Source organism: Hevea brasiliensis, chromosome 6 (assembly GCF_030052815.1).
Source record: "Hevea brasiliensis isolate MT/VB/25A 57/8 chromosome 6, ASM3005281v1, whole genome shotgun sequence".
NCBI classification, from domain to species: Eukaryota; Viridiplantae; Streptophyta; class Magnoliopsida; order Malpighiales; family Euphorbiaceae; genus Hevea; species Hevea brasiliensis.
This window is the reverse complement of record NC_079498.1, coordinates 100463847-100535935: the sequence shown is the minus strand read 5'-3', so window position 1 is coordinate 100535935 and position 72089 is coordinate 100463847. Positions and strand designations below refer to the sequence as shown.

At 32.2% G+C, this 72089-nt stretch overlaps 4 protein-coding genes, 1 long non-coding RNA gene and 1 pseudogene across 15 annotated transcripts in view; 4 read left to right on the top strand and 2 right to left on the bottom strand.

The window, feature by feature from the left end:
- Positions 1-4333, top strand: part of LOC110653051 (receptor like protein 21) — a 39973-nt gene extending 35640 nt beyond the window's left edge. For 5 of the 8 annotated variants that reach the window (XM_058148807.1, XM_058148808.1, XM_058148809.1 and 2 more), the window contains one exon: positions 2089-4333. In XM_058148807.1, coding sequence (XP_058004790.1) covers positions 2089-4199 — 2111 coding nt within the window. In that variant the 3' untranslated portion in view covers positions 4200-4333. The remainder of the gene's footprint in view (positions 1-2088) is intronic. The other 3 variants (XM_058148811.1, XM_058148814.1, XM_058148813.1) reach the window with 3 other exon arrangements.
- A 12550-nt stretch (positions 4334-16883) lies between these two features.
- On the top strand, positions 16884-27593 carry LOC131180866 (protein REDUCED CHLOROPLAST COVERAGE 3-like; annotated as a pseudogene).
- A 9394-nt stretch (positions 27594-36987) lies between these two features.
- LOC131180867 (uncharacterized) lies at positions 36988-38313 on the bottom strand. 2 transcript variants are annotated; one of them, XR_009149541.1, is made up of 3 exons: positions 38284-38313; positions 37777-37835; positions 36988-37208 (listed from the first exon to the last, which is right to left on the bottom strand). It is a non-coding gene; the product is annotated as an uncharacterized LOC131180867 (long non-coding RNA). The 2 variants fall into 2 exon arrangements; XR_009149540.1 differs by lacking the exon at positions 38284-38313 and having other exon boundaries at positions 37777-38252.
- An 83-nt stretch (positions 38314-38396) lies between these two features.
- On the top strand, positions 38397-48673 carry LOC131180681 (receptor-like protein 14). Its single transcript, XM_058148040.1, has 5 exons — positions 38397-38409; positions 42107-43411; positions 43655-44072; positions 48405-48529; positions 48576-48673. The coding sequence occupies exons 1-5, from the start codon at positions 38397-38399 to the stop codon at positions 48671-48673; spliced, it is 1959 nt and encodes a 652-aa protein (XP_058004023.1).
- A 9457-nt stretch (positions 48674-58130) lies between these two features.
- On the top strand, positions 58131-61606 carry LOC110659080 (receptor like protein 21). 3 transcript variants are annotated; one of them, XM_058148817.1, is made up of 6 exons: positions 58131-58589; positions 58789-58953; positions 59051-59125; positions 59209-59355; positions 59479-60429; positions 60565-61606. In XM_058148817.1, the coding sequence occupies exons 1-6, from the start codon at positions 58199-58201 to the stop codon at positions 61485-61487; spliced, it is 2652 nt and encodes an 883-aa protein (XP_058004800.1). In that variant the 5' UTR covers positions 58131-58198; the 3' UTR covers positions 61488-61606. The 3 variants fall into 3 exon arrangements, with proteins under 3 accessions (XP_058004800.1, XP_058004799.1, XP_058004798.1); XM_058148816.1 differs by having other exon boundaries at positions 58132-58589; positions 58798-58953; positions 59479-61606; XM_058148815.1 differs by having other exon boundaries at positions 58132-58589; positions 59479-61606.
- A 267-nt stretch (positions 61607-61873) lies between these two features.
- On the bottom strand, positions 61874-65049 carry LOC110659082 (glycerol kinase). Its single transcript, XM_058148818.1, has 5 exons — positions 64920-65049; positions 64315-64736; positions 63990-64211; positions 62662-63628; positions 61874-62306 (listed from the first exon to the last, which is right to left on the bottom strand). Exons 2-5 carry the CDS (start codon positions 64449-64451, stop codon positions 62058-62060), a joined length of 1575 nt encoding a protein of 524 aa, XP_058004801.1. The 5' UTR covers positions 64452-64736; positions 64920-65049; the 3' UTR covers positions 61874-62057.
- Positions 65050-72089: the final 7040 nt, after the last annotated feature.

Below are 72089 nucleotides of genomic sequence, written 5' to 3'. Positions count from 1 at the left end.
CAATAAATAATATAGATTAAAAATTTAACCCTATAATACTTATGTAATTACTAAAGAAATATTTTACAGTACAATGCAAATATTTTAACATAATTATTCTTAAAAACTTAATAATATGCGATACATAAGAAAGATAAACAAATTATATTTACTGCATTATATATATATATATATATATATATATATATATATATATATATATATATATATATATATATATAGATGGAGGAACAAATAGATTAACTGGTGTTTTTAGCACAGTTCAAAATTTAACTTGTAAATTATATTTTTTATTAAATAATAATTTATAAATAAACAAATTATGTTATTTTATATCAATATTAAATGATATAATACTAGCTATTTAAAGGAAAAAGAATTATTTTTTAATCAGATAAATGATTATTATTATCTTTCTTGAAATATGCAATTACAATATTGTTTTTATATATAAATATTCATAATTAACATAATAAAATAAATAGAATTAAAATAAAATTTTTATTCTAGTGACCTAAAAGATTTCATTATTATGATTATTATTAAATATAAATTTTTGAAATTTAATATAAAAAAGAAGTTATGAAATTAATAAATATTTATAATTTGATTAAATAATAAAAATTAAATTAAATTATTAAATAATATTAACTACATGTAAGTACACATACCGCTAACTTGTTATGTATTATTAGGATTGAATCAAAGATTTAACTATGTAATAATACATGACATTTGATTGAAATTTAACTAAATTATTTTTTAATTAACTTTTATTCACATTAACTTCACAAATATTTTCAAAAAAAAATTAAAAAATAATCATATCATAATTAAATAAAATTCAGGTTTCCCCTTCCCTTTTCCAAAAAACTCTTTTTCTTTTGTCATTTTTATTATTATCTTTCCGTTAATCTCCTCATTATTCTTAACCTTCATGAATTTTTTTTTTTAAATTGAATATAATACTTTATAATTACATTAGAAATAATTTAGGAAAATGAATTATTAAAATAAAAATATGTTTTCACTTGAAGAAAGAAACTTGAAAACTCTTAATATTTTTATTAAAAATATATATAATAAAATCATGAAAAGTGTGAAAATTATAATTATATACTATTTACTCCATTATGATATTATCTTATCCTTTTTAAAATTAAAAGATAACACTAAAAATTATATAATTTGATAATCACATTATAGTTTTTTTTTATTATTGAATTTTATGTATAAACTTATTGTTTAAAAGTTTCATTATTAATGTAAAATATAATATCATACGTACTTAGAAAGGTAGAATATTAACAAATAGATATATCAAAAGAACATATAAAAATAAACACTTAATCTATAATTAGCTAGGTGAATTAAAAAAAATACACAACTAAATATTAAATATGTTTTCAATTAATGATATCATTTAAAAAAATAAGATTAATCTGCACATTATATGGGCTAGCATCTAGTTAAATATATTCTGGGTTACCAAATTGATTAATTAAAATTTTTTATTTTCTTTTAATTTTATCAATATTAATTTAATTAAACTATTAATATTGTTAACAATTTTAATCCATTTATAAAACTTATATAACTATATCAATTAATAAATAAATATATTACTTTCATTTATTTTAATTTAATAGTTAATAAAATATTTTTCTTGAAGAAATTTTATTAATTTTTGTAATAATTAAGCAATAAAAATATTAATTTAAAAAGAAACATTTATAAAAAAAAATAATGCATGCTTTTTATCATAATTAGTAAATGGTGAAAATTATATTTATTTTTTACGAAAATAGTTTTTTTAGGTTATATATGCGTAAAAATTAAAAATTATATAAAAATATTTAAATATATTTTCAATGATATCATTTATAAAATAATATTAATCCACGCATTATACAAGCTAACGTCTAGTTAAACATATTCTGGGTACCAAACTGATTAATTTAGCAAAAAAAAAAAAATCCTACATTCTGACATAATAAAATTTATCCGTACTATTGAAAAATTATGGTTGATTCGCAAAATTGACTTAATATTCCAACATTTTATTGGCTTAATATTTTCCTATTGTAGGATTATGCAAATTCAAAAGTCTCATTGAGTTGGGTCTCGGAGGAAATCAATTTTCTGGTCCTCTTCCGGAATGTATTGGCAACTTGACCAACCTCCAAGTTCTTGATCTGTCATTCAATCAGTTGAGTGGCAACTTTCAATCTGTTGTTTCTAAACTCACATCCCTCAAGTATTTGCTACTTTCTGGTAATGAGTTTGAAGGCTTATTCTCATTTAGCGCTTTGGCTAACCACTCTAAGCTTGAAGTATTTCTACTCTCTTCGGGAAGTACGAGGTTAGAATTGGAAACAGAACATCCTACATGGTTTCCTACATTTCAACTCAAGTACATTGACTTGTCGAATTGCAACTTAAATGTGAGAACTAGAGCAATTCCTAGCTTTCTTCTCTACCAAAATGACATACGCTTCATTGATCTCTCTCACAATATGTTGTTTGGGATGTTCCCCTCTTGGATCTTACGAAATAACTCCAAGTTACAAGTTATGAATTTGATGAACAACTCATTTACGGGAACTTTTCATCTACCAAATTACAAGCATGATTTGCATATGTTTGATATTTCGAGCAACAACATCACTGGTGTGCTGCCTAAGGAGTTTGGTTTGGTCCTCTCAAATCTACTCCATATAAACATGTCAAGAAATAATTTCAACGGTAATGTTCCTTCTTCAATTAGTGAGATACAAGAACTATATGCTCTGGATTTATCGCATAATAAATTCTCAGGAGAGTTGCCAGGAAGTTTGTTTGCAAATTGTACCTTTGATTGTACACTGATTCTGTCAAACAATAATCTTCAGGGGAACATTTTTCCTCAAAATATGAACTTGAGAAGCTTGACGACATTAGATATGAAAAACAACAACTTCAGTGCGATGATAGGCGTAGACTTCTTGGACAGATCCTCCCTATCTTTTTTGGACATATCCAATAATAAGGTATCAGGTCCATTTCCCAGACAACTATGTAATATGAGTAGTCTTGAATTTTTAGACCTCTCAGAAAATAGGTTATATGGGCCTATGCCTTCTTGTTTCAATGCTTCATCATTGAGCTTCCTGTTTTTACAAAAGAACAGTCTAAATGGATCCATACCCCATGTGCTTCTTAGAAGTCCTAATTTAGTGGCACTTGATCTGACAGATAATAGTTTTTCTGGAAATATTCCATCTTGGATCAGTCAGCTCTCCCAATTGCGTGTGCTTTTATTGGGAGGTAATGAATTGCATGGCAGTATTCCTAATCAGCTGTGTGAATCAAGAAATGTGAGTATCATGGATCTTTCAAGTAATTTACTTTCAGGTTCCATACCTTCATGTTTTAATAATATATCTTTTGGGAATAATATATCATTTAGAATGATGGGAGTCAATTATTTATACTCTATGAATGAACCACTTGAGATCTTTTGTGCTCCAAGAGATGGTACTATTTACCGGTATCTGCCTTGTGTGCCTGGGTATTCTTCAGAATATGTGGAAGTGGAAATTGCAATGAAATATAGATACAACTCTTATAGGGGTGATATTATCAACTTGATGGCAGGAATAGATTTATCATGCAATGAGTTAAGTGGTAGAGTTCCTCAAGAAATTGGAGACCTGCATGGAATTCGGTCATTGAATTTGTCTAACAATCACTTAACAGGATCTATACCAGTCAGTTTTTCAAATTTAAGGAATTTAGAGAGCCTAGATCTTGGCAACAACAGTTTGAATGGTGAAATTCCTAGTGAACTAGTTATGTTGACCTTTTTGGAAACTTTTAATGTTTCATACAACAATTTCTCTGGTAGAGTTCTTGATAAAGGGCAATTTGGGACTTTTGATGAAAATAGTTACAAAGGTAACCCCGGCCTTTGCGGACCACTCATTCATCGGAGCTGCAGTACTGATGAAACTCCACCACCATCACCATCTATTGATGTAGAAGAGGAAGATGAAGGTGGTATTGATATGGAGTGGTTCTATTGGAGTTTCTGTGGATCCTACGTCACAATTCTATTGGTGTTGGTAGCAATCCTCTGCATCAACAAGCATTGGTGCATGTTATGGTTTAACTTGGTTGATATTTGTATTAATTCAATTTCAGTTTGGCTCAACCAATAATATGTCTAGTGTCTATGCAAAAATGTAGGCTTGTGCTAGTGCTTGAAGAACATGGAGCTCCATTGATACGAATATTATTGGTCTGTGTTAGTCATTGTAATAATTGAAATTTGATTTCATTTCCATTGCCAAAAGCAAGATGTAAGATGCGTCAGCATCATTTTAACGTGCTCTTTAAATTTACTTTTATATTTTTATTATATTAATTCAGCTGTGTTTTTTTTATTAATTGTTATCATCTTCATATAATATTTCTTTCTCATTATTTAAAATATTAAATTTTCTATAATAATATTAAGGCACTAAAGTAGGCCTTTCCTTATTACTAGTAAATAAACATGAAAATGAAAGTACGTAAAGTATGTTTTATGTAGAATTAAACAGCTACATCTAACGGCAGAAACAGCCAGTGGAAAGGGAATTGATTTTCCAAGGCCTAAATCCAAATTGTAAAAAATTGGCCACATTCTAAAATTATAACGTATTATTATTATTATTATTATTATTATTATTATTAAACTACTGTAGTTTAAATCTTATTTATTTATTTAATATTATTTATAAATCACAAATATTTTTTTAAAAGAAACTTTTAAACCTCGATGTAAGAAAAATAAAGAAATGCTTGAAATGGTTGGATGTGTGTGTTTTCAACATGCTTCCTTGAGACTGAGCGTCTTTTATTTATTTATTGTATCCCTTTGGTTCTAGGCTTGTAATTTTGTTCCCTCCAGAGTTGCATTTAGATTATACAAGCATAAAAACCCCTCCGCGTGATGCTGCGGATATTTTATTTTATTTTATTTTATTTTATTATATTAATGTAATTAATAAATAAAATATTTATATTAAAAATATATTAAATTTTGTTTTATAATAATATAAAATATTACATTTATATCTTGTAAATAAAATTATTATCTATTGATAGTTAATAATATTTAATATAAATTTAAATAAAATTAAAATTGAATCATTACATATATTATGTATTGGTTATTTATGCATATTATAATTTAAGACCAATTAATATTAATAATATATTATTTTATGTTTACTTATTGTAATAAATTGAATAAAGTATAGTTTGATAATAGAAAATATTTAACCATAGAGTCTAGTAATAAAAGAAGATAATAATAACATTTGTTAAAAAAGTAAATTGATTAATCCATCTAAAAAAAGCATAACATTATTTTTTTGGTAATTGATCAAGTATTTAAAAGTAAAATATATTAACATTGTTTTTTAAAATTTTTAGTTATTAAAAATTAAGTTAAATGTATTGTAATTAAATTAGATTTTAAGAGCAAAGTAAATTTAAATATTTATTACTTATAAATTAAATTTGAACAATTTAATAGATTAACAACTCTAAATATATGTTATTCTAAAAAAAAACTCTAAATAAATGTTATAAAAAAAGTCTATAGACATATATATTTTTTAATATTTTTTAGATAATAATAATAATAATAATAATAATAATAATAATAATAATAATAATAATAATAATAATAATCAAAATCTTGCACTTTTCAAGTAGTGTTTATAGAGAAAAAAAATTTAAAAAGCATAATAAATATTATTAAAATAAATAAATAATTTATTATTATTATATTTTTTTATATTTATGTGAAGGTCTTATATTTATTTAATATAACATTAAATTAGAAAATAAAATTCATTTTATCATAAAATAAATTATTTTAATATTAGTTAAATAAAGATAATAATGATTAAAATAAATTTAATAATTAAATAATTGGAAAAATAATTAAAAAGAAAATAATATAAAAAATAATAAAAAAATAATTCACTGTTCCTGATTAAATAATTGAAAAATAATAAAAAAAGAAAATAATATAAAAAATAATAAAAAATAATAAAAAATAAATTTAATAATTGAAACAATAATTAAAAAGAAAATAATATAAAAATAATAAAAAAATAATTCACTATTCCTATTAAATTTAATAATTGAAAAAATAATTAAAAAGAAAATAATATAAAAATAATAAAAAAATAATTCACTGTTCCTATTAAATTAAATAATTGAAAAAATAATTAAAAAGAAAATAATATAACAAATAATAAAAAAAATAATTCACTGTTCCTATTAAATTAAATAATTGAAAAATAATATAAAAAATCATAAAAAAATACACTGTTAAATAATTGAAAAAATAATTAAAAAGAAAATAATATAAAAATAATAAAAAAATAATTTACTGTTCCTACTAAATTAAATAATTAAAAAAATAATATAAAAAATAAAAAAAATTCACTGCTCTTTAGGAACAGTGAAAAAGTTCGCTGTTTTAAAAAATAATATAAAAAATAAAAAAATTCACTGTTCCTTAGGAACAATAAAAGGTTGGCTGGCTGTTTTTAAAAAATAATATAAAAAATAAAAAAATTCACTGTTTTTTAGGAACAGTGAAAAAGTTGGCTGTCTTAGTTATATATAATAATTGGATAATACATGTTAAATTTCTCCTAAAATTTATTAATAAAATATTTTTCTTATCTGAAAAAAAAAAAACTTTATTACATTTTTTTAATTTGCTCTCTAAATATGCGGCTTGAAAAGTCACGTTGAGTTGGATCTCCAATAGAATCAAGTCCTTGAGTCATCGTCCCAATGTAATAGTTGTCCTATTAATGAGATTGTACAGATTGGTGAGGTGGACGTTGTAGATGCTGGCCGCGAAGAAAGTGTGGCTCTTTCTCCTAGCGATGGCAGGCGCCACTGCCTTTTGTCAACTCCCAATCCGAGGATCCCCTTGCATCTTGGGTTTTTCACTAAAAAAGTATAATAAAAACAAAATTTTATAAAAAAAATAATTTGAAATTAATTATTAAAAAAAAATAAATTATGTTAAATTAAATAAATTAAGTGTTAAACGTTAATTATAATAATATTTTTAAAATTTAAATATTATTTAAAATAATATTTATATCAAAAATTTTAAAGGAAAGCTGAATACTATTTAAAATAGAATCTAATTTTTTTTTAAATAATAAAAAATTAATTAAAAAAAATTTAAAAATTAAACACTATTATAAGTAGTATCTATTTTTTTTTTTAAATTTTAATTATTTTATTTTATATTTTAAATAAAGTATAAATATTATTTTAATAAATAAAATTATAATATTTAATATTATATATTATAATATTTTTATTATAAATATTATTTTTTAATTTAAAATTAAATTAAAATTTAATAAAATTAAAAATTAAAAATAAAAAAATAAATAATTAAAAAATTTAAAAAAAGTTGAAACGCTTTTTTAAAATTTTAATTATATTTAAATAATTTAAAAAAAGTGTTTAACTTTCCTTAAATTTTTTTAATTATTTATTATTTTTAAATTTTATTTATTAAAATAATATTTTTAATTTATTTAAAATATAAAATAAAATAATTAAAAATTTTAAAAAAAATTAAACGCAATTTATAATAATGCCTAATTTTTCTTAATTTTTAATTATTTATTTTTTTAATTTTAATTATTTATTTTATTAAATTTTAATTTAATTTTAAATTAAAAAATAATATTTATAATAAAAATATTATAATTTTATTTATTAAAATAATATTTATATTTTATTTAAAATATAAAATAAAATAATTAAAAATAAAAAAAATATTGAACACTACTTTCAAGCTTTAAATTTTTTTTAATTAATTTTTATTATTTAAAGAAAGTCTAAACGTTTTTTAAAATAGCTTTAGCTTTTCAATAATATTTGGACTACCACACTCAGTTGGTCTAACTCATTATAATTCACTTCCCGTTTTAGTAATTAATTACAAAATCACTTTTTTTTTTAATTTTGTTTTTAATTACACTTTTTTTTGTACAAAAACCCTTGCATCTTTACCAGTTTTTGGCCCTGATACAGAGACCTCGTGTTGTCTCCACTTAACCTTGGAAATTTAGAATTCTGCAGCCTGAATCATAGCCCAACCTCCTCCTTGTCTTTGGAACCAAATCCTCTAGCCCTTGTTCCCTACAAAACCCAAACCCATATTCCCCCTACAACCTGGTCTAAGAAGTTGCTTCAGCTTTCTGGGATTTCCAAACAAAGAAGGAAATGTAAATTGATCAATGATCTAATGGAATCTTGCCCCAAGTTGTATGAAGGGGGTAAAAGAAGAAAGGAGAGGAAGACTATTCAGAAAAAGCAATTGAAGGATCGAACATCTCCAGATCAGTCCAAGAGCTTAAACCAGGTTTCCCCTTGCTCTCCTTCATATAGTGATATAAATCATGTCAATTCCCGCATTTGGAGCTCCAATCCTAAAAAGAGTTATGGAGATGTTCCTTTCAATGTTAGTGAGGAAGCTCATTAAATGTTAAAGCTTGGTAAAGACTTAATGTTGGGGTTCTTGATTAAACAGATTAATGCTGACATCGAGTTGTGGAGGGACGCTATTTAATTATCTCTGTATTGGGATCTAGAGTTTTTGGTTTTCTTGATTCTCCTTTTATTTTGGCTATTTTGCCTTGTGCCTCGTGATTTTGCATTGATTTCCTGTGTAGTAGTTGGGTCGAATTCTGTTCATCGTTGGTTCCTTTTGTTAGTGGTTTTCTTCATGGTGCTTGCTTTTGATGTTCGTGTTCCAAGGATTGGTGCTATTGGTTCCCCTTTGTAGTTTGGTTTGGTTCCTCCCCTCTCTGTGTTCAAGGGCACCTTTTTTTTTCATATCTTTAGTTGGGTCTCAAATTGTCGGGTTCTAATGTTTGGTTATGCGCCTCTTCTTGCTATTCTAACTTTTCGGTTCAGTGTTTTGTTTCTACTGCCTTTTTCACGATGCTAACGAGTTTCACTGTTGGTTCTATGGGATTGTGGCAATATGCTTTGCTTTGGCAAGGCATTGTAAATCAGTGATTTAGCCTATAATTATGGTGCAAGTGAAAACATATATTCTGCCTATAATCATGATCCTTAATTTATGTAAATTTCCTAGATTAGTTCCTTTGTATAGGATTTTCTTATTTTAGCTATTTAGTACACCGTATATAAATAGGATCTTTGTATACATTAGGACACATGGTTGTTTTGACAACTCTTTTATGAAATACCAATATTAGCAATCATCAAGTGTACATGGTATCAAAGTGTGGTTTTGCTTTGATCCTTGAAGAGTCATTTTAAGACAATTCTGATTGTCTCACTTTCAGCATCAATAGCACCCCTGGTGATTGCTTGCTTCACCTGCAAGAATTGCTGAATCTGCTTCCTTTGGTTTCTCCACTCCAAGTGTGATCTGTACCTTGCTTCTTGTAATTCTATGGATTGTGATAAATTTGATACAATAGCTGTTAAGTTTAATGGGAGGAACTATTCCCTATGGGAATTTCATTTTCGTATTTTTATTGAAGGCAAGGAACTTATGAATGTTTTGGATGGTTCATTAAAAGAGCCTACAAATGATAAAAAAAAAAAAAAAAAAAAAAAGCAAAATGGAGAGTCAATAATGCTTGAGTTAGTACTTGGATTTTAAATTCAGTTGAGCAAGACATAGCTTTAAGCTTGAGACCTTTTAGTACTGCTAATGAAATTTGGGTCCACTTACAGAAGTTATATTCTCAACCAAATCATGCTAGATTGTTTGAAATAGAATATGAAATTGCTGGAATTAATCAAGATGATAGGGATGTACGGACATTTCACTCTGAACTCATAGGATTATGGACTGAACTTGATATGGTTTCTATGAGTCTTGTTGACAAATCAGCTTATGCAGATTTAAAGAAAGAAAGGGACAGAAATAGGGTGCTGCAATTTCTTGTGAAGCTTAGGCCAGAATTTGAGAATATAAGAGCCACTATAGTCAATCTTGGGATCACAGATTTTGATTTAGTTTTGGGAGAGATATACTCAAGGAAACTCGGCTGCAAACTCAAGCTAATTTAGATGCAAAACTAATAATGTTGATACTATCTTTTTTGCTTCTTGTAGTAGACCACCAATGAAGAAAATGACTAGGAAAAATGGAACTGTTCAATGTAGATTTTGTGGAGAAATGTGGCATATACAGTCTCATTGCAAGAAGAGGAATGTGTGCAATTACTGAAGAAGAAGGGACATGTGATACTTGAGTGTCGTCTCCTGCAAAGGAACAAACACAACCAAGCTGCCTTATTCACTTCAAATGGACCTGCAAAGCAAGAAGTGCCCAATACCACTAGTATCAATCTCACTCAAGATGATATACAACAAATGATTCAATCTACTTTACAATCAGCTCTTCTAGGTGCTATATCCTCTGCTTTCTCTGCTGCTGGTTTATTAGGTAGAAAAACTCAATCATCTCCTTAGTTTCTTGATTCCGGAGCCTTTAATCATGTCTAGTAAAAAACAATTTTTTTCTAAACTTCAACCATGCTCACCAAATGGTATTGTCATTACTGCTAATGGAGAACAACTTCCTATTAAGGGTGTTGGAACTCTTTCTTTGGCCTAGTCTCTACCGCTCCCTAATTCTCTTTATATTCCCACATTAACTGCAAATTTGATTTCTGTTGGTCAGTTGGTTGATCAAAATTGCTCAGCTAATTTTTCTCCTTCTAGATGTGTTATACAGGAACTGCAAACTGGGAAACTGATCACGAAGGGGCATAAGCAAGGGCAATTTCCCGTTGGACCTGGATATCCCTTCTCCGCCTCATTGCGCCAAAAATTATTCTGTTCCATTTTGTCATTCTGTTTCTTTAGCTTCCAAATTTTCATTAGCTAATAAAAAATGGTGTCTTTGGCATCGACGCTTTGGACACCCTCCTGACAATAGGCTCAAACTCGTGTAATTCCAGTTTTCTTCCTGAAAAATTAAGCATTCCCGTTGATTTACTTTCTTTGAAGTGTGAAAGTTGTTCTATTGTTAAAGCTACAAAACTCCCTTTTTCTCATAGTACTTCTAAAGTAGAGGAACCATTTGAGTTAATACATGCTAATTTATGGGGTCCATCTCCAATTTTATCTCAATTGGGCTGTAGATACTTTGTTCTTTTCATTGACCATCATACAAGGTACACTTGGGTATACTTTTTGCGTGCATAATCTGATCTGACTAATGTTGCAAAATCTTTTTTTACTATGATTGAGACACAATTTGGAAAGATTATTAACAAATTTAGATCTGATCCTGGTGGAGAATTTTGTTCTTCACTGCTTAATACTTTCTTTCAAGAAAAGGGAACCATACCATAGCAATCATGTCCACAAACATCTGAACAAAATGGTGTGGTGGAAAGAAAAAATCACCGTGTTATTGAACTTGCCCATACCCTTTTACTTGAATCTTATGTACCACCAAAATTCTAGGTTGAAGCTGTCCATACAACAGTATATACATCTCATCAATAGACAGCCAACTCCAACGCTTGATAACAAATCACCTTGGTTTTGTTTATATAAAAAATCCCTTGATTATTCTTCACTTCGTGTTTTTGGATGTGTGTTTTGTTTTATTACCCCCTCATGAATGTACCAAATTATCCCCCAAAGCTGCCAAATGCGTGTTTCTTGGTTGTAGTGATAAACATAAAGGATATATATGCTATGATTGTGATGTAAAAAGGATACCCATCTCCCGTCATGTCACTTTTTTTGAAAATTCAATCTTTTTTTCTTCATCTCAAGCTTCTTATCACCCAAACACTAATGAGCCTATCTCTTTCTTACCTTTTTTTCCTAATGATTCTCTAACCTCTTCATTAGAAGTTGATCCAGGTTCAACGGTGACTCAACCTATTATACCTCAACCTGATCGTCCTTTAATTACTCCTGAATCCACTCCAACCTCACCAACACAGTCACCATCAACTCCACCACCACGACGGTCACTTCGTCTCAGCCTTGGCCATCCTCCAAAATCGATATGGTTACTCTCCAGAGCGGTATGATCCTTCTACTTCTTTTTTTAGCACCCTTGAATCTTTTCCTATACCTTCTACCCATAAGCAAGCAGTAGAGCATGCTTGTTAGAGACGTGCAATGGAAGAAGAACTTTTGGCTCTTGAAACTAATCATACTTGGGACTTAGGTCCTATCCCAATGAATGCTTTATTGATTGGTAATAAATGGATATATGCTGTTAAACTTAAGCTTGATGGTTCTCTTGACAGATATAAAGCAAGGCTGATGGCTCAGGGGTATGGAATTGATTATGAGGAGGCATTTTCTCTAGTAGCCAAAATGACCACGGCCCGTACTCTTTTTGCTGTTGCTTCTGGAAAACAATGGCCATTACATCAAGTGGATGTCAAAAACGCGTTTCTTCATGGGGACTTGAAAGAAACTATTTATATGAAGCCTCCACTTGGGTACTCTCTTTCAAATCCAGATATGGTATGTAAACTTCGAAAATCTCTTTATGGTCTCACACAAGCCCCTCGTACATGGTTTGAGAAATTTTCTTCTACCATTAAAATGGCCAACTTTCAGCAAAGTTCTAATGATCCTTCATTATTCACTTGTCATTCTTCCAAAGGAATTATTGTTCTATTGGTTTATATGGATGATATGCTTATAACAGGAAGTAACGGGGAGGGAATTCATAAATTCAAGCAATTTCTGCAGTCCTCATTTCATATGAAAGATATTGGACAAGTGACTTATTTTTTAGGTTTGGAAGTTTCTCACTCCCCTGCTGGTCTCTTTGTCAATCAACATAAATATACAACAGATTTGATCAAATTAGCCAATCTTACTGATGATCAAACTTGTTCTACACCTATGGAACCCAATCCCAAATTAAAAAGAGATAATGGGGAACCCATATCTGATCCTACTCTCTATAGAAGGCTTGTTAGTAGTCTTATCTATCTTACTACCACTAGACCTGACATCTCATATGCTATCCAAGTGGTGAGCCAATTTATGTTTGATCCATCGAAGATTACATTTAACCGCTGTTCATTGTATCATCCGCTACCTGAAAGGAACAATGAGGCAAGGCTTATTCTTTCCTTCGAATTACTCATTACAACTTGTGGCTTTTGCAGGTGCAGATTATGCAGGTTGTCTCGACACATGACGATCAACTACTGACTGGTGTGTTTTCTTAGATTTAGTCCCCATTTCTTGGAAATGCAAAAAACAAGATGGAGTTGCAAAGTCATCTACTAAAGTTGAATATGGCTCCATGTCATATGTCAGTTTAGAAGTAGTTTGGCTCCATCCACTACTCTTGGATTTTGGAGTTTCATCTGATCAACCAACTTCTCTCTATGCTGATAATATAAGTGCTATCAGAATAGCTACGAATCCAGTGGATCATGAACGTAGTAAGCATATTGAGGTAGATTGTCATTATATTTGTGAACTTGTACAAGATCAGACTCTCCACCTTTTTCATGTTCCTTCTCAAGATCAAGTTGCTGATCTCTTCACAAAATCGATGATACATGCCCGTCATGATTACTTAGTTGCAAATTGATGCTATTTGACAATGTGCATCAATTTGAGGGGGGATGTAAATTAGTGATTTAGCCTATAATTTGTTTGCTGGTTTACAATCACCGCAAGTGTACAGATTGCGAACAAGTAATATAGTAGTGAGTAGAGTATTGTTTCCAAGAAGACCGTGTTGAGTACTAAACTATAGTGACTGTAATTATCTAGATGATCAAATTGTATAGAACTAGTGATTAAATCTAAATTAAAAGAAATAAAATCTAAAATAATTAACAAAACTTGAATATTAATTAATAAAAACATTCTAGAGCTAGGGATTCACACTTCAATCAATTATAGAATCAATCTAATTCATTCAATGCATGGGAGATTATTACTTTGAAGGAAATTAATTCAAAGTTATCTTAAGTCCTCTCTCAAGGCACTCAAGGTGTATTTTAATTAATCTAAACCCTGCTTTCGTGGCGATTAAATTAATTAAAACCCATTATGTTCTTTGATTAATTGTTAGATCCACATAGAATTTCAGCCTATTTCTAGATCAAGAATCCTAAGTTCAAAATCTTGGTTTTTCAATATTAATCTTCACATTTCAGTCCTTCAATTAATATATAGAATCAATACTAAGGTGAGTACCAACACCTAATATATTAAATAAAATCAAATAAGATCCATAATTAAATTGAGGGTGCTACATCCCTAACCTTAGAAAAAAGAAACTACTCACACATGGTGAGTTTTACAATTAAATTTATAAAATAAAGAAAAGACATGAGAAAAAATATAATGAAAGAACCCAGATGGAGAATTACAACCTTGGACTTTTGAAACTTCAGTTGAAAATCCCTTCTAGCAATCTTACAGATCTTGTTTCTCCTTTGCCTCTTCTAAAGTTAATGTGCATTCTTGAATGTAAATTTTTTCTCTCCCTCAATTCTTGACTTATTAAATTTATATCTGCTGTAAAAACTCTTATTTCAGAGTCCTAAAAGCTTTAAAAGTCCATCCAGCCGAATTGGAAGGAAAAAAAGTCGAGTCAGAATTGTAGTGTTACACGCCCCGTGTAGCTTTCTGTTGCTTTGTTTTTCGAGTTTTCTTCTGTGCAGAAGGTTGCATGGGGTCTAGGAAATTACACAGGGTAGGCTACATGGCCCGTGTAATGCATCTGGCTCTGCATTCTTCACGTTTTGACCTCAAGATCTCTTTCAAACTCGTCTTTGGCTCTAGAATCACATAAAAAACCTGATAAAATATAAAAATAAAAAAATTGGATTGAATTAACATGTTTTCCAAAATACTATTAAAAACACTTAAAAATAAGCGTCAAAGACGCTAAATGCTAACAAGATGCAATGAATATCAACCCTAAATGTCTATATAATTTGACTTCATCATAATTATGCATTCTTAGCCTATAATTATGGCGCTGGTCAAAACATATATTCTGCCTATAATCATGATCCTTAATTTATGTAAATTTCCTAGATTAGTTCCTTTGTATAGGATTTTCTTATTTTAGCTATTTTGTACACTGTATATAAATAGGATCTTTGTATACATGAGAACACACGGTTGTTTTGACAACTCTTTTATGAAATACCAATATTAGCAATTATCAAGTTTACAGGCATATGAGATAGGGAGAGATTTAGTTTCTATTTGGAGTTTTGGGTTTTTGCTATCATATTGGTTCTACTTTATGTATATCTTGTAGGCTCTTTTGGAATTGTTTGGAATGGTGGTTCAAGGTCTTTCTATGTGAATGAAATATTTCATTTAATTGTAGTCCAATTGGTGATTTGATTTGAACAACAATGAAAACAGAAGGCTCATGAGGCGTTAGATTTTCGAGGATGCTTTTCCACGCACCTACTACTGCAGTTGTTAGTCTACTTGTGCAACCTTAAAAGCATTCTTTTTTGGAGCTCAATGGCACTATTACCTGAATTTTCATGCAAAGATAGGACATTTTATAATTGGTAGTTGCATCACAAATTATTTTATTTAAATATCAAGAAGTTAGATTGTGTATAGTGTTGAAGTTGCTGGCCATTTGTAATGTCTTGGTATTTTAGTGTTCTTGGTGTTGTAGCAAGGTTTTCCTATCCTTTTTTATCTAGTATTTTAGTGTTCTTAGTCCCTAAGGAATTTGGTTCAATCCTTCCAAATATAGCCTTTATAAAAATGTCAAGGAATAGTTTTGTCTTTTGATGGTAATCTTCCTTCTTCAATTGGTGAGATAGGAGGACTATCTTTTCTAGATTTGTCCATAATAAGTTCTCATAAGAGTTTCTGGAAGTTAGTTTGCGAATTGTACCGATTTAGATATATTAATTCTATCAAGCACCAATTTTCAAGGGAACATTTTTCCCAAGAATATGAACATGAGAGACTCGAGGGTCTTAAAATGAATAATAACAACTTCAGTGGGATGGTTGTAGACTAGTTGAATAGTCCATTCCTAACTGTTTTGGACTTATTCAATAATAAGGTATTAAGTGCAATTTCGATTTAGCTATGTTAATCTGAGCATTCTTGAAATTTTAAAACTTTCACTTAATAGTTTATGTGGTTTATGCCTTCTTACTTTAACTCTTCAACTTTGCGATTCTTGTTTCTTGAAAAGAATAGTTTAGGTGGTTCTATACCCCATGTGCTTTCTAAAATTCGTAACTTAATGGCACTGGATCTAAACGACAATAGGTTACCTAGAAAAATTCCACCTTGGATTGGCCAGCTTTCCAAATTGTGAGTTCTTTTTGTTATAGTAGGCATGCAAATCTAAGGCATGTATACAAATCGCACAATTACATAATATAGAAAAAAGAAGAATAACACATGATTTAACGTGGTTCGACCATGAGGTCTGTCCACTGGCAAGACAAGAGGAAAAGTTTCACTATGATGAAAAAAATAAGATATAATCACTCAGAACTCTCAAATCTTAACTCCAGTGTATTTCTCAAATATCTCACAATTCTACCGTAAATGGCAGAATATTATAATATTTATAATGGTCTTTGAGAAAATCTATATATATATATATATATAGAATAACAAATATAATTCTTTTGGCAAATAACAAAGTTATTTACTAATCCCATCAATAATAAAAAATTATTTTATTTATAATTATTAATTTTATTGTTGTGAATTGAGATGAAATAATATAATTTAGTCAGTGCTTTTAAATTCTAAAATTCAACTCATATTTGTAAGATTATCTAAATCTATTACTTTTCTTTATGCAGAATTTTCAACTTTTAAAAGTTTAGAGATTTTGAATTTGGAGCACAATGAATTAACAGGATGTATTCCTGAATATATGTGGACTCTACCTTTTCTCAAAGTATTATCTTTATCCAACAACAAACTCAATGGCTCTTTGCCAAATCAAAGTAAGTAGCGAAATTCCAATTTTGTTATTATCAATTGCAATGATTTTGTTACATAGAATGGAGATGATAATGTTATTCTTTGTTATATAGGTTTGTATGGCTTCAAGAGTCTTAAAGAGTTAGATCTCAGATTTAACAAATTTAGGGGCAGTCTTCCATAATGCCTTGACAATTTGACATCTCTCACATTCTTAGATGTGTGTGGAAATCAATTAACAGGCCATATTCCTTCATCTTGGCCAGCTAACCTTAAATGTATTAGTCTTAGCAATAATCTTTTTGAGGGCTTATTCTCTTTCAATTTAATTGCTAATTATTCTACCCTTGAGGTCGTTCTATTAAGTGGCATCAACATTGCATTTGATCAAAATAGTTAGATTCCAACATTTAAGTTAAAATTTCTTATAATGCAAAGTTGTGGTCTTGACAGTATTCCTGAGTTTCTCTTTCACCAATTCAAATCGGAAGTACTCGACTAGTCTCACAACAAACTCAAAGGAAGGTTTCCTAATTGGTTGCTTGAGAACAATAGAGGATTTGAGATCCTAAATCTTATGAATAATTCTTTCAATGGCTGGCTTGAAGAAATTGGTACAAAGATGTTTCCGAATATGGGATATCTTAATTTAGCCAAAAATTGTTTTCAAGCTTATTTTCTTTTTTCTGCTAGCGATGACTGCAAATTGAGAGATTTAGATTTGTCTTATAACAACTTCTCAAGGGAAGTACTAGAGAAACTACTTTCAAGTGTTTGTGATCCTTAATGAAAAGAAAGCACATTTTGTTTGTCTTTGATTTCGGATCCCTTATACCATAATGTGATGGAATGTGATTAGTTACTTATCAGCTATAAGGGGAATTTTATTGCAGAACATCATTGTCAAGAGTATTTTTCAATTCTAATTTGAGGAATGTACCAATGAAACTTGGAGGTAAAATAACAAGTTGCCATAAAAAAGAAACATTAAGTAGAGATGTGCAATTAAGGTTTCTATGGAGCCAATAGAATAAGATAGGTTGTAAAAGTTTTGTTAGAATCTAAGTCCAATTGGAATTAGGAAGTATAATTAGTTTAGGAAGTTTAGTAGCATTTAAATTATGAAGTTTAATAATTAGAGTCCTAGAAGGACTAAGTTTTAGTGGCCTATATATATGAATAGTTGGTTGGTCATTATATGGAATGTATTGCAGAGAGCCCATAAAGTGGAGAGATGTGTTGAATTTCGTGAGTTTTGTTTGATTGATTTTGAGGGTAAGAAAAATAATTAGTGATTGTAATTATTTTTTCTTGATAGTGGATTTGTTTGGTAGAGTAGGCTTATGGCGAACCACGTTAAATTTTGTGTTCTTTATTTTATGTGGGTATAGTTTTTTACAACAAGTGGTATCAGAGTCTGGTTCGAGATGTCAAAGATGGCAAGCACAAAATTTGAGGTGGAGCCGTTCGATGGGAAAATAATTTCAGTTTATGGCAAAGCATCGTGAAGGATGTCCTTGTGCAACAAGGATTAATTAAAGTATTGAACGATAAGAAACCAGCGACCATGAAAGATAATGATTGGGAGGAGCTTCAACAAAGGGCTGTGAGTACGATTAGATTGACGTTAGCCCCAGATGTGAAGTACAATGTCTTGAAGGAGACATCGCCTATTGTATTGTGGAAGAAATTGGAGAGCCTATACATATCAAAATCACTCACAAATCATTTGTATTTGAAGAAGGAGTTGTACCAACTCAGAATGGATGAAGGTATTGATGTGAGGGATCATCTTAGTATTTTTAATAAATTAATTACCCAATTGACTAGTGTTGGTGTGAAGATTGATTAAGAAGATAAAACTCTCTTGCTTTTTAACCTCTCTCCCACACTCTTATAAAAGCTTGGTGACAACTCTAATAGTTGGGAAGGAGACTTTGAAGGTGGAGGAGGTTACCACAGTTATCTTGGATGATGAGAAGTTCAAGAAGACAGATAGTGGCAATGAAGGTGGAGCTTTTGTTGCTAGTTGTAATTGTGGTAGAAGCAATTCACGTGGAAATAATTGGAAAATGAATAATAGATTGAGTTCGAGACCATGAGTAGACCATGAAGATAGAGAATTCTATTACTGTCATGAGAAGGGCCACATTCAATAACATTGTATGAAGATGAAGGAAGATCTTGTAAAGTTTAAACAATTAAAAAGGAGCCGTGGAAAAGAAAAAGAAGGAACTGCTGCAATTGCAATGGATGATGGTATTGATAGTGAATGTTTGAATGTAGATGATGATAAGGAAAAGGCAAAAGATGAATGGTTAATGGATTCTGCTTGCTCATTCCATATTTGCTCAAAGGAGGAGTGATTTGATGTGATTGAAGAAAAGAAAGGAAAAAAGTGAAGCTAGCCAATGGGAATAAGATGGAAGTTGAAGGTATTGGAAGAGTGAAGATCAAGCTGCATGATGATCAAGTAAAAGTGTTCGATGAAGTGAGATATGTTCCTAAATTTGAAAGGAACTTAATTTCTTTGGGTAAATTGGATTCTTTGGGTTATGGGTGTTCGATTCATGGTGGAGTCATGAGAGTTAATCGAGGTGCTCTTGTGATCATGAAGGGGGAGAAGATTTGTACAAAGAATCTCTATAAATTGGAAGGAAGCACATTGATTGGAAGAATGCAAATGGAAGCAAGAGGCAACATCAACAATCAAGAGTGCAAGGAAGTACCCAAGAGAAAATTGATTTTTGCAGAAATTGTGAAGACTAATTCCATTTGACTTAGAGGTGGAGATTGTTAGAGTCTAAGTCCAATTGGAATTAGGAAGTATAATTAATTTAGAAAGTATAATTAGTTTAGGAAGTATAATTAGTTTAGGAAGTTTAGTAGAATTTAAATTATGAAGTTTAATAATTAGAGTCCTAAAAGGATTAAGTTTTAGTGGCCTCTATGTATGAATAGTTGGTTGGCCATTATATGGAATGTATTGCAGAGGGCCCATAAAGTGGAAAGGAGTGTTGAATTCCGTGAGTTTTATTTGAGTGATTTTGAGGGTGAGAAAAATAACTAGTGGTTATAATTATTTTTCCTTGATAGTAGATTTGTGTGATGGAGTAGGCTTACGCCAAAAATTTTGTGTACTTTATTTATTGTGGGTGTAGTTTTTTACAAGTTTTTTGCTGCTTTATTGAGAGTGTAAGATGCTTTCTATTTACTGTTCTTGAATGCATGTGCTTTAATAATTCACTATGGACTTCTAGGGTGATAAATGTTTTTCAGCTTAGGGGTTGTGCTTTACCAGTCTTGTGTCAAGGAATCATCTGGAAGTCAGTCACCTCACCACTCCTTTGATGATTCAGAAGCATCTAGGTGTCTTGTTCGACAAGTAATTAAAGAGAGTTTGACCAAGTTGGATGAGATGCCTGTTGCTTCTGAAAGGTCCATTAGATGGGAACTGGGTTCATGTTGGATGCAACATCTGCAAAAGCAGGAAACTCCATCAGATACTGATTCTAAGCACTCTGAGGAGGATACTGAGACTGAGCATGCTGTAAAAGGTCTTGGAAAGGAATTTAAGTTCTTGAAGAAGAGGGATAAAAAAACTAGTATGAATGGCACCCTTGAGAAGGAAGAAACTAAAACTGGCCCCTGCAGACTAAATGTGGGAACTGATGAAGGACAGCATAGCAATGGAGATTCCAACAGTGAGAATGAATTGAAGGAATTGATTTCTGAAGAAGCCTTCTTCCGTCTGAAAGAATCTGGAACTGGCCTTCATTTAAAGGTTTTTGAAAGTCTCTTTTTCCTTATAAATTTTTTGCTTGTTTCTGTCCCTGCCTGTAGTTCTTGCAGCACCAAATTTTTTCTGCTTATCTGTTGGATTTACTTCTTGCAACAGTCAGTGGATGAGCTTATTCAAATGGCATATGGATATTATAATGAAATTGCTTTGCCAAAGCTGGTAATACTTTGTTTATACAGTCAATTGCTCTAGGACGATAACTTTTATGTGGTTTTGTGTATGATTTATGATCTAGATCTCATGCATCATTTAGGTAACAGCCTTTGGCTCGCTAGAACTTTCCCCTGTTGATGGACATACACTGACTGACTTCACGCATTTAAGGGGACTACAGATGCGCTCTCTGGGCCGGGTGGTAAGTATTCTGTGTAGGCGTGTTGAGTTAGTATGTGTCTGACTCTCATATTATATATCTGTATGCTATATTTAGTGAGTTCTTTTTGTGCAAACCAGCTAAATCAAAGCATATCATACAAGTCATAATATTTCTCTGGAAAGCATACTTCCTGATAAATATTTTGGTATCTTTAACTGTTGCAATCCTTTGAATATATCCTTATGTAGTGTAAAATCCTTTTGGAAAAGAGTTATTTCATTGAAGATTTTCATGCTTTCATATGTTTTAAGTGAAATATTCTAATTTTATTGGTTCTGATCTTGTTGTAATCAGGTCGAACTGGCAGAGAAGCCTCCTCATATACAATCACTTCGTATCCATGAGATGGTTACTAGAGCTTTCAAGCACATAGTGAAAGCAGTTATTGCATCTGTGGAGAATGTAGCAGACCTATCTGCAGCCGTAGCTTCATCCCTAAATTTCTAAATTGGATCAGGTAATATGGAAGATAAAGACCAAAATATGAAGGATGATTATATTCTCAAATTGCATTGGTTACAAACGTTACTTTCTAGAAGATTTGGTTGGACATTAAAAGATGAGTTTCTCCACTTGAGAAAGTTATCAATTCTTCGAGGACTTTGCCATGAGGTACCCCTTTTTAAAATTGATTTTGGCTGCTGAATATTTTTGAAATGTGGTTCTCACTAATAATAATTTTTCCAGGTGGGGCTGGAGTTAGTTCCAAGAGATTGTGATATGGAATGCCCAAACCCTTTCAGGAAATTTGACATCATCAGCATGGTTCCTGTGTGTAAGGTTGGAGTTCGTCATCTGTCAATCTGAAAATTTCATTCTTAGTGAGCTATTAGTAAATTCAATATGAATGAGGTATTTATGCTATGCTGTACAGCATGTAGGATGCTCTTCAGCAGACGAACGAAATTTATTGGAGTCATCCAAGATTTCTCTTGATAAAGGAAAGCTGGAGGATGCTGTTAATTATGGAACAAAGGTATTAACTCATTCAATGGATACATAAATGCTACATTAATCCCTTTAAGTTAGACACTCATTGTTCTCATAATATGTCTATTTACATTGAAGGCACTAGCAAAGATGATAGCTGTATGTGGTCCCTATCATCGGACTACTGCAAGTGCTTATAGTCTTCTAGCTGTAGTTCTTTACCACACTGGAGACTTTAATCAGGTAATAAAACTTCTCTGCCATGCATCTGCTTTAGTTTTAGGAATTTGATTTGGGTCATTCTTATTTCCCTTCAAGCAAAGGCATTTGTCTAAATCATTAGAATTATTATTTCCCTTGAAGCATAAAATGGTGCATTTAATTGTATATGATTGGATGTAAAAAAGATTCCAAGTTCTTAATATCTCTAATTATAGAATGGCCATTCAAGAATCAGAGTAGATCTCAGAAGTTACTGCAGTGTGTCAGTTTCTTATTAATATGGTAGGTGTTTGCATGTTTGAGCATCGATGCAATTTAGTTCAAAATATTAAATGTTTTAGTTATGTGAAATTATCGTGAGCTCTAACTATGTTTATAGGTGGGTTTCCACCATTTTGATTTTCTTTTTGGCATCTCCAGGGATTGATTGAGGATATAACTGCTAGTTAATTTATTTTATTTCTTTTACTTTTTTTAGGCAACTATATATCAGCAAAAGGCTTTGGATATTAATGAGAGGGAACTTGGGCTTCACCATCCAGATACAATGAAAAGCTATGGAGATCATTCTGTGTTTTATTATCGTCTTCAACATATTGAGTTGGCTTTGAAGTAAGTAAAATTGAATATGCACTGGAATTTTTTCTTTGGGTAAACTACAAAAATTCCCGGGTTTTGTTCTGACATACATTTTCTTTCCTCAACTTACACTTTAGTCTTTCATGTATAAGACATTTTTTTTTTCTTTTAAATTACACTTGTCCCTGTTATTTTAAACTTACTACAATTTATTCCTTGAAATTTTAAACTTTGATCACACTTTAAGTCCCTGAATTGTTACATTATAAACACTTTACTTCCTCAAAATCTTGCAATTTTTTTTACTAATGGTAGTATAATGATTAAATTAACTAATTTTCAATCAGTAGGGGCAAAGGCATATGTTAAGCCAGGTCTTTAGTAATTTACCTTTTTCTTTATTTGCCAATCATCTTTGCACATTTAATTACTGAATTAACTAGACTATAATTAATGATGCCAGAAAAACAGAAGTTCTTCAAATGAACTTCATTGTTGAATCTGTCCCTTCACCCTCATGTTGTAATTAATTATTTCAATGAGAACTGTTTTTCTGCTAGATGCAATTTTTTGATTGAATAAGCTATGTGGTTCTAGTTTATTCTTTTAATTGAGTTCCTGTAAAATTTTTGTCGTTTGTTTTTTGTACTTCATTGGCTCCCTTGATTGGTCCTAATTTTTTTGACAGATATGTGAACCGTGCTTTGTTCCTTCTTCATTTTACCTGTGGACTGTCTCATCCTAATACTGTTGCTACATCAACGTGGCTATGATGGAAGAGGGCATGGGAAATGTTCATGTTGCTCTTAGATTTCTGCATGAAGCTCTAAAGTGCAATCAGGGATTATTAGGAGTGGATCACATACAGGTTACCCTCCCTCCCTCTCTCTCTCTCTCTCTCTCTCTCTCTCTCTCTCTTACAAAAACTTTGAGTAAACTCCTGCATGATAATATCCTATTAAGCTAAACTTTTTATAAGAAGGAATGAAGGCTAATTTTTGTTTGCTTATTTGCTTTTTGTCTGACAGACAGCTGCAAGCTACCATGCGATAGCCATAGCTCTGTCATTGATGGAAGCATATTCGCTCAGTGTTCAGCATGAGCAAACTGCACTAAAGATAATTCAAGCAAAACTTGGACCAGAGGATCTTCATACTCAGGTAACCTGAAAATGCATGGTCGTGATCTATGTTGACTTGTCCATCAGTGTCCAGCTTTGGTTTCCAAGTGTTTAGACTAGCTGAGTTCATGACATTCACTATCACTGTGGATTGTCCAGCCCCTGTACCTTTTCCTTGGCCAGCTCTAAGGGCTGGGTAACATAGTGGTTGTAAAGAGCATTTTTTGTTTTAATGTCATGCAGTCTTGGCTACTCGGGATCAATCTGTTGGAGAAAGTGATATCTGATACTGATTGAGGTGCTGCATTTTCTCTTGCAGGGTGCTGCTGCATGGCTTGAATACTTTGAATCCAAGGCTCTAGAGCAGCAAGAAGCAGCACTAAATGGAACTCCAAAGCCAGATGCATCTATTGCAAGCAAAGGTCACCTTAGGTATTGATATGGTATTCTCCACATTACTTGTTTTTAGATACCAAAATCTGTGACCCTTTGTTGCAGTGTATCAGACCTCTTGGATTACATCAGTCCTGATCAAGATTCTAGAGGAAGTGATGCACAGAAGAAACAGCAGCGTGTGAAGGTGGTATATATTGCTTTTGTTGGTTTGGTTTGCCAACACTTAAATGCCCTTTAATTTCCTTGTATGCTGCTGATGTGAGACTTGTTCCCACAAGCCATATATTCCAACAGCTTGTTTATTAGAACTTCTAAACGCAACTTGGTCTGACAGTTTCTTGTTAAGTCATCTTTTTCCTTGAATTTGAGGTCAAAATCTATTGGTCTGTTGCTAATTTTTCTTTTGAAGACTGTTGTATCCCACCAATCTAATGAAATTATCAGATAATCAACATGGAGTTGTTAAGTTCAGATTGGCACCTGGACATCTGTCCAATCATCTTTTTATACAGTTTCATAAACGGCAAGAGTTACATCAGGTTGACCTTGGTTTGCCCATAATTGAGGAAAAAAAAAAGAAGGGGAAACCTGACATTGTATTGAAGTTCTGTAAATTGGAGTTCCCTAAAAACGTGAAATCTTGGATTGTTGCTTTTGCTGAGCATCTTAAATTCCTCAAAAATGTCATTTGAGCAAAGTCGGTGTTGTCTACTTAATTTAGCATCTTCTGAGCTATCTAAAGTCTTAACTTTGATATAATAGTTCTGCTAATTAGAGAGAACAAAATAGCATCTGATCTTTCCTTGTATTAAAATTTGACATGCATTGCAGATCAATGATAAAGCCCCTCAAGGCCATCAAAATGAAATGGTTGAAGATGCCATGCTCCATGAAAGATTGGAAAATGCAATGTCTTTGGCCAGTGGCAACAAAGAAGTAAAGGTAGACATGGTTCAATATGAAAAATCAGAAGAAAAAGATAATGTTGTTATATACAGGCCCACAGTTGCAGTTGAAGTTGTTGAAGAAACAGCATCAGATGAAGGTTGGCTAGAAGCCTATCCAAAAGGGAGGTTGGGGAATGCTGCTGGCAGGAAATCAGGGAAATCATTTCGCCAGCTCAAAAAACAATTCCCCGGACCGTTATCAGCAACAACGCAATCAAATACACGTGGGTTGAGTGTTGTGGAGGATTCAATTAAACTGCAGGCAAAATCTTGTGTGCCTAAAACATCATGTTCTTCAGCAAGCCTCTCTGCTATGGCTTCTAAATCTATATCTTACAAAGAAGTGGCTGTTGCACCGCCAGGTACAGTTTTGAAGCCATTAATGGAGCCAGTAGAAGAATCAAATGAGAAAGAACCTGAAACCCAGACATGCAGCATTACAAATGAGACATCAATGGAGGAAATCAATACTACTTCTGTTGTTGATAATGTACCAGATGATGGTGAAACAGTTGAAAATCATGATCATGGAACTCGATCAGAAAAATCTAGATCTGAGCATGATGAGATTCCTATTTCTAATCAGGAAAGGTCAGATGAAACAAATGGAAGTAAGCTTTCTGCTGCAGCTGAACCATTCAATCCAGGAGCACTCTCTGTTGTTCACACATTAAACTCGGTTTCTGGGACAAGCATTTATGATGTAAGAGCTAGTCAAAGCATGCTTGCATAGCCAGGGGCGCCTCCACTTGCTGCTAGAGTTTCTTGTGGACCTAGATCACCACTGTCCTATAGAAATGCAATATCATACCGCATGAAACAAGGTTTGCTGAAATATCAAACTCCCATGACAATGCCTTCTAGGAGCATGAATTCACATGCACCTGAGTTTGTACCCAGGAAAGCTTGGCAAACAAATCCTGGAAATAGAGATTTAAGTGTTCCAAATGAGTCAAACTCTATGCTAGAAAAGAGCAAGGCAGAGCAGGAGTTATTAGACGAGGAATCCAGCAATAGAGTCAAAGATGGTAGTCCAAGAAAGACCAGCTGTGAGTTTGAGAAGGCGGAACTTGCAAGGCAGATAATTCTAAGCTTTATTGTGAATTCAGCTCAGCTCAATGTTGATTCTGGAAGTAAGCCTGTACCCAGCGAGAAGAAGTTTGAAAGTTCTTCGGATGCAATTGCGAATGAGAGTGCAATTATAAAAGTCCTCTATGGAGACGAAGAAAAGACAGACCAGGTTACTCAGTCAAATGAACATGAGCAGTCAAGCAATAGATGTAAATGATAAGAAAAATGATGATGGTGAAGGTTTTATTGTTGTAAGAAAGCGGAGAAGAAACAGGCAGTCCACAAATGGGGTGACCGGGTTGTACAATCAACAATCAATCTGTGCTTCTGTTCATTGAAGATAGAGAAAGAGAAAAAGAAAAAGAAAAAAAAAAAAAAAAAAGAACAAGAAGCATATGTGAAAAAAAAGGTCGTCCTTGTTATGCTGTTCTTGTGATCTGACAAAGCTCTTCGCATCACCTTATTACACAATAGAAAAGATTAAAGGACAATGCAGAAGTGAAGTTCTTATCATAATTTGTATTTAATTTTATTGGTTTTCATTCCATCAGAGTACTCTCTGTAAAAATCTCAATTTTCTCTTGTTCAGAGATTTTGTTTGATCAATAAAAGGCTAATCGCCAAGTTCCATGATTTCCTTCTTTGTTTCATGCTCAATAAAGGCTAATCTGAATTCTTGCACCTTTGATGTGTGTCACTGTGATTGAGCGGCTAGTGGAGTGCCTAAACCACAACTATTCACTGATTGTTGATTCTCTTGAATTATGTTGACCGGTAAATTGGCTTCCTCCGTAGCTGGACCTGGTTAAGAAGACTATGGTCATCTCAAATGTTGACGGTATGCAGTAATTTTGTGCAGAAGCCACGAGAAGAATGTAGCAATTAACAGAGCTTAACATAAAAAATTATGCTTCACGAAATTGGCCTTCATGGCCATGGTTGCTTGATTTACTTGCCATTTGTGGTTCTTGAATTTTAATTTCTTTGAGCAGTTACGAAACAGAGTATCAACAACAGCTGTGCCTAGACTCCTAAGTTGTAGACCTAGAAATAGATATTCTAGTTGTGGTCACCCCTAATTCATTCTTAGGTGAAATTAGACATATTTACTAAAAATAATATTACCTCCATCTATTTTTATCAGTGGCTTTTGAATTTTGCATGGTGATTAAGAAATGATTGAATAAATCACTTTTATAAAAACGTACTAATAATGGACTAAATTACCCTTTATCTCATCTAATTATCTCTTATATAAATATTTATTATATTTAATAGAGATATAAAATTAAAAAAAAATAATAATGTTGCATAGAAAATGCATCAGATAATTTAAAAAAAAATTCAAAAATAACAGATAAAAATAGATGTAACACCCCTGATTTTTTATATATTATTATTGGGCTTCGTGTAGGTATCCTCAATTCGCGGAAATTCGACAGTTGTCCGGATCTGTGAATTTTCGGCCAGACAGACCAGCTACCGGAAAAGTCTCCGAATTGGATCAAGGTTTTGGCTACCCCACCATTGTCAGGCATCCCGAGCGCGTTCCCGAAGTCGGAATCGGCAAAGGTAAACCCGAACCTTTTTTTGTAATTTTCTAGTGCTTAAATAGGATTAAAAATCCATAAAATATTCGTGGTAGCTTAGAAAATTATGATTCTTTTTGCAATAGCTTAGTAATATTGCTAAGGACCGCGGGGCAAAGTTTTAGAATTTTTAGAGCTTGTTTGGGCAGTTTTTGCAAAAATGATCAATAATAAGGACTAAATTGAAATTTTGCGTATTGTGATGGATGACGGATTTGATGGGCCCAGGAGGGGCTGTGTGATATGATTGAACTGTGGATATATGGATTGTGAGTATAGAAGTGTGTTTTGAGCCCTTTTGCAGGATGGGTAGGTCCTAGGTATAGGGGAGACTCTGCCGGATTTTCGGCACGACTTAGGACGTAATTGGTCTTTTTCTTTGTTTGTATTGAGTCAGATTGTATTAAATAATTGTAATATAATTGTCAGGTGAGCCGGGACAGCCTTCTTCCTCCGCCCAGCCGCCTCAGTGACCACCGTCAAGTCTGTGAGTAGAATATTAATTTTAATTGTAATTTCGATATTATTATATGTTCAGCATGCCCATGCATCACTTATATGCATATATTTATGTAGTTAAACTCTAGGCACGATATATGATGCATTGATAAATGTTAAAGTGCCATGTGTGTTGTTGTGGTAATTTGGAGCAGTGTGCGTGCGTTGGCGTGAGTATGATGTGGTGTGGACTATGGATAGGACGGGTAGACACGGCTTGAGTTCTTCGCTGGGACCCGGTCCTTCGGGGTAGACACGGCTTGAGTTCTTCGCTGGGACCCCGATTTGGTATTTAAGTGGAAGTCCGAGCTGAGTTCTTCGCTGGCACCAGGTTGGATTTAAGAGAGTCAGATAGGGATCAGCTCCCATATATTATGATTGATGCTACAGGGTGCGTGAGTGCTCCAAATTACCTTTTTGATGCCATGATGTGAATATGATGTTGATGTTGCATTTCATTCCACAGGTTGCATGAGATTTAGATAGTTATAGAGATTATAGTTAAGATTGATATTTTACTCTCTGAGTCGAACGCTCACTCCTGTTCAAAAATTTTTACAGGCCACAGGAGGATATTTTTGAGGTTAACCTGCTTTCTCCCTCGCAGGTCATTTATTACTGTTTGTATAAATGTGTTAAATCTTAGAATTTCCGCATGTGTCAGAAATGTTTATTTGAATTGGGTCTGTAACTAAAGTATTAATTTGGGACCTGTAAACTTAATTTGCTATGCATGTTGGATGGATTGGATGAGGGAGCTGAGCTCCCATTTATTATTATGTTGATGAGTATATGGAGGGTGAGCTGAGCTCCCCAATTGACTATATATTGTGTTTACAGGTCGGGTGAGTCGAAAACTCCCCGTTGGTAAGTCCATTTTATGGCCGGACTCTGTCCGTTTGTTTTTTTGAAATTGGGCCCAAATGGGCCTTAGAATTGGGTAAATGAACAGTTAAGGCTTACTACGGGCCTCGGGGGCTTTAGGCTGGCCCAGGTCCTAGTGCCGGTCCGGCCCATAGGTTGGGTCGTGACAAATGTGGTATCAGAGCTTAGGCTCCAGATTCATAGGGAAAAATTATCTAAGTGTTGGGAAGAGTCTACTAGGAGTCACATGCGGAGTATAGGATTCTGTTTTTTCTTTTCCTGTAATTCTTTGTTTCTAGATTCTACGTTATACCTCGGGAAATATAAGATTACCTCAGTTAGTGTCTTGATTTTCGTGGAGTACACAGAAATGTGAAATAGAGTTAGTAGACATGTGAGATCTATCATGAGGATACGTACTCCAAGAAATGTTATATTTTTGTCAGTATGGGTTTAAATGGTGTGCCCATTTCGTGTAAGACACGAGTACATAAAAGTGAGTCTTAAAAATGCAGTTGCCTAGATAAGGATGAGGATACCACTCTTGCGGTCATCGGTAGATGACCCAGTCGAGAATAAGTTTGTGATAATAGAAGATTCGGAGAGATAAGAAATTAGGAGACCTAGTCCGTCAGACGTATCGTAGTAACTATACAATGTTCTCGATGTCCGCTCTGTAGCTGCAGATTACGATGCAGACATGAGATTATTGTGTAGAGCTGCGTACTTCCACTGTAGTGCTTATGATGAGGATGTTGCGAGCGGTCTGCTGTTTTGTACAGATAATACGAGCGAGTTTTATCTCTGCAGAGAAGTTGGGAACTCCTGGTTAAGAGTCTAGAGCTAGAATATCGAAAGGTCACAGTTGGGTGGTAACTAGAGTCAGTGACTCAGTTATCCTAGCATGAGCTAGAGTTACAGTAAGAGTTGCCATCAGACCAGAGGTTTCGGATTAGTTGCAAAGTAAAGGTGACACCTATAGAGTGAGATTATCTAGTATTCAGTATGGAATTTTGGATGGTTTTTGCAGTATGACAAACATTTTGCTTAGAGCTTAGTGAGAATAGTATACCTTGTGTGTATTAGTATGGAATAAAGTACAACCCTACTACCTAGAGAAGGTCGAAATTATGAATTGATGATTTACAGAGCTATGATATAATAAAAGAGACATTAATTTGACATGGTTTTGGGCAAGGTGGTAAATGTAGTACCTTTGTTGCAGCAAGTTAGGGTATAGTCCTATCTTTTCAGAAGGGATTGAAGGTTATTGCTGATAATGATGACTTATGGAATAGTGTCCCAGATGGGACTGTAGAGTGTGGTAGAGAATAGTTGGCTCGGGTATCCTGCAGAGGATACAAGTTTCATTATAGGAATCATATATAATCAGATCACGATGGATGTAAATCCTTTGAATTGGATAACGGGTTTGGGTGCCCGGAATCTTAAGTTTTGGCTAATTGAGTAAACATGGAAAATAATAATAATAATAATAATAATAATAATAATAATAATAATAATAATAATAATAATAATAATAATAATAACAAATAAATAAAATTACTGCAGAATCAGTTCTCGAGATAGTAAGGGTATTATGTAAGCTAAAGGATAAGAATAGAGATCATACAATAAAAGTATGACTGTAATTTGCTGAGTTCCTTTCTAATTTCAAATTATTCAAAACAATAGTATAATCTAATTATAATAGTCTTAAGAGTAATAAATTAGCGAAGATAAATCACAGAAGGCCAATGGATAAAGAAAGTGCAGAATGAAAGTTTGGGCAATTGATTGCAGATGCAATATAATCTAAATGCTAGTGGAAGTACTAGCTAGAGTGGTCAAAGGACCAAATCGAGTATAGCAGACATATGATAACGTGGTAGAGACTCTGAAAGATATAGTTAGCAAGTACAGCTGTCATGTTAGGAAGAAGAATGGAACCAGGGATAGAATAGTCAAGTTCTATTTTGGGTAAGACAAAGGAAATAAATGAAAGGACAACCTAAAGAGCGCATAATAAAAGGAACAAAGTTAAGATATAGGATAGGCTAAGTGTTATTCTTGGCAAGGAGAATGACAAGGATGGAAAACCCAAAATGGGACCACATTAGTGAGAAAAGTGATGGAGGTATGTAATACAATAATAATGAGTAAATGTTAGAAGGTGTGCGATGGTATTGCGGACTACCTAAATAGGTAGAGAAAGAGAAGTTAGTAAGCAGTAAGTTGAATAAAAGTCAGTCTAAGGGATCAAATAGGTATGATGAGAGGAAAAGAATGATAGATAATGACACATAGGTTTTAGGTTAGACTTTTGAGATAGTGAGAAGGTAGTTAGAGGTTCGTTATGAATGTCAGGCAAACATTTTTAGTGTGATCAACAGAATCACTTTGTAGTGAAGTAATAACGACAGGACAATAGTAGGGGTAGAACGAAAAGTGACAAGTCTGGATGGTTATAAATCACTAGAAAGTTCAAGGATCAAATTAATGACCCTAGATAAGGGTGGAATTAGTGTTGGAAGAATTTATTAGTGAGAGAAATCTTTCAGGAATCAACAAAAGTTAAGGGCACAATATAAACTATAATAGATATGAATCATAGGTCGAGTATAAGTAAAATTAATAAATTATAAAATATTATGTCAGGAAGGACAATGGTACGATAAAGGGTTCATACAGATGATATCTTATAGGTAAAGGACAATTATGCTAGGAGATGACGAAATTTGAAGAGAAAGACCAAGAAACATAGGTTAAACGTTGTTATATGGACAATTGGGCGTAATTGAATATAAGAGGATATTTTTCTTTCTTTTCAAGTTTAGCTTGTGCTTTTGGTTCTAGAAGGTTATATAAGGAACAGAGACTGAGTCAAGGAGACCGAGTTATTTGAGAGTTTGGTAGGCACCAATTCATATACAATTTCCTGATATGAGAATGAGAGTAAGTGCATACCTAGTGTTAAGTATGAAAGGACGATCAGAGTAATGACAGGAGTTAAATTGAGTTAGCTACTAAGGCTTGCGACTGTTTTAAACCATGAGCTAGATGAAGTACTATTTATGGATGAGTTTCAATAGATGAAATTGTTGCTGATGGGTAATTTGAGGTTGAAGTTTAGAAAGCTATGGGCAGTATATATGATTATATTAAGGAGAATGAACACGTGAAGTATCTTGTTTGGAATTAAGGCATGACACATATTTCCTACAGCCGTGTTAGTTCAGATGGAACTTATAGTTTATGGGGCTCATATTCATCCAGGATAAGCAATTTCCTACTAAGGCTGATAGGGAATGATAATGTTCTGATAGTTAAGTTGGAAAAAAGGGGATACAAGAAAAAAAAAAATTTCTATGGGTAATTATAAGTGTTACATAAGGTGAAGAATGTGCTGGTAGGAGTAAATCATAGGGTTAGAATTCTTGAAGTAATGAAACTAGTATTCAAGATAAGACTAAGAAATAAAAAGAAAGTTAAAGTTGATGATGGGATAGACATCTTTGAAGGAAAAGGTGTAAGGATGAGATAGGACTAAAATTAAGGAATAAGTACAGCAGGTTGAAATGATACCAACAATACCAAAAATAGGAAAAGGGAAGTGGATAAGATGCAAAGAACAGGAAGAGAGCTCGATAGAGTCAGTTATAATGATGAGGATAAGGAGTGTCTAACCACTGCCCCTGTGTTAACACTACCTATGAGCGGTGAAGGATACACCGTGTACTGTGACGCCTCCAGAGTTGGCCTAGGGTGTGTTTTGATGCGGAATGGAAAAGTAGTGGCTTATGCTTCAAGGCAGCTGAAGAGGCATGAGCAGAACTATCCCACCCATGATTTGGAAATGGCGGCTGTAGTCTTTGCACTAAAAATCTGGAGACACTACCTGTATGGTGAAGTGTGCGAGATATACACCGACCATAAGAGTTTGAAGTACATCTTCCAACAGAGAGATTTAAACTTGAGACAGAGGAGATGGATGGAGCTTCTGGAAGACTATGATTGCCCCATCCAGTACCACCCTGGGAAGGCCAATGTAGTAGCAGATGCTTTAAGCAGAAAATCTTCTGGCAGTTTGGCGCACATTTCAGCAGAGAAGAGACTGTTGATTCAGGAGGTACATGAGTTGATGGATCAAGGTTTAATCCTAGATCTTTCAGATGAGGGGGTATTGTTGGCTCACTTTTCAGTGAGGCCAGACTTGAGGGACAGAGTTAGAGTTTCCCAGCACAGAGACCAACAATTGATGAAGATCATAGAAAGAGTACAGCAAGGTGAAGGTGGTGAGTTTGGATTTGCCAATGATGGCGCCCTAGTGCAAGGTTCTAGGATATGTGTGCCCGATGTGGACAATCTCAGAAATGAAATCATGCGAGAGGCACACTATACACTATACAATGTCCACCCAGGCTCCACCAAGATGTACCATGATGTGAAAGATAGCTATTGGTGGAAAGGCATGAAGAGAGACATAGCAGACTTTGTGTCCAAGTGCTTGACTTGTCAGAAGGTGAAGTTTGAACACCAGAGACCGTCAGGGAAGCTGCAAGAGCTCCCTATCCCAGAATGGAAGTGGGAAATGATCACTATGGATTTTGTGACTGGGTTGCCTCGTACCACGCGAGGATATGATTCGATATGGGTAATTGTAGACCGCTTGACCAAATCAGCTCACTTCTTGCCTGTGAAGACTACATATTCTGTGGCACAATATGCCCGGCTCTACATTCAAGAAATAGTCAGATTGCATGGAGCTCCGGCTTCCATAATATCTGACAGAGGGCCCCAGTTCACTTCTCGGTTTTGGAGAAAGTTGCAGGAGGCACTTGGCACACGCTGAACTTCGATGCGGCTTTCCACCCTCGCATGACGGACAAATCTGAAAGGACAATCCAAACACTGGAAGACATGCTTCGCATGAGTGTCTTGGATTTTGGAGGTCAATGGGATGAGCAGCTAGCTTTGGTGGAGTTTGCCTACAACAACAGTTACCACTCCAGCATAGGGATGGCACCCTATGAGGCACTATATGGAAGAAAGTGTAGGTCTCCTCTGTGTTGGACAGAAATGGGGGAAGCGAAGGTGCATGATGTAGACCTAGTGCAGTACACTTCAGAGGTAGTTCCTTTAATCGAGGAACGATCAAAGCAACTTTCAAGATGGCGTAAGAGTTATGCAGAACCCAGACGGAGGGATGTGGAGTTTGCAGTGGGCGACTATGTATTCCTGAAGGTTTCTCCAATAAAGGGAGTCATGAGATTTGGAAAGAAGGGCAAGTTGGCACCTCAGTATATTGGACCTTTTGAGGTTACTGATAGAGTTGGAGCAGTTGCCTACCGGTTAGAGCTACCACCCAACCTCTCTCACGTTCATCCCGTGTTTCACATCTCCATGCTCAGGAAATACATTCCCGATCCTTCTCATGTACTGCAGTCGGATGTGATAGAGCTAAAAGAGAACTTGACATTTGAGGAGCAGCCTGTAGCCATAGTGGACTACCAAGTGAGATAGCTGAGATCAAAACAGATCCCTATGGTTAAGGTTTTGTGGAGGAGTCAGTCAGTGGAAGAGTGCACCTGGGAGTTAGAACGGGACATGCGTAGCAAGTACCCTTATCTGTTCAATGTATAATCATGTGCTTTATTCTGCCTTGTGTAAAATTCGAGAACGAATTTTCTGTAAGGGGGGAAGAATTTAACACCCCTGATTTTTTATATATTATTATTGGGCTTCGTGTAGGTATCCTCAATTCGCGGAAATTCGACAGTTGTCCGGATCTGTGAATTTCCGGCCAGACAGACCAGCTACCGGAAAAGTCTCCGAATTGGATCAAGGTTTTGGCTACCCCACCATTGTCAGGCATCCCGAGCGCGTTCCCGAAGTCGGAATCGGCAAAGGTAAACCCGAACCTTTTTTTGTAATTTTCTAGTGCTTAAATAGGATTAAAAATCCATAAAATATTCGTGGTAGCTTAGAAAATTATGATTCTTTTTGCAATAGCTTAGTAATATTGCTAAGGACCGCGGGGCAAAGTTTTAGAATTTTTAGAGCTTGTTTGGGCAGTTTTTGCAAAAATGATCAATAATAAGGACTAAATTGAAATTTTGCGTATTGTGATGGATGACGGATTTGATGGGCCCAGGAGGGGCTGTGTGATATGATTGAACTGTGGATATATGGATTGTGAGTATAGAAGTGTGTTTTGAGCCCTTTTGCAGGATGGGTAGGTCCTAGGTATAGGGGAGACTCTGCCGGATTTTCGGCACGACTTAGGACGTAATTGGTCTTTTTCTTTGTTTGTATTGAGTCAGATTGTATTAAATAATTGTAATATAATTGTCAGGTGAGCCGGGACAGCCTTCTTCCTCCGCCCAGCCGCCTCAGTGACCACCGTCAAGTCTGTGAGTAGAATATTAATTTTAATTGTAATTTCGATATTATTATATGTTCAGCATGCCCATGCATCACTTATATGCATATATTTATGTAGTTAAACTCTAGGCACGATATATGATGCATTGATAAATGTTAAAGTGCCATGTGTGTTGTTGTGGTAATTTGGAGCAGTGTGCGTGCGTTGGCGTGAGTATGATGTGGTGTAGACTATGGATAGGACGGGTAGACACGGCTTGAGTTCTTCGCTGGGACCCGGTCCTTCGGGGTAGACACGGCTTGAGTTCTTCGCTGGGACCCCGATTTGGTATTTAAGTGGAAGTCCGAGCTGAGTTCTTCGCTGGCACCAGGTTGGATTTAAGAGAGCTGTATAGGGGATCAGCTCCCATATATTATGATTGATGCTACAGGGTGCGTGAGTGCTCCAAATTACCTTTTTGATGCCATGATGTGAATATGATGTTGATGTTGCATTTCATTCCACAGGTTGCATGAGATTTAGATAGTTATAGAGATTATAGTTAAGATTGATATTTTACTCTACGAGTGACGCTCACTCCTGTTCAAAAATTTTTACAGGCCACAGGAGGATATTTTTGAGGTTAACCTGCTTTCTCCCTCGCAGGTCATTTATTACTGTTTGTATAAATGTGTTAAATCTTAGAATTTCCGCATGTGTCAGAAATGTTTATTTGAATTGGGTCTGTAACTAAAGTATTAATTTGGGACCTGTAAACTTAATTTGCTATGCATGTTGGATGGATTGGATGAGGGAGCTGAGCTCCCATTTATTATTATGTTGATGAGTATATGGAGGGTGAGCTGAGCTCCCCAATTGACTATATATTGTGTTTACAGGTCGGGTGAGTCGAAAACTCCCCGTTGGTAAGTCCATTTTATGGCCGGACTCTGTCCGTTTGTTTTCTTGAAATTGGTCACGACCCAACCTATGGGCCGGACCGGCACTAGGACCTGGGCCGGACCGGCAAGGCCCGTAGTAAGCCTTAACTATTCATTAACCCAACTCTAAGGCCCATTTGGGCCCAATTTCAAGAAAACAAACGGACAGAGTCCGGCCATAAAATGGACTTTCCAACGGGGAGTTTTCGACTCACCCGACCTGTAAACACAATAAACAATCTATTGGGGAGCTCAGCTCACCCTCCACATACTCATCAACATAATAATAAATGGGAGCTCAGCTCCCTCATCCAATCCATCAAAACAGACTTAAAATATTAAGTTTACAGGTCCAACATGAATATAATATTACAGACCAAATTCAAATAATTACTGCTAACACATGCGGAAATTCTAGGAGTAAATAAAATTACACAATTATTGATAAACACCTGCGAAGGAGAAAAGCAGGTTAACCCAGAACAAAATATCCTCCTGTGGCCTGTAAAAATTTTTGAACAGGAGTGAGCGTTCGACTCAGAGAGTAAAATATCAATCTTAACTATAATCTCTATAACTATCTGAACTAATGCACCCTGTAGAGTGAAATGCAACATAAACAACATCTTCACATCATAACATCAAAAAGGTAATTTGGAGCACTCACGCACCCTGTAACATCAATCATAATATATGGGAGCTGATCCCCTATACAGCTCTCTTAAATCCAACCTGGTGCCAGCGAAGAACTCAGCTCGGACTTCCACTTAAATACCAAATCGGGGTCCCAAATAAGAACTCAAGCCGTGTCTACCCCAAGGACCGGTCCCAGAAGAACTCAAGCCGTGTCTACCCGTCCTATCCATAGTCCACACCACATCACACGCACGCCAACGCACGCACACTGCTCCAAATTACCACAACAACATACATGGCACTTTAACATTTATCAATGCATCATAAATCGTGCCTAGAGTTTAACTACATAAATATATGCATATAAGTGATGCATGAGCATGCTGAACATATAATAATATCGAAATTACAATTAAAATTAATATTTTACTCACAGACTTGACGACAAATTACTGTGGCGGCTGGGCGGAGGAAGAAGGCTGTCCCGGCTCACCTGACAATTACATTACATCTATTTAATAAATTTGACTCAATACAAACAATGAAAAAGATCAAGTACGTCCTAAGTCGTGCCGAAAATCCGGCAGAGTCTCCCCTATACCTAGGACCTACCCAACCTGCAAAAGGGCTAAAAACGCACTTCTATACTCACAATCCATACATCAACAGTTCAATCATATCACACAGCCCCTCCTGGGCCCATCAAATCAGTCATTCATCACAATATGCAAAATTTCAATTTTGTCCTTATTATTGATCATTTTTGCAAAAACTGCCTAAACCAGCTCTAAAAATTATAAAACTTTGCCCCGCGGTCCTTAGCAATATTACTAAGCTATTGCGAAAAGAATCGTAATTTTCCAAGCTACCACGAATATTTTATGGATTTTTAATCCTATTTAAGCACTAGAAAATTACGAAAAAGCAAGGTTCGGGTTTACCTTTGCCGATTCCGACTTCGGGAACGCGCTCGACGTCGACAATGGGGCTAGCCAAAACCTCGGTCCAATTCGAGACTTTTCCAAGAATGTCCGTTCGCCCAAATTTGCGATCAATGCCGAATTTCCGCGAATCGAGGATACCTACACGAAGCCCATAACACGGGGGTTAGTACATAAATTTTTCAGAATTTTCTAAGCTCATTTAATGCTCGAAAATACACCGCGGTTCCGTGGGACCCAGAAAAACGGTGTCGGAAAAATTCGAAATTTATGTCGCGTTGCGAAGCTCTCGGCGAATGGAGCGTGCTGGTGGCCTCGGTTTCTCGTGGATTCACGGTTTTAGAAATCTAGCCCAAAAGTCAAAATGGGCTAAAATCTTCCCGAGCAAAAATCGGACAATCCGCTCGATGGATTTGGCGTTCTTGGTGTCTATGGAAAGCTCTCGCCGAGTAGATGATTTTGGACACAAGACCGGTCCAATCGGTGGCGGATCGGCGGATTTGGCCGAGGAAGTCAGCAGCCTGCTGGGACGCGTTCGCGGCGTTCCGTGATTTAGGCGTGGCCGTGGTTGGCTGGTGCTGGCGGCGGCTAGGGCGGAGGAGAGAGAAAGCGAGAGAAAAGAGAGAGAGGCGACGCGGAGAAGAAAAAGGAAGAAGGAAAAGGGTCGATTCGGCCGTCCGATCGGTCGATTCGATTCGGCTCGATTCGAAATACAAAATTTTAAATTTTTACTCTGCCTCGGGACCGAAAACGAGGTCCAAAAATTCCGAAAAAAATTCCATAAAACTCAGAAAAATACGTAGACTCCAAATATATTTTTAGTTTTGCCACGTGGTCTTTAAATTAATTTTTAAAAATCATCAAAGTTTATATTTTCGGAAAATCGAACCCGATTTTTAAAATCCGAAAAATCTCAAAAAAATTCCTAAAATTCAAATAAAATTAAAATACCAAAAATACTCATAAATTTAAAATTTTTGGGGTGTTACAAAATTGGGCCCAAATGGGCCTTAGAATTGGGTAAATGAACAGTTAAGGCTTACTACGGGCCTCGGGGGCTTTAGGCTGGCCCAGGTCCTAGTGTCGGTCCGGCCCATAGGTTGGGTCGTGACAATAGATAAAAAAAGTAACACGCATAATAGAATATTATTTAGTAATGATTTTAAATTTCATTCAGTCTCTGTGATTTGAAAACAAACTTCTATAATTTTTCTATTTTCTAACCTTGAACTATTTAGTCGATGTATACTCTTTTAAATGCAATGATTAAATAGAAAACTTGATTTAATCTGAACGAAAAGATTAAGGAGCAAACGAAATAAAAATATTTTAAATAATTAATTTTATTAAAATAGAAAATTAAATAATAATTCTTATTATGTAATATTAGTGGGCAATTATTCTTTATAATTAATTTTGAATGTTTGCTCCTCTTTATAACAAAAAATAGAGATCGTGATCAAATTACATAAGCATTAGATAAATTATCAAATTTCTTCAAAACAGTTTTTTTTTTTTTAAGAAATTTAAAAACAGTAACTTGCAATCTTTCATAAATGACTTATATTATAATTTCATCTCTAATATATATTATTTTATTTTTATTTTTTTTGCATGCACAACTACATATGATTCAGAATTAAATAATCTGACAAATTTAGAAATATTTGATTTGAGTGACAATCAATTCAACAGCTCCCTCTCAAAAAGTAACTTCATATATTATCTCAATTGTTATTTTTATTTAGTTAGATATAAAATAAGCAAATTCATCTTTTAAAGGTATCCTGTGGTCCCCTTTTTAAACAACCTTGACTTATCCCATGACAAATTCATAAATTTTTTTAATAAATAATATATATTAAAAAATTAACGATATAATACTTTATGTAATTAATAAAGAAAGATAAAAAAAAAATTATATTTACTGCATTATATATATATAGATGGAGGAACAAATAGAATAACTGGTGTTTTTAGCGCACTTCAAAATTTAACTTGTAAATTATATTTTTTATTAAATAATAATTTATAAATAAACAAATTATGTTATTTTATATCAATATTAAATGATATAATACTAGGTTTAAAGGAAAAAGAATTATTTTTTAATCAGATAAATGATTATTATTATCTTTCTTGAAATATGCAATTACAATATTGTCTTTATAATATATAAATATTCATAATTAAACATAATAAAATAAAATAGAATTAAAATAAAATTTTTATTCTAGTGACCTAAAAGATTTCATTATTATGATTATTATTAAATATAAAATTTTGAAATTTACTATAAAAAAGAAGTTATGAAATTAATAAATATTTATAATTTCATTAAATAATAAAAATTAAATTAAATTATTAAATAATATTAACTACGTGTAAGTGCACATACCGCTAACTTGTTATGTATTATTAGGATTGAATCAAAGATTTAACTATGTAATAATATATATATGACATTCGATTGAAATTTAACAAAAATTTTTTTAATTAACTTTTATTCACATTAACTTTACAAATATTACAAAATAAAATTAAAAAAATCATGTCATAGTTAAATTAAATTGAGGTTTCCCTTCCTTTTTCTAAAAAACTCTTTTTCTTTTGTCATTTTTAGTATTATCTTTCCGTTAATCTCCTTATTATTCTTAACCTTCATGAATTATTTTTTTTTCTTTTGAATTGAATATAATACTTTACAATTACATTAGAAATAATTTAAGAAAATCAATTATTAAAATAAAAATATGTTTTCACTTGATGAAAGAAACTTGAAAAATCATAATATTTTTATTAAAAAATATATAATAAAATCATGAAAAACGTGAAAATTATAATTCTATACTATTTACTCCATTTTGTTATTATCTTATCCTTTTTAAAATTAAAAGATAACACTAAAAATTATATAATTTTATGATCACATTATAGTTTTTTTTTTATTATTGAATTTTATGTATAAACTTATTGTTTAAAAGTTTAATTATTAATGTAAAATATAATATCATACTGACTTAGAAAGGAAGAATATTAGAGAATAGATGTATCAAAAGAACATATAAAAATAAACACTTAATTTATAATTAGCTAGGTGAATTAAAAAAAATACACAACTAAACATTAAATATGTTTTCAATTAATGATATCATTTAAAAAAATAAGATTAATCTGCACATTATATGTGCTAGCATCTAGTTAAATATATTCTGGGTTACCAAATTGATTAGTTAAAATTTTTTATTTTCTTTTAATTTTATCAATATTAATTTAATTAACATATTAATATTGTTAACAATTTTAATCCATTTATAAAACTTATATAGCTATATCAATTAATAAATAAAAATATTACTTTCATTTATTTTAATTTAATAGTTAATAAAATACTTTTCTTGAAGAAATTTTCTTAATTTTTGTAATAATTAAGCAATAAAAATATTAATTTAAAAAGAAACATTTATAAAAAATAATAATAATGCATGCTTTTTATCATAATTATTAAATGGTGAAAATTATATTTATTTTTTACGAAAATAGTTTTTTTAGGTTATATATAAGTAAAAAATTAAAAATTATATAAAAATATTTAAATATATTTTCAATGATGTCATTTATAAAATAATATTAATCCGCGCATTATACAAGCTAACGTTTAGTTAAACATATTCTGGGTATCAAACTGATTAATTTAGCCAAAAAAAAAAATTCCACATTCTGACATAATAAAATTTATGCGTACTATTGAAAAATTATGGTTGATTCGCAAAATTGACTTAATATTCCAACATTTTATTGGCTTAATATTTTCCTATTGTAGGATTATGCAAATTCAGGAGTCTCATTGAGTTGGGTCTCCAAGGAAATCAATTTTCTGGCCCTCTTTCGGAATGTATTGGCAACTTAACCAACCTCCAAGTTCTTGATCTGTCATTCAATCAGTTGAGTGTCAACTTTCAATCTGTTGTTTCTAAACTCACATCCCTCAAGTATTTGCTTCTTTCTGGTAATGAGTTTGAAGGCTTATTCACATTTAGCACTTTGGCTAACTACTCTAAGCTTGAAGTGTTTCTACTCTCTTCGGGAAGTAGGAGGTTAGAATTGGAAACAGAAAATCCTACATGGTTTCCTACATTTCAACTCAAGTACGTTGACTTGTCCAATTGCAACTTAAATGTGAGAACTAGAGCAATTCCTAGCTTTCTTCTCTACCAATATGACATACGCTTCGTTGATCTCTCTCACAATATGCTGTTTGGGACATTCCCCTCTTGGATCTTGCAAAATAACTCCAAGTTATATGTTATGAATTTGATGAATAACTCATTCACAGGAACTTTTCATCTACCAAATTATAAGCATGATTTGGTTAAATTTGAAATTTCGAGCAACAACATCACTGGTGTGCTGCCTAAGGAATTTGGTTTGGTCCTCTCAAATCTACTCTATGTAAACATGTCAAGAAATAATTTCAGCGGTAATGTTCCTTCTTCAATTGGTGAGATACGAGGACTATATACTCTGGATTTATCCCATAATAAATTCTCAGGAGAGTTGCCAGGAAGTCTGTTTGCAAATTGTACCCTTAATTGTACATTGATTCTATCAAACAATAATTTTCAGGGGAACATATTTCCTCAAAATATGAACTTGAGAGACTTTATGACATTGGATATGAAAAACAACAACTTCAGTGTGATGATAGGCGTAGACTTCTTGGACAGCTCCTCCCTATCTTTTTTGGACATATCTAATAATAAGGTATCAGGTCTATTTCCCAGACAACTATGTAATATGAGTAGTCTTGAATTTTTAGACCTCTCAGACAATGGGTTATATGGGCCTATGCCTTCTTGCTTCAATGCTTCATCATTGCACTTTCTGTTTTTACAAAAGAACAGTATAAATGGATCCATACCCCACGTGCTTCTTAGAAGTCCTGATTTAGTGGCACTTTATCTGAGGGATAATAGTTTTTCTAGAAATATTTCGTCTTGGATCAATCAGCTCTCCAAATTGCGTGTGCTTTTATTGGGAGGCAATGACTTGCATGGCAGTATTCCTAATCAGTTGTGTGAATCAAGAAATGTGAGGATCATGGATCTTTCAAGTAATTTGCTTTCAGGTTCCATACCTTCATGCTTTAATAATATATCTTTTGGGAATAATATATCATCTAGAATGATGGGAGTCGATTATTTTTACTTTATGAACGACAGAATTGATGTCTTTTGTGCTCCTCAAGATAGCACTCTTTACTTGAATTTGCCTTGTTTATATTGGAATTCTTCAAAAGATGTGGAAGTGGAATTTGTAATGAAATATAGATAAAACTCTTACAGGGGTTATATTATCAACTTGATGGCAGGAATAGATTTATCATGCAATGAGTTAAGTGGTAGAATTCCTCAAGAAATTGGAGACCTGCATGGAATTCGGTCATTAAATTTGTCTAACAATCACCTAACAGGATCTATACCAGTCCGTTTTTCAAATTTAAGGAGTTTAGAGAGCCTAGATCTTGGCAACAACAATTTGAATGGTGAAATTCCTAATGAACTAGTTGTACTGAATTTTTTGGAAACTTTCAATGTTTCATACAACAATTTGTCAGGTAGAGTCCTTGATAAAGGGCAATTTGGGACTTTCGATGAAAATAGTTACAAAGGTAACCCTGGCCTTTGCAGACCACTCATTCATAGGAGCTGCAATACTGATGAAACACCACCACCATCACCATCTATTGATGTAGAAGAGGAAGATGATGGTGGTATTGATATGGTGTGGTTCTATTGGAGTTTCTGTGCATCATATGTCACAATTCTATTGGTGTTAGTAGCAATCCTCTGCATCAACAGGCATTGGTGCATGTTATGGTTTAACTTAGTTGATATTTGTATTAATTCAATTTCGGTTTGACTCTTTGAAACTGATTTCAACCAATAACCTGTCTGATGTCTATGCAAAAATGTAGGCTTTTTGCTAGTGCTTGAAGAACATGAGAGCTCCATTGAAACAAATTTTTGAAACAAATTTTTATTAGTCTGTGTTAGGCATTGTAATAATTGAAATTTCAATTTCATTTCCATTGGCAAAAGCAGGATGTAAGATGCATCAACATTTTAATGTACTTTTTAATTTACTTTTATATTTTTATTATATTAATTCAGCTTTTTTTATATTTTAATTACTTTTTTTTGTCTTCCTTTTGATGGACAATTTTCTTCCAGCTTTAATCAGTATGATCATCATTATAATTGGCCGCAATTTAATTCAGATGTAATAATAATTTAATCAAATTTAAGTTCAATTGACGGAGTTAATTTTTCATGATTTAAATTATTCACAATATTAATTTTATTTCGATTTATCTATTTCAACTTTCAAGCTTCAAAATAGAAGACCCGAAACCACTCCCAAGATGATTTTAATATGATTTGAGTCTACAAATCATTAATTGGTTAATTGAACCATCGCTTTTAATAATTTCTTCTATTTAATTTATACTTAAATAATTTAAATTTAAATTAAATTAAAAAGTTCATTTTTTAAAATTAAATTAAATTAAACTCAATTAAAGAATTAGTGTGCTTAAAAAGTCTAACAATAAAAGAATTCAATTCAATTCTATTCTATTTGATTACTACTTATGTGCTGAAAAGTTTAAAATAATTAGAATTTTTTTAATTAAAAAAATTATTTTAGAAAAATAAATTCATGCGAAAAGTCACATAGTTTTTAGGAATTTAATTTATTTAATGAAATTTTTTATTAAATATTCAAAATATCTCTGCTTAAGTTACGTAATTTATTTTTTTTATAAATAAAGATAAAATAAGAAAAATAAATATATTCATTTCACTTATCAATCGTTTCAAACATTATAATTCAAATGAATTCTATTATTTTAAATTGTACTAAAAATACATAAATTTTCTCACAAATCATTTAAATTAAATTCTTTTGAATTCTATTATAATAATCATTAAAAAAGAATTTGACTTCAGTTGAGTTTATATACTGGTTACTTGAGCTAGTTAATTAAGGATAATTAATTGAACCATCGGTTTTTATATATTAAGAACCGAAGGTGTTTAAGCTATCAACAATTCCTGTGCATATGCATATATATATATATATATATATATATATATATATATATATATAATGGGCCACAAAGTGAGAAATTTAGCAAGTGCTTTGTCTTACGAATGGAAAAGCTCTTCCTTAACTTTTCATTATGGGTTCTTGTTGGGAGTTAAATCAAGTAGCCCACCGCCTTTCAACTCTTCCTTGTGAAGAATTACGGCTAAACAAGTAGATGTTGAACTTGGTCGACATTTACAACTACAAGTGGGCAGTAAATAATGAAGCAAGCTTGAGCCAACAATTTGTTAGCTAATTGAGTCGGCTAGTTTTGGTTTTTCTTCTCTTTCACTGCTACTATTATACTATAAATCGGAACCAAGTATTAGGACTTGCAATATACAGAGGTGTGATGGAAATTCTTGAGAGATAATTGTCAGGAATTTTGTAAGCTAACTCCAATGAGTTAACAAGTGAAAAAGCTTTTACAAGCTAAGTATGTGAGGATTGTTTGTACTAATTTTCAATTAATAAAATTATTTGAGAGTTTGTGAATGAATTAAATTAAATCCATTTTATTCAGGCAATTATTCTCTTTTAATTGTCAACATCTGGTATCAAAGGTAGTCACAACAAGATGCCTTCGAGTTTAAACACAGGAGTACAAGAAGTTCACCAGGTGCAGGCAACAATTTTCAAGTTCAATGGAAAAAATAATTTTGCGATATAGAAGCATTTGATATAATTATTTTTGAAAAGCAATGGCTATGGAGAAATTTTGGAGAAAGGCTTCGTTGAAAAAGAAAAACCATCAAATGAAGAAACACAACAACTAGTTCGTGATCGTTCTCTCAATGAAAAGGCCTTGTTCTTGATCAGTCAATCCATTGAATTGATAGTTCTTGAAAAAATATTTCGTGCCAAAAACAACAAAGGAGACATGGAGTATTCTACTTAAAACATATGAAGGTGCAAATCCAGTTAAACGAACCAAATTGACAGGTTTGAAAAGACGGTATGAGCTAACGGAACAAAGTAAAGATGAAAATATTTGTGATTATTTTTCATGAGTACAAAGGCTAGTCAACGAGATGAAAGATAATGGTGCCCAAATGAAGGAGAAAAAAGTGATGGAAAAAGTTTTGCGGACGTTGACGAATCAATTCAATTATATTGCAACCACTGTTGACGAATCAATTCAATTATATTGCAACCACTATTGAAGAATCCTAAGATCTTAAGATTATGACTCTAAGTGATCTACAAGCTTCATTGGAGGTACGTGAGACGTGGATGAATGAAAGGTTGTAAAACACAATGAAGCAAGCATTAAAGGCTCAAGTGAATTTAAGGAGTGAAAAGGAGACTGCTTCAAATAGAATGGAGCAAAATCAAAGGGGCCAAAACAACAAAGGCATAGGAGGCAAAAATTTATGAACCACTAGTAGACAAGGAGCAAGAGGTGATGAATCTTCTCAAGACAAATCTAATATTCAACGTTATAAATGCAAGAAGCATGGTCACTATCAATCTAAATGCAAGTCACATATCCAGTGCCATAACTGCAAAAAATATGGTCATTATAGCAGAGAGTGCCATGCTTGAGGATTAGAAAATAAAAAATATCATTCCAGAGTTGCTCCAAATAATGATCCAAAAACCTTATTACTAGATAGTCATGAAACTAGTAGCAGTAATGATAGCCAGTGGTTGCTAGATTCAGGTTACAGTAATCACTTAAGTGGTAATAGAGAAGTTTTTTCTAAGCTAGATGAATCCTTTCGCTCTTCAGTGAAGCTTGGTGATAACTACAGAATTCCAGTCTTAGGGAAAGGGAGGATTTTTCAAAGTCAAGGATGGGTCCTCAAACTATATTTCTAACATATACTATGCTTCTAGTATCTATCAAATTCTGTTGAATGTGGGACCTAGCAGAAAAGCGCTACAACTTGTGTTTTAACAAGCATGGGTGCATTATAAGTGATATAAAGAAAGGTGTGATATTGAAGACAAAGATATCAACCAGCCATCTACTTCTTACTTATCAATTATGGTAATTCTTCTTACTATGATTCCATAATTATTGATAATAATTGGCTATAGCATATGAGTATTGGACACTTGAATTTTGGAAGCATCAAATTCCTTGCAAATAAGGAGTGGTTTCAGGCTTGCCAATTATTCAAGTTCTAGGTCAGATTTGTTAGACTTGTGTTGTGGGAAAGAAGCATAGAGATCCATTTCTTACAAGGCAGGCATGAAGAGCCAAAGGATCGCTTGAGCTCATGCATTTAGGCTTATGCTATGTGGAGGTATTATTTAATGGAGGTAACAAATATTTCATTAATTTCATTCATGATTTCAATAGAAAGGCATGGGTTTATTTCTTAAAGCAAAAGTTTGATGCATGTGAAGTACTTAAGAATTTTGTGGCTTATGTTAAAAAATAAAGTGATCATTCTATCAAAACTTTGAGAACTGGTAGAGGCACTGAATATATTGTTTGTGATGATTACTTGAGAAAGCATGGAATTAAGCATTAGTTGACTTCTAGGTATACTCCTCAACAAGATGGAGTGGCAGAAAGAAAAAACAGAACTATCATGGATACGGTGAGAAGCATGTTGGACTGTAAAAAGTTGCCTAAAAGTTTCTGGGCAGAGGTTTGGCGTGTGCTGCTTACAACTTGAATAGGTGCCTTGTTAAAAGTCTTCGTGATAAAACTCCACAAGAAGCATGGAGCAAATGAAAGCCTAATCTCAGTCATGTGAGGGTGTTTGGTTGTATGCCTGCTCACATATACCTAATGAATTGAGAAAGAAGCTAGATTACAAGGCAGAAAAATGCATCTTCATTGGCTATAGTTTAGAAATAAAGGAGTACAAGCTATACAACCCAAAGACTCAAAAGTTGATTATCAGCTGAGATGTCACTTTTGATGAAGATGGAGTATGGGATTGATCAGAAGAAGTAAAGAGATTATTACTAGTATCAGTGTTCATTAATAATAAAGTGGCAACAATTGATCACAGTGGTGAGCAGTCTTCTCCTCCAATTTCAGAAGTGTCATCTCCTCCTATATCTAAACGCTCACAATGTGAACGTCGTCCACCTGCTTATTTACAAGATTATAAATTTGGTGATGATAAAGATCTTGGTGATGATGATGAGAAAAATGTTGCCAATTATGTTTTTTTTTGTAGACTGTGATCCAGTAATGTTTAAGGAAGCAGCTAATGATGATCGTTGGATCAAAGCAATGAATGAAGAGATTCATGCCATTGAAAGGGACAATACATAGGAGTTAACTACTCTACCAAGAGGAAGGAAGCCAATTGGAGTCAAATGAGCATACAAGATGAAGTATAAGCCAAATGGAGAGGTGGAAAGCTTTAAGGCAAGAGAGGCGAGCTAGGCATTGATTACTTTTAAGCATTTTCTCCTATTGCAAGGTTAGATACTATACGTATGATCATTTCTCTTAGTACTCAAAACCATTGGAAAATATACTAAATGGATGTCGAGTCAGCATTCGTAAATGGTGTACTTGAAGAAGAAGTTTATACTGAATAACAGTCAGGCTATGAAAAGAAGGGTGAAAAAGATAAAATTTATCACTTGAGAAAAGCTTTATACAGTTTGAAATAAGCACTAAGGGCACGATATACTCGTATTAACTCCTATTTTCTTGATCTTAGTTTTTCATAAGTGCCTGTATGAGCATACTTTGTATGTCAAGACCAACAAAGATGGAGATACTATCATTGTCTATTTGTCTGTGGATGACTTAATCTTCACTGGCAATAATTCAAACCTGCTATCAGAATTAAGGGAGGCTATGATTGCTCAGTTCGAGATGATAGATATGGGCTTGATGTCTTATTTTCTTGGTATTGAGGTGAAGCAAACAAATGAAGTCATATTTATCTCATAAAGAAAATATGCATAAGATGTTTTGAAGAAATTCAAGATGGAAGCATGCAAGCCAATCTAACTCTAGTTGAAGAAAGATTAAAGCTTATAAAAGATGGTAGTGGTGTTTTGGTTGATGCAACAAATTTAGAAGAATTGTTGGATGTTTAAGGTACCTAACAGCAACCAAACCTAACACTATCTATGGAGTTGGAATTACAAGCAGATTTATGGATTCACCATGACAATCCCATTGGCAAGCTGCAAAGTGAATTTTGAGATACATTAAAGGTACACTTGAAGATGGCATATTTTATTCAAGTATTAATAGTATAAAACTTGTTGGTTATACAGACAATAATTGGGCTAGAGATATTGAGAAAGGGAAAAGCACTTTCGGATATGTGTTTCATCTTGGTTCGGGAGCATATTCTTAGTCTTCAAAGAAACAACAAGGAGTGGCTATTTCAATAGCAAAAGCATATTATATAGTAGCCACAAGTTGTGCTACTCAAACAGTTTGGTTGCAGAGAATGCTTAGTGAATTATAATATTAGCAAGATAGTCTAACAACAATCTTCTGTGATAACAAGTCAACAATTGCACTAACAAAGAATCATATATTTCATGAATGTAGTAAGCATATCGACATTAAGCATCACAACATTCAAGACTTGGTAAAAGACAAAGAGATTGTGGTTGAGTATTGTACATTAGAAGATCAAGTTGCAGTCACTTTCTTAAAGCCACTTAAAGGTAATCTATTTTTCAAGTTGAAGGAAATGCTTGGCATGAAAACTTGATTTAAAGGAGGTAATGTTGGGAGTTAAATTAAGTAACCCACCGCCTTTCAATTTCTTCCTTGTGAAGAATTATGGCTAAACAAGTAGGTGTTGAACTTGGTCCATATTTGCAGCTACAAGTGGGTAGTAAATGATGAAGCAAGCTTGTAATAGCAAATTGCTAGCTAATTGAGTCGGCTAGCTTTGGTTTTTCTTCTCTTTCACCACCACTATTATACTATAAATAGGAAACAAGTATTAAAACTTGCAATATTCAAAGGTGTGATAGAAATTCTTGAGAGAAAATTGTGAGGAAATTTGTAAATTAACTCCAATAAGTTAACAAATGAAAAAGTTCTTACAAGCCGAATGTGTGACGAGTGTTTGTACTATTTTTCAATTAATAAAATTATTTAAGTGTTTGTGTACGGATTAAATTAAATCTATTTTATATAGGCAATTATTCTCTTTTAATTGCTAACAGTTCTTACAGTTATGGTTGAAATGAATGGTTACAGAGGTTGATTAGAAAAAGAGATAATAGGTTTGCTGGAGTTGAAGTCTTTCATAAATCAAACTGGAATCTTTCGAACAATCTTGATTCTTGGGTTGATAATGGAATGAGCGACTGTTATGGTTGGATCGAGTTATGTGCAAAGCCACCTCCAGCCGTGTGATGAGCTCTCCCTTAATCAAGTAAAAGATATAAATCTTGGAAAATTTAGTGCTCTAAATCTATCATTATAGATAAATTCTCAGCACTCAAATCTTTAGACCTGCACAGTAATTTTATGGTAGGTGAACTATCTGAGCAAGTTATGTGCATTTGCAAACTTGTTTTTCTTTTTCTTTAAAGCTTCGTTGCTAAGATGGAGCTTAGTAAGATTTAAATGAACTTAATTTGGAACGGATCTTACTGAACTCAGTGATGCACACATTTTGCATAGTCATTTAGGTCTAATTTCATAATCATTTTATTTGGTTATTAGTCATTTTTTAGCTAATTTCATTAGTTAATTAGTTAGTTTTTCATAGTTGTCAATTTTGCACTAATTTGTAATTTTTACTTTGTTTTGTAGGAAAAATGGTGTTTTTGAAGGACTAAAGAGAATTTTGCCATTGAGGAGTGTCTTCTACAGCAAAAAGATGCCAAAAACAAGTTTTCAAGCTGAAATATGCATTGACCAAACTGTGCATAACTTGCCGCATAAGCTATGCAGTTCTGCATAAGGAGGAAGATCACTGTTCCAGAACCAGCCGAAATGTGCATAAGGAGACTGCATAGCTTATGCACATTCTCACCTCCCTTATGCACATTCACGAATTTGTGCATAACCTATGCACCAAGTCATGCGGCCGCGCATAAGTGATCCGAGAACCAGTAAAAGCGCATAAGGGATCGCATAACTTATGCAGTCCACTTATGCAGTCCCATAAAGAGTTCATTAATGAGCTGGCAGAAGATTCCCTTAATGTATTCCTCCTAGAACATACTATTTTAGGGCTCCATGTCAGAAAAATGTTATAAATAGTCCCATTTTCTCATTTTAGAGGGGAAGAAAAAGGAGCAAAGGAAGAAAGGAGGAGGCTAAGCAGAATTTGAGGAGTCATTTCACCTTCCACACCATTTTCAACTAAGATTTGCAGATTTCTTTCTTTCTTTACATTTTTCTACATTTCTAGTGTTTAATTTCTTACTTCTTAGCTTAGATTAAAGCTTTATTTCCATTTAAACTCATCATATCTTGTAAGCATTATGGATAGTGAGTAGTTTACTTTTGATTCTGGAGTAAGGGTTGTAATATTTGAGATATTTTGAGGATTTTGATTGGGTAATCCATATTTTGTGGTCTTAATGAGTTTTATTCATTTCTTGTATGCTTAATGACATGCTTAATGTAGGATCCCATTGAGTAATGTTCTTAATCCATGGTTGAAGCACCGAAAGGAGAAGGCCTTGTGATAGATAATCAGGAAATTGGACTTAATTAACTTAGACCTAGAAATAGGCTAAAGATTAAGAGGATTCATAGATTAATTAAAGAACTTAATGGGTCTTAATTAATTCTAACTCCACGAAAGTAGGATTAGTTTGATTAAGGCACTCTTTGTCTCACTCGAAAGGGAATTCAAAGGATTTAAGAATTAATCTCCTTAAAACCCATTAGTTTCACAAGATTGGATAACCAATTTAAAATCCCAAAATAGCTCGAATATGAAATCCCGAACTCCGGAATCGCCTTTTTACCATTGTTAATTTCTAATCGAATTTAATCATTTGCCAATTTAAATATTGCCATATTTGAACTTGCTTATTTCTATTTGATGCAATTTTAGTTTAATTAATACATTGTTGAATAGAATATTAATTTTGCACAATTAGATTTCACACTCCATTACCCATTAATTCATCATTTTAATCTCATAAATACTTCAATTTAGTCAACTTTTATATCGAAAATTCAATCATTAACACAACTCCTCGTGGGATCGATATTTTTCTATACTACTTGTACGACTCGTGCACTTGCGGTTGGGACGCATCACTCAGCAACTTAAAGGTCCTTATTCTGCAATTCAGTGAACTGAATGGAACTCTACCAATTAGTTATAACATATGAAAGAACTATACTATTATCAATTTGTGACATGAGGAGCTTAGATCTGTTGAATTTGTCATTTGATAACTTCTCTTGAGACGTAACTGTCCGAATGGTTGCCCAAATTTGATTATTCTCAAGTTGTCCAATGATAACTTTCATGGCCAAATTCTTTCATCCCACTTCAACTTGACTAATATATAAATTTTGCATTTGAATGACAACAAATTCATGGGTGCTCTCTTAGATGCATTATCCAGAAGTTCCTTGCTGGTTTAGTTGGATATTGGCAACAATTACATGACAAGTGTGATACCCAACTGGGCAGGAAACATGACAAGCTTGGAATTTATGATTATGAGAGAGAATTTTTTCCAAGGTCAGTTACCAAGTGATCTGACATCTTTTCATTTTTCAGACCTCTCTAAAAATAAACTTTCAGGACCTTTACCTTCAGACAACATACATTGGGAAATAATTTCACAGGACCTATTCCAAAGGAATTTCTCAACTCATCATCTTTATTTAGATATAAGAGATAATAGCTTGTTTGGCAGATTTTCTACAGAGATCGACATGGTTTCCAACTAATGAGTAATTTTATTGAGTAGAAGCCATTTGAGTGGTGCAATTTCAAATCAATTGTGCCAATTACATAAGCTAACCTTGCTTGATCTCTCTAACAACTCTCTTTCTAGGTTAATACCTCATTGCTTTGGCAATATTGCCTTTAGGAAGACAATGTTGGAAGTTGATATGATTTTTTAATAAAAAATAAATAAAAATTTTTGTGTACAAGAAAAGAAACATAGCCATACTTAAGTATGGGCATATGTTGACTAATGTAAGCAATTATTCTATATAGAAGAGAAGAGAATGCTATTTAGGAATACAGCCATGCTTGGGCCAAGGGGTATTGGGCCTCATGAGTTTTCAAAATGTTTTAGGGGTACAGTGGTAGTTTATCAAAAAATCAATATTTCAACTATTGTCATATAAATTTTATGGGACACTAGACCTTATAAAAATTTAATAAGTATTTTAAAATTTTTTAGGAGTATAGATATAGTGTTAGTTTCTCAAATTCTAATAGTTTTTACAATTGTCTATCAAATTTTAATCGGGCATTGAGCTCCAATATTTTAAAATTTTGTAGGGATTTATTAATAATTTTATAAAAAATCTAAATTTTTTACTACACTTTTAAAAGAATATATAATAGTGAAACGCAAATCCTTTTATCAAACAATTCAAAACATCATTGTCTCTTAGTCTCTTCTATCACTAATTTCTTTTTTTTTTAATTAAATTATTAAATAAGATTATCAATCTAACAGCACATTTCTCTTATCACTTTTTTCATTAATTTGAAATTTTAATAGCTTTCTTCTTATAATTTTATTGTTATTTTTGAAATCTCTCCCTTGCTATAATTTCATCATACTCAAATTATGAAAAGAAAAAAAAATTCTTTCATAAATTAAAACCATGTCTTTTATTTTATATCATTTATAATTTTAACTAAATTTATTTTTCATAATTACTTTGAAAAAAAATAAATCGAAAATAAATTGAACATATTTTTTAATTTTAGATCATCAATATATTGTAAATTCAATAATTGCTAATGTTAAGTATTCATTATATTTTTTTTAAATTAACAGTAATTTCTTTTAATTTTTATCAAGTCAATTTTATTTTTTTTTTTAAAATTTGATATATATATATATATATATATATATATATTATTTGTACGAATTAAATATTTTAATTAGATCTCCTAAATTAAATTTTTAGCTTTATCATTATATATAAATTATTTTTATGAATTATATATTTTAATTGGCCATCTAAATAAAATTTCTTACTCCGTCACCCATGCCGTGAGTGAATTCACTCAAAGAGAAAATGTGAGCTTTAAGAGGAGAGCTTAAGAGAAGAAAAAAAAAAAAAAAAGAAGAAAGAAAATAACTTCTTAGTTTAAATGTTGCTGGTTGTATATCTTGTTTTAATCATTGAATTTATGTTTCTATTTCTTATTGTTTCTGCTGCACACTCTGCAGAATTTATTATTCTCTTAATTTTATGTTATTGAGTTTTATTTTGAGCTCTTCTCTCGGGTTTTTTATTAAAAATGTGTAATTAAAAATAAAATTTTACTAAAATAGGTGAGTTTGAAATTAATTACTAAAAATGGATAAATTATGCTGAGTTGGCTAGCTGAGTGCGAGACGCTAACTATAATAACGTTTTTAAGGTCCGAACGCTATTTATAATAGTGTCCACATCAAAAATTTTCAACAAAAACTAGACACTATTTAAAATAGCGTCCAGCTTTTCTTTAAATAATAAAAAATTACTTAAAAAAAAAATTTAAAAGTTGGAAACTACTGAGCGTCTAACTTTTTTTTTTTAATTTTTAATTATTTATTTTATATTTTAAATAAATTATAAATATTATTTTAATAAATAAAATTATAATATTTAATATTATATATTATAATATTTTTATTACAAATATTATTTTTTTAATTTAAAATTAAAATAAAATTTAATAAAATAAAAAATTAAAATTAAAAAAATTTAAGAAAAATTCGACGCGTCTTTTAAATTTTTAATTATTTTATTTTATATTTTAAATAAATTAAAAATATTATTTTAATAAATAAAATCATAATATTTAATATTATATATTATAATATTTTTATTATAAATATTATTTTTTTAATTTAAAATTAAATTAAAATTTAATGAAATAAAAAATTAAAATTAAAAAAATAAATAATAATTAATAATAATATAATAATTATTATTATATTATTATTATTATTAATTATTATTTATTTTTTTAATTTTAATTTTTTATTTTATTAAATTTTAATATAATAATAATTATTATTATTATTATTTATTTTTAATTTTTAATTTTTTATTTTATTAAATTTTATTTTAATTTTAAATTAAAAAATAATATTTATAATAAAAATATTATAATATATAATATTTAATATTATAATTTTATTTATTAAAATAATATTTATATTTTATTTAAAATATAAAATAAATAATTAAAAATTATAAAAGAAAAAAAGTTGGAGGCTCGACCTTTAAATTTTTATTTTAAATAATTTTTTATTATTTAAAAAAAAAATCGGATACTATTTTAAATAGTGTCCAGTTTTAGTTGAAAATTTTTAATGTTGATGTTATTATAAATAGCGTCTAGATCTTAAAAACACTATTATAGTTAGCGTCTTATACTCAACTCGCCAACTCAATATAATTCATCCATTTTTAGTAATTAATTTCAATCTCATATTTTTTTAATAAAATTTTATTTTTTATTAAACTTTTTGGTAAAAAATCCTCTCTCTCCGTCCCCTCTGTTTTTCAACAAACAGGGGCAAGTGACCGGGTATTCACAACAGAAGCACTACTCGCATGGTATCTACCTGGGATTGTCACACATGGAAATCTCATAATGAGCAAATTACATGTACAAGACATGGATGACACAAACAAGGAGCAGGAGGAAGTTGAGTTCGTCGCGAAAAGTAGGCTTAGGTCCGATAAAGGCGACATTCTTAACTTCATGTCTGGTATGGATTTGTCCTGTAACAACCCGACAGGTGAAATCCCATCTGAATTGGGCCTGTCAATTTATTTCATAATCACTTGCTAGGATCCATCCCAAGAAATTCTCAAATCTCACTCAGATAGAGAGCTTGAACCTTTCTCCCAATAGCTCAAGTGGAGAAGTGCCGTCAGAACTGACTGCTCTATACTGCCAGGCGGTGTTCTCTGTAGCTTACAATAACTTAACAGGTAGGATTCCAGATGGGAAAGCCCAGTTGGCGACATTTGAAATAGCGGCTATGAAGGAAACTATTTCTTTGCGGACCACCATTGGAGAAAACCCGCAGCAGCTACAGTGAGTCACCTCCATCGCCAATAAAAATAAAAGATGAATCTGCTCAAAAAAAAAAGGATGAAACTGATGTAAAATGGTATGAAATCGATCGTGTGGCCTTCTTTGCGAGCAAAACTATCATATATCATTTTCTTCATCAGATCCATCACTTTTCTTTACAACAATTCTTACAGGAGACAAAGGTGGTTTTATTATACTGAGGAATTCATGTAATCGTGCTACTATTTTGTCTCCAATGTTCTACACAAGTTATCAGCTTGCTTCTAATGTTGAAAGTGGTTGAGAACATTGTACATTTTGAAAAATTTGAGTCACTTAATCCTTTGTTTTTAAATTCTTTTTATTATCAAGTTTAATTTATATGATGAAACTCTACATCTGTTGTGAGATCAATGAGTCAGATTCAATGGATACAATGAGCCATGTTACTTGATCATTATTATATAACTTGAAGCTATTTGAAATTTTTCTTTGAGGCTGAACAAATCCAAAAATTTTTTAAAAAAATCCCCAAGTTTTGACACAGTATACGGTGTAAACTACGTCTTTTTCGATTGAGTAGCTTTGCAATCACCCCGCAAGAATGGAAACTGTAGAAGCTCAACCTCCGGGAGATCGATTAACAGACTTAGAATTCACTCGACCATCGTCATACACACGATGATCCCTAACTAAAGGCCAACTTGGACCAGAGCTCGGCCCTGAATTACAAGTAGGAGTAGCCATTCCCCTAGCCTAAGCCAGAGTTTAGGTTCGATACCTTTGGGCTTGGGCCTAAGCTTCGCTATGTAGAAGGCCCGAGCTTGGACTATGTTGACTAATACAATTAAATAAATTAATTTCTTTTAATTATTAAATTTAAAATTAAAAAAAAATCAATTAAATTAAATTTTTGCCAAAATAATGTTTTCAGAGCTTAACAAGTTTGAAGCAAATTTAATTTACAGATTTGTGACGGAGTCGGTCACATCTAACGACAACCTGCTCCATTAATTATCTTCTGAAGTGAAGTGGCTTCAATCCATGGATGCTAAGGTTGCATTGTGGAGAAGATGACCAGACAGGTGGTTCTGCTTGCATCACTCGAAACAATTTCTCTGTTCACCCCAAGTCCTAATAATCCCAACCGCACCAAACCAAAAGCACCTTCAACTACGTCCATGGAAAAAGAAAGAAAGCAAATCTTACTGGCATTGAAAACGGAGATTGCATTAGAATGAACTTGAACTAGAAAAACTAAAAGCCACTGAGAATTTTAGCACAATAAATAGATCATTATTATGCATTATCTAGTTTTTCTTGGAAAGATAAGGGTAAGCTATGGAGTCAAAATTGTCACACAGACATTTCAGCATCACTGCTCCCACACAAGTCACACAATTGATACAATGAAACAAAAATTTGGTCAAAAAAGAAAGCTTGGAATGGTCAAGCCAGCCACAATAGTAAGTCAACTTGTCGTTGAATTTTAATACATTGATAGGCCTACAATATTTAATCTCCAGGTCCATGTAATCCAAGCAAGTGGGAAGCAATGGATGTGGATGATATATATTTACATGGATCAGTCGCATTAACCAAAACCAGGCTTGAAATACCAAATGGACTGGTTCTTGGTGAAAATTTTCTTCTTGGGCTTCGTAGTTTCACTCCAAATCCATGGCTACTACGGTTGCTTCGAAGAGGAGAGGTTGGCTCTCTTAGATTTCAAAGCATTTGTCCATTCCAATGGGGATGATGCAGACCTGCTGCTGCCTTCATGGATTCATGATAGAAGCAGTGACTGCTGTCGGTGGGAAAGAGTCACGTGCAACTCCACCACCGGTCACGTGATCAAACTCTCTCTCAATGATACGAGGCAAATAACTTTTGATGGTTATTATGAAGATATGAGTATTTGGTACCTTAACGTTTCTCAGTTTCAGCCTTTCAAGGAGCTTATAAGCCTTAATTTATCTTATAATGCAATAGCTGAGTTCATTGACAATGAAGGTATGTTTTGTTCTTATTTGATTTGTTTTATATCTAAAATATAATCATGAAGAAAATTCAGTAACACCTCGTACAGAGGAATCACTTCTCCAATAACTATAAAAGAGCTGCAAAAGAAAAGCAATATAATCCCATTTTTCTACGATATTTCTATGTTCTATGAATATAATTCTTAGAATCTGAAGATTACTGCTTCCAGAACTTGCAGATTCCAAAAGTTTTTCTAAACTGAACAAGCTAGGGCATATAGACTTAAGCTGGAACTTGCTTGACAAACAAGTGTTGAAGGTTTTGGGTAAATTCTCAGCCCTGAAATCATTGGACCTGCACAATAATTTTATAGCAGGTCAACTATCTGAGCAAGGTACGCGCATTTGCAAATTTACTGTGCTTTTTCTTTAATGCTTGGTCACCATGAAAATCAAGTTTAATAAGATTTCAATGAACTTAATTTGGAGCAGATCTTGCTGAACTCTGCAACTTGAAGGTCCTTATTCTGCAATTCAATGAACTGAATGGAACTCTGCCAATTCGTTGTAATAAATTCTTCCATCAAATTTCTATTGTTATCCACAAGTATATGATTTCCAAAATTTTATTAGCATTCTTTTCTTGGTAGATTTGGGCAATTTCAGTAGTTTGGAAGTTTTGGACTTGAGCATTAACTATTTCACTGGGAGCATTCTACCAAACGTAGGGCATCTGTCATCTCTCAGAGCTTTATCTGTGTCTAAAAATCAACTTAATGGCTCTTTACCAACTCAAGGTAATATTCCATGCAATATTTTTACGACAGTTAATTGTGTTTTTCGTTATGAGAAAATTAGTTTGGGTGAAAGATAATGATCAGTCAGGCTACTTAGGATACAAGTTCTCAAATCTTTTTCAGGTTTGTGTCAACTGCAGAAACTTGAAGAAATGGATCTGAGTCAGAATTTCTTCCAAGGGACTCTTCCTCCATGCTTGAGCAACTTGTCATCTCTTAGACTATTAGATCTTTCAGCAAACCATTTCTCAGGAGAGATACCTTCATCTTTGGTATCTGGGATGACATCACTTGAGTACATTGATCTGAGTCATAATCTTTTCGAAGGTTTATTCTCCTTCAGCTCATTTTCTAATCATTCCAGACTTGAAGTGGTTCAGATTGTAAATGATAACGATAACTTTGAGGTGGAAACTGAATATTCTAGGTGGGTTCCACCATTTAAGTTAAAGGTCCTTCGACTGCCTCACTGTAATTTGAACAAGCCCTCCAACACTATTCCTACATTTCTCTTCTACCAGCATGAGTTGAGAATTCTTGATCTTTCTCACAATAATTTGACAGGGAGGCTTGACTGGTTGCTTGACAACAATACAAGACTTGAATTTCTATCCTTGAGGAATAATTCTTTCGTAGGTCAGCTTCATTTGCCACCACTTCGCAGTATGAACAGCCAGTGGATTGATGTATCAGACAATAAATTATATGGAAAAATTCAGGCAAACATAGGGCAGATGATTCCCTATGCAATTTATTTGAATTTATCCAAAAATTCTTTTGAAGGTAGCATTCCATCCTCAATTGGTGATTTGTTCTACTTAGAGCAACTGGACTTGTCTTTCAATAACTTCTCAGGAAAAGCACCAAAAGAACTGGTTGCCAATTTGGTCAATTTGCAGACTCTGAAGCTGTCAGCTAATAGATTTCATGGCCAAATATTTTCAGCACACTTTAACTTGACTTGGATAGAGTTTTTGCACCTGGAGAACAATCAGCTTACAGGATCTCTTTCAAACGTGATCTTGAGAAGCTCTCAGCTTACCGTATTGGATATTAGCAACAACAACATCTCTGGTAATATTCCTATGTGGATAGGCAACATGATAAATTTGAGGACACTTGCAATGAGAAACAATCAATTGAAAGGTCCACTTCCATGTATTAATCTCCCATTCAGTTTTATAGACCTTTCTTACAATTATTTGACAGGATTAATACCTACTTGCTTGGAACTACAAAATACAATGGGTTTGTATTTGCAAGGGAACAAGTTCACAGGTTCAATACCAGAATCTATACTCAACTCTTCAACACTGTCAATCCTGGACATCAGAGACAATAATTTGTCTGGCAAGATTCCTGATTCAATAACTTCACTTCCCAATTTACAAGTTCTTTTGCTGAAAGGAAATCATCTGAGTGGTGTAATTCCAATTCAGTTATGTCAATTGAATCAAATAGGCTTCATGGATCTGTCTAACAACCTTTTTTCTGGGTCAATACCTCGGTGCTTCTACAACATCACTTTCAAGGAACCGTCGAATTACTATTCGTTTATTCCAGCATATTTTAAGCGTACAATTTATGAATATGGAAGCATCCTGCTGGATCAGTACGCAGTTTACGATCCAAATGATGGTTATACATATGAAAATGGTGCTATTGACTTCCTCACTAAAAGCGAGTCCCGATCCTATGAAGGTGACATACTGGATTTCAAGTCTGGATTGGATATGTCATCTAACAACTTCAGCGGTGAAATTCCGCATGAACTAGGAAAACTAAGTCAGATTTTCGCATTAAACTTGTCTCACAATCAATTGGGAGGCTCTATCCCAAGAACTTTATCGAACCTAAGCCAAGTAGAGAGCTTGGATCTTTCTTATAACAACTTGAGTGGAGAAATCCCACCAGAACTCACTGATCTACACTTTCTGAAGTTCTTCAATGTGTCTCACAACAACTTATCAGGTAAGGTTCCAGCCATCAAACCACAATTTGGAACATTTGATAACAGCAGCTATGAAGGAAATCCGTTTCTATGTGGACTACCGTTGGTTAAAAGCTGTCCAGCTTTTGTTGCACCACAAAACTTGCAAGCATCTTCTTCAGATGAAGCTGGAAGAAATTGATAGAAAGTTGATTGTGAATTTTGCTGCACTGCAACTTTTGCAGCACCAAACATGTTATCAATTATCATCAAATTACTCTTAATAAGCACTTACTGGCAAACTATATTTGGTTTTTGTTACTTCTATGTTGCTATTTGGTTTTTGTTACTCTTCATAAGCAGTTTATGATCCATCGATTGATTTGGTGAAATAGTTTCTCCATCCACTTATCACTAAACGATTTAGTTATTCACCCTAAGAAGTAAAGGTTTAAATGTTTGTTTTATGGGGGTAAGCAAACAAGCTGCTGTCTACCAAGCGGTAAAGATTTCAGTTGAACACAAAATCTCCTTTGAACATAAGCCAAAAAGGCACGCAGGCAGAACAGAAAGTTTCTGTAGAGTAAATTATCAAGAGGGAAAACAACCAACTAATCATATTTATTATTTCAGAGTCACATAAACATAGACAGGAATTAACAATGTATCTATTAAGGATTAATCTCAGTCATTTAAATGGATAACTAACGGCCAAGAAATAATTAAAAAAAGAAGAGAAGAAAAGGGACATAAAGCACCATCATGAATTTCTTCATATTGAAAGATCAGCCAAGCCAAAAGTTCTTTCCACAGCTTTGCACCAAGAATCCACCTTCTTCTTCCTTAGGTTTTCATCTATTAAGGGGCGGAAAATGGTATCCGTCATCTTAACCTTTTCTTCAGAAGCAAATATCTCCTCCTCTTTCCAAACCCCAACAGCCAAACCAGCAGCATAGGCCGCTCCAAGAGCAGTTGTCTCTATATCAGCTGGTCTCACAACTGGGCATCCCAACAAGTCTGCCTACAAACCATTAAGAAAACAAACAATAAGATTGTGGACTAAATCTAAATGACTAAGATTGGGCTCCATTTGCTAGGAGGAAAAAGCAAGAAATTTATATAAATATATTATACAACTACTGTTTTACAGTGCTGCAAAAAAAAAGTCAAAATGCAATTCAACTTTGTAAAACAAACAAAACCATGTTATCATTCTATAAAAGGGCTCTCCTTCTAGGCATAGCTGTAAGTTATTCACATCACTGATACATAGTTCAATAATAATAATAATAATAATAATAATAATAATAATAATAATAATAATGATGATGATGATGATGATGATAGAGGAAAGAAAGAATGCACAGAGGTCAAACCTGAGATTGCATCAGAAGGTTGTTAACAGTTGCACCACCATCCACTCTAAGCAAGAACTCCCCCTTTGCATTCCTATGTTCACCTTTCTCCCCTGCATCTTTGTGCATTGACTCCAACACATCTTTAACTTGAAAACACATGCTTTCAAGTACAGCACGAGCAATGTGAGCCTTATTTGTAAACCTTGTGATCCCAATGCAAACCCCACGAGCATCATCACGCCACCATGGAGCAAACAGTCCATTAAAAGCAGGCACAAAATACACGCCACCAGTTGATTCAACCTGCTTTGCAAGTTCCTCAATCTCACTTGCACTACTAATTATCCCAAGACTATCTCTAAGCCACTGAACTGCAGCTCCAGCAATAGCAATGGAACCTTCTAAAGCATAATTAGTAGGTGCTTTTGGGCCAAGCTTAAAAGCCAGAGTGGTTAGAAGCCCATGCTTTGACTGAATTACATCCTCGCCGGTGTTGAGAAGTATGAAAGCACCAGTTCCATATGTGCTTTTGGCCTCACCCTTTCTACATGCTTGTCCTAACATTGCAGCATGCTGGTCACCAAGACATCCTGCAATTGGAAGACCAGTGACTGGCCACCCCTTCCCAACATTTCCAATAATCTCAGAGTTGCTTACAATTTTGGGCAGAATTCCAGCAGGAATTCCGAGGGTTTCCAATGTGAGTTTATCCCAATCAAGAGTTTTGATATTCATGAGCATAGTCCGAGATGCATTAGAGACGTCAGTCACATGCAAGCCGCCCTTCACTCCACCAGTTAAATTCCAGATTAGCCAAGTATCTATAGTTCCAAACAGAGCATCTCCTTTTTCAATAGCCTGTTTAACAGCATCCACATTTTCCATCAACCATAGTACCTTTAACGCACTGAAGTAAGTACTTATTGGCAGACCACAAGTCTGAACAAAATGAGTTCTTCCTCCTGATAAATCTTTCTCCAATTTCCTTGAATGTAAAGGAAAAATAATCAGAACATGTATTTCTCCAATAACATTAATCAAATGCTTAGAAGAACAGTGGAATTCAAAACATAGTTGAAGAAATTTCAATAACAAAATATCAATAATCAAATCAGACATCAAGCAAAACCATTTTAGAATATATATATTCCCAAAAAGGCAAAATTGAGCAAATTGAGCACTAATTACAATGAACCACGAAAACCCAACTCCTAAATAGAAATAACAAAATAGCATCGATAATAAGAATCAATGATAATCTTTTTATCGTGAACCACAAGAAATGGAATTTGACCAAAACCCAAAAACAACCGCATAAGAAAAAATGAAGAAAAGAAAAAAGGTACCTGCAAATGGAACTGGTGCGAGCATCCATCCAAACAATGGCATTATAAAGAGGAGCACCAGTAGATTTGCTCCAAAGGACAGTAGTCTCTCTCTGATTAGTGAGGCCAATTGCCTTCAAAGCACCGTCAACATTATGGCCATCAGCCGTGGCCTTGTCCACTGCCTTGGCCATACAGACCCGCACACTCTCCAATATTTCCATCGCATCATGCTCCACCCATCTACCACCATCAATCAGACCATCAAGTACGAAAACAGAACTCCTATTTGCACACAGCCTCACACACACATACACACATACATAAAGAAAGAAAAAGAAAATACCCGGCTTCAGGGTAAAACTGGGTGAACTCGACCTGGTGAGATCCGACAGAACGAGCTTGGCGATCATAGATGATGAATCTGGTGCTGGTGGTACCTTGATCGAGTGAAGCAACGAACGCTGGCTCGTTCTTGGACATTTTTGAAGTTGTTTAGGCCTTGAGCTTTGGAGGGAGAGAGATATAGAGAGAAAGAATTGTGAGATGCAGAGAGCAGAGTATCCAAGAAAGACAAAGACAGAGAGATGGGAGAAACTTTCCAGGCGATGATGATGCTGTGAAGAAAACGAGGGCAATATTATAGGGATATTATTCTCTGGGAATATAGAATTGACTTCCCTTATCCAGTTGTTAGGATTCTCAAGCCTACCAAAGCTCCTCTCCATCTTTTTAATGATCATAATTTTCTTTTAGGTAGAGAGATTTCTGCAAAATCCAAAGGTCAATCCATTCCCATCAAAAAAATTAAATAAAGAAATAAAATTTTTTCATATAATTAATCTTAATTAAAATTAAAATTTAATTCATTAATAAAGATTATAAATTTAGATGTGGCTATGAAACACTCTTTCGAGTAAATCTTATAAATTGCAAAAGAGAGACTCGTACAAGCAAAGGGAAGAGGGCGGAGAAGACAAAGCCCTTCTTTAACTAATGCGTCACTTCAGCGTCTGCGTTCCGCATTTCTTGGTCTGCTGAACAACCTCTGAAAACCAAACTTGCAGCCTCGCGGGTTTTTGTGGTTCGTTTCTGGTTATTGACTTTTACCATGTTTCACGGTAAGCTCGCGCTTATCACGGGCCCACCGCCTAATTTTTGGGGAACTCGCTTCATTGCTAGAGGCATCTGTACTCGCGGTCTACTTGCAATGATTTCATAGATACACGTGTAAGAAGGATGAAGCGAGTTAGACGACAAGAGTCGTTGGAGAATCGCTTTGTTCGTGCTTATATAGAAGTCAATTTGATGACATGGCAGCGAACTGATCGGTTATGATCACTAATCAGATTGCGATTGCGATTGCGTGGACCTCTGTAATTATGAACCGATTTTGTAGAGACTGATTTTTCAAATTTCGGATGATTGATTTAACATAAATATTAATTACTTAAAATTCAATTTATCATGTTTAATTTTAAATTTTAAATTTTTATTTTCTTTTTCTTTTTATCCATTTTACATCTTTTAAAATTGTAGTATTTTTATTTTTATTTTTATTTTTATTTTTAATCTTTTGATTTGTATGCATGAATTAATTTAAAATATAATATAAATTATTTATTAAAATTTAAAATTAAAATTAAGTGATATTTATATCACTTACTAATAAAAAATAAAATATTTCTCTTAAATATTAAGTATATGTTTATTAAAATATCTCTTTTTTTTTTACTTGTTTATATTAATAATTTAATTATTTTATTTTTTTAAATATACATAATTAATTTTTAATTATTTATTATGTTTTATTTTTCAAATCCTCTATGTTTATAATAATAAATTGTTTTTTCAATTTTCTTTGTTGTGTGTACAATTATAGACTATACTTTAAAATATAAACATCCCTAAACAAGTTATTTAATTTGAAAATCAAATAACTAAAATAAAGAGATATATTATTAACCATATAATTTTTAATTATTTATATAAAAAAATATATTATTTTAAAAAAGTACAAAATATTATAAAAGAAAATTAAACAATAAAAATTGTAGTTGCTAATAAGTATAAAAATTTCAATTTTAGAATAACAGACTTAAGACCTAAATTTCTAATAATATATAGTCTTTTTTAAATGCAATTATACTTTAAAAATATTATATTATTACATTTTTATGAAAATTATTTAAAGAAAAACAATTGATAATCATTCAAGAAATAAAAGTTTAATTTAATTTTTACATGAATATAATTATTGAAATTTTTAATAAAATTTTAATTGTATTTAATATAATTAACTAAAAATTTTATTATTAACAAAATTTTATAATAAATTTTTAAATAAAACCTACTTTTATTTTAAAAAAAAAAACTAAAACCTACTTTTCATTTAAATAAATTGTTATTTAAATTATAAAAAGTTATAAACGTTTACGAAACTTTATCCCATACAAATTTTAAAAATTATATATTTTTTAAATTATTTTATATTTATGAGAAATTATTGCATAATCTCGATACACCAAATCAATAGCAATAAAACGCATAAGTAAAATTACTGCATTTTGTTTTTCAATTACAGGAACCAAAAACTTACTAAGCCACATTTTGGCTTTAGAAGCATAAAATAATTTTTGTATATTGTAGTGAAATAAGCTTTTCATTGATAAAAATAATCAATAAAAACTTTTTGAAAATTATTCCCACGTCTTTATAAATTGTTATTATTGCTGGCCACCATATTGACTTTGAATGTGATAATCTAAACTGTTGAAGTAATAAAGTTTTATTCAACCAAAATTTTGATGCAGTTCACATTTCATGCAGAGTTAGCAGCCAATTTTCTATTGCTTTGAAAAGCTTCAATGGCTCATATAATTCTTGTGACATTTTAATATCAGACATGCAGCCATTTGTTATGCTTTCTTCTACATTATTTTATTATGCAATCAATTTATTCACATACATATCATCCTCATAAAATCACATACATATATATTCAGCTGGTTAGCTGGTAGGTTCGAGTCTCTCAATCTCCAATCTGTGTAAAAAAATTTCGCCTGCATTTTTTTGGGAAGCAATGAGGGCCTGGAGTGAGAGTTAGGCCCCATATCCCTCAAATTTGAGACTGAAAGAAAAATCCATATCCAATAAGAAAATGGGCCAAACAGGTTCCAGTTCTAAGGTTGGGCTTCAACATGTTAAGCCGATGAAGAATAAAAATGATTAGAAAGTTTTAAACGTGATTAAGGATTTCAATAATAGTGGTGGAGTCGTAATCACTCAATTATTGTAGATAAAAATCTTTGCAAGTGGCCACAATTGAGCATCACAGCATAACACAATGAACGTAAACCTGCCTAGATAAGCCTGCATTATTATTAATTATTAACAAATTGAAAATCTTGATTAGTCTCTTGATATCAAATTTGTCTCTGTAAAAATCTAAAATATCTGCAGCCACATGTATGGTGAATCCAGATCAGGTGGGAATGATATTTTTTTTTCTCCCCACAAAGAAAAATGCCAAATTCTATAGGCCTTCAGGAGTATGGGAGAAACTTGTATCAATACTATTTTGAAAATATATAAATAATACTCTCTTAATCTCCCATTTTATAATCATGAAGGAACTGCCAATTGAAGTGAAAAGCTTTGGAAAATCTGAAAGTTTTGCTTTTGGATTATGCTAAAAGTTATAAATTACACCTAAGGGAGTGATACTAAGTCTTCCATCTCTGCAAGTATTTAGCAAGTTAGGTATTGAAAGCTTTGATGACAGAACCTTATTATTAGTGAAGTTGGAATGTAGTGATTGAGTGACAGAAATGTAAGCCTATTTAGTGATGATTATCAATTGATAGAATATAAAATAATTATCTTAAAGAATATACCCATAAATTAAATATATTCTCACTTGTAAAATATAATACAGAATATACTTTTTATATTTTTTTGTAAATTAGATTTTTTTTTTCTAATGTGTGTTGTATATTATTATATTTGTTATATAGACTCGTTATTTAATTTTTTTTTTATGTATAATTTTTTGTTAATTTTTTATATACGATATAATATTATTATAGTATTATAAATATTATTTAATTATTTAAATTAAAATATTAATTTAATTAATTATATATATAATATTTATTAGTTTAAGAATTATTTAATTTTTACCAAAATTTTGTGTTATTTATTAATATATAATGTTACCTTAATTATAAACTTAAATGTAGTATAATAAAAAGATATAATAATAAATTTTTAAAATATATATGTTGAAGATATTTAAAAATTAAATTAAATTAATAATAAAAGTAATTTAGCTCATTGAATTAAATTCGTTCAAACTTTCTCATTTTATTTAAAAGAAAATGTTTGACTTGCCTATATTTTATCTTTTCATAAATTTGGTATTAACTTGCATAATTAGGTTTTATATCTTCATTAATAAGAAAAAAAAAATTCTTTCAAACTAAACAATTGATAATTTCCAAAATGTATTTTATAGTTTAGTATGTTATCATTATAATATTATAATTTAAATATTTTTATTTAAAAATTAAAACAAAATTTAATATTGTAAGTTTATAAATATTTAAAACAATTAAAATATAAATTAGTAAGTATAATATTCGGTATTTAATTTTCTTATTAATTTCATTAATATAAATTAAATAATTTTTAATAAATTAATAACACTTATAAGATTAAAATTATAGAATTACTATATTAAGAATTATAATATGTTTTTCTAGTATAAATAAAATTTATGATTAAAATAATATTAACTTTTTAATTTATATTAATTATTGTAATATTAGTATAAGTGAAATTATTTAATTATTAAAACAAATAAAATAATTTAGATGAATTAATAACACTTATAGGATTAAAATTACAGAATTACTATATTAAAAATTATAATATGCTTTTGTAGTATAAGTATAATTATTATTAAAATAATATAAATTAGAGTAATATTATAAATTAAAATTATTAGGTATTTAGCTATAAATAGTACATCGTTAAAAGTTATTGGTGACAATTAATATATAATAGAAATTGACATTATTAAGAATTTAGTATAAATTTTATGTCAAAAAAGTTATTAGCGATGCATTATTTTGTCGCTAAATGGTATTAACAATGAAATTATATAAATTAATGACAATTATTATCACTAATATATATTATTGACCATAAATTATTTATTTATCACTATAATACCTTTTTCATATGTTTGTAAATAATAAAAATAATAAAGATTGTTTTTGAAAATGTCAATGTTTTCATCGTGTGCATGTGTGTATAAATATAATTTTATTTTTTATTTTTTATTTATTAATTTTTTTATTTAATTAATTATTTTTTATAAAATTTTATATTTTAATAAAATTATAGTATAAGTAGAAGTAAGAATTTTAAATTAATTTAAATAATAAAAATATAATTATAAACAATTTAAATAATGGATGACATTTTTAATAAAATTCTCACATTTATATATAGCAAAAGTAAGGCTAGGTATGAAAACTACAGGATTTCTCTCACTTACTCTCTGCATTCCCTCGTTTCTATTCTGTTTCTAAAAATAATCCCTTTATAGCTTGAGTGTTGGAATAGACTATATATTTCTACGGTTTGTATTAATTTCATTTTTATAATTATTTTTTATTGGTTAATAGTTAATTTTATTTTTTTTAATTTAACCTATATTATCCTCTAAAAATTTAAGAATTTTTATATTTTTAATTTATTTTTTATAGTAAAAAATATTTAAAATAATAAACAAATAATAATTAAATATAAAAATATTATAAATAATAATTAAATTAGTTATAATGTTCATTTCTATATGATAGATAAATGATATATATGAATAATTATATTTAATTAAAATTATATTATTAATTAATTATTTAATATATATCTTTAAAAATAATTTTACACATCAATTATAACAATTATACATAATTTTATGAACAATTAAAATATATCAATTACAATTAATTTATCAATTATCAGTTATTACTGTATTAAACAATTAAATAAAACAGGCTTAAGAAACATTGCATTTAAATAATTATATAGTATATTATAAATTAGATTTGATAATTTGGTGAGTGATAAACAACTTAATGAATCAAAATTCAAATTAAAGCTTCCCCTTTCTCTCTTCATCAATAATAATAATAAAAATAATAATAATAATAAGTTAGCTAGGTGGGTAGCCCATTCTCGTAGTTTAATTCCCATAATCACGGGCAGCGTCCTATCACCCATGTTTGTTTCACATCTCCAGACAAAAATCAACATCGTTCGGTGGATCTGAAATTATATTAAACAAATGAAAAATAAAAAAAAAATGTTCACTTGCAATTATGATAATCTCCCTATTATTTTATTAATTTAATTTTTTAACCTCAAAAAAAAAAAGGGTCCCCATAAAAGCTGTCTCTAGATCAAAGATAACAGTTGCAATTTCTTAATAATAATATTTAAAAATCGCTTTTTTATTAAAATATTATTTGGATTATTTTTATTTATATTTATCTTTCTGACTAATTATAAAAGTTAGAAAATAGAATTTCTCAATTTGACAAAATAGAAATTCGAATATAAATCTTTCAGAAAAATGATATGTTACTTAACTCGCTACCCTAAGCAGGGAATAGTAATAACATTGGCAATCATGTGAAGTTGTACTTAAATAAGCAACATATCATCCTCTCTTTTTTGAAGTTTCTTGATGGTTTTAGGAATGCCCCACTAACCCTATTCCAGCATCAGCTACTCAATAACCACATTCATTTGTGTTCCCATCTTGGCTTTTGCTACTGCCAAATCCAAATCATTCCAGGCTGGTCATCACAAAAATCATAGCATTTCCCATTAATTATTATTGCATCATCACTTCTTTTCTACTCTTTATTATTCATTTGCCTACATGCTTCACCTTCATCATCCTTGCTGTATCTGTGTCCTTTTCAAAAAGGCTAAGGTTTTGTGCCCATCCTTCCCTCTTCAGGACCTCATCTAGGTTAGGGATGTTAATGAGTCGAATTCTTTCAGGTGTCTAATCGGATCAAATTTATTAGGAGTTTATGTATTATATAATCGGATTTGTAATGGGTTAAAGTTTGAAAAATAAAATCCGTAACGGGTTCGGATCAAGTTCGGATTATTCATATTGGTTATCCGTTACTCGAACTCGTTTATATAAATACTTAATTAAATACAATATATATAATAATCTAGATCTTGAGCAATATATAAATAACTAAGGAAATAAACAAAATGCACAAAGAAAGGAAATCTTCAGAAATGAAAATTAAACTTGTAAATTAAAGATTAAATATATATATATATATATATATTCTATAGGCGGCAGAGCCAGTCCGTTAAGAATATATATACTTAACAAAAATAAAAATTAAACTTTGAAATTTAAATATGAATATACATGTATATATTCAATAGGCGGCAGAGCCAGTCCGTTATGAACATATATACGTATATTTATGCAGATCAGGCGGTTGAACCGACCATATGCATGCAAAAGCAAGAAATATTTGTAATTTTGTAAGAAAAGAATTGAAGAAAAACTTACTTCAAAACTTTATAAAATTTGTAAGATTTGTACAAAGGTTTGGAGATGTAATTCCGGGTAGGACTTACAAAGGTTGCTCAACACATGAGCTTCCTAAGATCTACTACAAGGAAGTTACAGGGTTTGTAGGTTTATAGGTGAGGTAGAGGTAGGGCAGGATGGGAAGTGAATCAACCTTCTTGCTCCTTCTGAACCTCGGGTGAGACTTCTTCAAGACCTTCTTCGGATTCTCGCGGCTTAAAGAAGCTTGAAAGGGAGAAGCTTGAAGAGGGAGAAGCTTGGGTAAGCTTTTGTTCCTTTGAAGTGGCCTGCTTTTGCCTTGGATAGGTGCCCCCTTATATAGAAGTGTCCAGGGGCAGTTTTGTAATTTTGGAAAGTTTGAACAGTGTCTGTCACTTGATGCCTTCACGTGTGAACAGTGCTTCTTGTCTCCTTCACATGCGAACAGTAAAAAGTGAACAGTACAAGATATGACAGGTGAACAGTGTCCTGTCTGGTTTTGA

What these genes read in the sequence shown, in the direction of transcription:
- LOC131180681 (XM_058148040.1), top strand. An exon ending in TTCAAGTAATTTGCTTTCAG is followed by an intron (nt 43,412 to 43,654) that starts GTTCCATACCTT and finishes ACTTGATGGCAG; the next exon opens with GAATAGATTTATCATGCAAT. An exon ending in GGTGGTATTGATATGGTGTG is followed by an intron (nt 44,073 to 48,404) that starts GTTCTATTGGAG and finishes AATTGATCACAG; the next exon opens with TGGTGAGCAGTCTTCTCCTC.
- LOC110659080 (XM_058148815.1), top strand. Translation starts at nt 58,199, where the DNA reads ATGGACTGGTTCTTGGTGAAAATTTTCTTCTTGGGCTTCGTAGTTTCA. An exon ending in TGAGTTCATTGACAATGAAG is followed by an intron (nt 58,590 to 58,788) that starts GTATGTTTTGTT and finishes TACTGCTTCCAG; the next exon opens with AACTTGCAGATTCCAAAAGT. An exon ending in TGGCTCTTTACCAACTCAAG is followed by an intron (nt 59,356 to 59,478) that starts GTAATATTCCAT and finishes AATCTTTTTCAG; the next exon opens with GTTTGTGTCAACTGCAGAAA.
- LOC110659082 (XM_058148818.1), bottom strand. Translation starts at nt 64,451, where the DNA reads ATGTCCAAGAACGAGCCAGCGTTCGTTGCTTCACTCGATCAAGGTACC. An exon ending in CAGTTTTACCCTGAAGCCGG is followed by an intron (nt 64,212 to 64,314) that starts GTATTTTCTTTT and finishes TGATGGTGGTAG; the next exon opens with ATGGGTGGAGCATGATGCGA. An exon ending in ACCTTCTGATGCAATCTCAG is followed by an intron (nt 62,307 to 62,661) that starts GTTTGACCTCTG and finishes AATGGTTTGTAG; the next exon opens with GCAGACTTGTTGGGATGCCC.